Raw genomic sequence first — 62,529 nt, 5'->3', positions numbered from 1 at the left:
AGCTCCCGACGAAGAGTTATTGTGCTGACGTTGCTTTGGAGTTTGGAACTCTGTAGTGAGTCTTGCAACCGAGGACAGACGATTTTTACGCGCTACGCACTTCAGCACTCGGCGGTCCAATTCTGTGAGCTTGTGTGGCCTACCACTTTACGGCTGAGCCATTGTTGCTCCTAGATGTTTCCACTTCACAATAACAGCACTTACAGTTGACTGGGGCAGCTCTAGCAGGGCAGACATTTCATGAACTGACTTGTTGGAAAGGTGGCATCCTATGACTGTGTCACGTTGAAAGTCACTGAGCTCTCTAGTAAGGCCATTCTACTGCCAATGTTTGTCTATGGAGATTGCATGGCTGTGTGCTCAATTTTATACACCTGTCAGCAATGGGTGTGGCTGAAATTGCTGACTCCACTAATTTGAAGGGGTGTCCACTTACTTTTGTATATGTAGTGTAAGATAACCATTATTTTGTTGAAATATAATTTGATCTCTGTGAAATTAAGCTAATTGATTTCACCCAAATGTGGCATTTTAATTTATAGGATTCATATAATATTCTATAATTATAGTACCTAACATCCGATTTGGACTAAACTTTTTTTAACAATGAGTAAGACATGAGGAAGCCAAAGAAGTAGTCAAAAGCCATTCACGGTTACTTGTCAAACATATCAGTTCTCCATGTTTGACAAGTAGTATGGATCTGCAGCTCTGAAAATTGTTTCACTTAGAAATGTCACTTAGAAATGTCCTTGTTTTCGAAAGAAAAGCAATTTTTTAACATCAAATTGATCAGAAATACAGTGTAGACATCGTTAATGTTGTAAATGGCTATTGTAGCTGGAAATGGCTGATTTTTAATGGAATATCTACATAGGCTTACAGAGGCCCATTATCAGCAACCATCAGTCCTGTGTTCCAATGGCACGTTGTGTTTGCTAATCCAAGTTTATCATTTGAAAAGGCTAATTGATCATTAGAAAACCCTTTTGCAATTATGTTAGCACAGCTGAAAACTGTTGTGCTGATTAAAGAAGCAATAAAACTGGCCTTCTTGAGACTAATTGAGTATCTGGAGCATCAGCAATTGTGGGTTCGATTACAGGCTCAAAATGGCCAGAAACAAATAACTTTATTCTGAAACTCGTCAGTCTATTCTTGTTCTGAGAAATGAAGGCTATTCCATGTGAGAAATTGCCAGGAAACTGAAGATCTCGTACAATGCTTTGTACTACTCCCTTCACAGAAGAGCGCAAACTGGCTCTAACCAGAATAGAAAGAGGAGTGTGAGGCCCCGGTGCACAACTGAGCAAGAGGACAAAAACATTAGAGTGTCTAGTTTGAGAAACAGATGCCTCATAGGTCCTCAACTGGCAGCTTCAATAAATAGTACCCGCAAAACACCAGTCTCAACGTCAACAGTGAAGAGGCGACTCCGGGATGCTGACCTTCTAGGCAGAGTTGCAAAGAAAAAGCCATATCTCAGACTGGCCAATAAAAAGAAAAGATTAAGATGGGCAGTCTGAGATATGGCATTTTCTTTGCAACTCTGCAAATAATGGGTTGCTGTCATACCCGAGGGGCAAGCTAGATCTACTCAGGGTTTTCTAAAGCTAACCAGCTTCAGTTAGCTTCATATTCCAGCTCAGGCTTCATCCATGCTATGACGGTGGATATTGCTCGTCTGCCTGCCACTAACTCTAGCAGGCTTGTAACTGCGCGTGCATGTTACACATGGCTAGTCGAACGCCAAACATTGACACCGATGAAACATCAATTAATGGGCGAGTCAGTGCCACATTATAATTTGGGCCAAAATCAAAATGAAAGAAAAGTTATCTTGCAAATTCAGCAGGCTATGGTGTGAAAAAGGTTTTTAGAAGTGCTGTCTTTATTGTATTACTTATTGGTAATGGCGACTTTGGTGTGCTTTGGTGCAGTAGCGGTGCGTGGGTAATATCACTGAGGAGGCCAAGCCAGTAAAAAGGCCATATTACAATCAATGTTGTGATAATTGTGTTGTTTGCTATATAACCCATTCGTTCATACGCTACCGTGATATGCAATAAGGCAGTGAAAACAAAAAGACAACAGTCACACAAAGCAAATATTGCTTGTAATAAACACTTATATGACCTGCAACATGGTCAAGCAAGTTAATGTTTTCAACAGTTTATTAAACAACTACTGATTTAGAACCACAGAGTTATCGCAAGTCAGCACAAAGACAACAAGAGCACTGCCTATTCCAGCACCATTTAAAAATAAACATTTAAACATCAAAGCACCAAGGCGATATATGCTTAGTTTACATACTTACACACGTACACACAGACAGAAATCAGTACCATGGACAGCCACATGATATTTAGCAACATTGATTGGACTAAATTGTTTTTGGTATATTTACGTTTTTTTTTTATGTATTAAACTAAGCATATATCGCCTTGGTGATTTGATGTTTAAATGTTTGTGTGTACATGAGTAAGTAAGTTTTTAAAAAATTGGGGGGACTCACCTTACTTGTAGACTAGTTGAATGCCAATGCCATCCTCCTCTCCTTAATGTTGGCAAAACAGTCTATGGCTCTGTCATACAGTACGCGTTTTGTTTTTGTTGTCATAGGCTACCTAGCTAAAATGCTTGCTAGCCTATCTTCCTCTCATGGGCAACAATAAACCAGCAAAGTTAGCTAGCTAGTTAACGTGAGGCTGTTAGGCTACATTTAGGCTACATTGAAGTTCAATCGTCTCAGGCCAGTGGTACATTATATGGATTTATGGTTAGATCAGAATCACCCACAAGTCCAAATCTTCATCTCCATCCATGATTTAGGAAAGGGCTGATTTAGCAAGCTACAGTAGCTACTGCAGGACATCTACACAAGCAGACCAAAAACAGACACGTTTTTCTGACGATGATGACGTTTTGCTGGGCCAGGAGAGCACACAGTTGAGCTCAGCTTAATGCTGATTGGCTATATATACTTGTTTTAATGATCATGGGAGGCCAAATGCTTGCTGACATCAATGAATCAAATGCCATGGTGGCAACATGTCATACTCTTTTGATCCAGACAGCATCAGATACATGGGCTACACATACTCGCTCGGATGATTTCTCCCGTGAGATTCAACCACTTACAAATAGACCGAAAATTATGAAAACATAGACGAAAGATACATTTTTGCCTGGCTTCCCTTGGCAACCATGAATACACACCACTGCTTTGGTGTGCTTATCAATGCACAACCACAAGCATCTTTTTTCCCACTCCTATCAATAAAATAATTGTATTAAGTCATACAAAGTGTTACTGTACGTGAAGTTTAAAATACATTTTGTCATTACTAAATGTGTAATGTGATGTATTTGAACATTTAAAAAATTTAACACACAACAAAACATTTCATTAATAAAATATTTAATCAGTTGTCTTCCTCAAATTAAGGGGATGATGGTGCAATCTTTGCAAGAGAGAGGGAATCTGATTTCATTGGTCGTCAACTCATGGCTCAGTCATTTCATTCAAGATAAGTGGAGTTAGCCCTGAGTTAGCCTTCCCCAGAGCAGGTTAGTTCTGAAGGATTCGTTGTCATAGAAATGTACCTGGCTAAAAGGTGAGCCACTTTCGTATGACCGGTTATCTCGAGTGGAACTCAGAGTTGACCAAAGTTACACCGATAACTCCTAAAACCTGTTTCTTAGGATACCCCTCTGTTCCATAGACTGCTTACAGAAGTGGTCACCAACCGGTCGATCATGATCGATTGGTAGATCTCCAAGGCATTCCTAGCCGATCGCAAAAAAAAAATACAAAATCGACGATAAAGCCTTACACTCCCAAAAATGTATTTGTCTCGCGCTGTTGGTGGTAGGTGCACCCGATTCAGTTGCCCTGTGTGCCAGGTAGGCAGTGTTCCCAACTATTTCATGTGTCTAAAGGTACAAACTCTGCCTTCCCGGCGGGCTCAGAGAGCAAATCAAGTGCACTATAGGCCTTCCACTGGCCAATCAGATGGCTCAGATTACCGTGTCTGCAGTAATGTAGCAGGAGTAAAAGAAAGCTACAGCAAAGTTGAGGTTTCAAAACTTTTAAAACCATGACTAGAGAGAGACTGTCAACAAACCCAGAAAAGAGCTGCTGTTTTTATGAGTGAGTTCATGTTTAAGTTCTTACTCAGCACTGTCAACACTTTTTATTCAACACTTTTATAGGCTATTAAAATGCGCGTTCTTCCTACTTCCACTCACGCTACAAGCAACAATGCAGCTGTAATGAACGAGTAGGAAAGTGTATCGAAAGGCTTGCATTATTATTAGCGGCTTGGATCTTTTTTAATATTGAGAAATATTTCACCTTCTCTGTTCTTAGAAGTAACAACATGAATTTGTGCATGAGGCAGAAATAACGCGGTGCGACTAGAGTTTCGCCATTAGCTGGAAGACGGTGTCGCATTTTGGTCAGTGTCAGCAGAGGAAAGAGCGCGAGGGACATTGCTCCGGCTCTCTCCCTCTTCTGAGACTGGCCATCAGATGCAGGCACTATCAGCCCAGTTAAATATTTTAACTTTGGAAACTATTCAGACAACTTTACCTTTTCCACATTGCGTTACGTTACAGACTTATTCTAAAATGGATTAAAAATGGATTAAAATTGATTAAATCTACACACAATAACCCATAATGACAAAGCAAAAACAGATTTTTAGAAAATGTTGCGAATTTATTAAAATTAAAACACTGAAATGTGACATTTATATAAGTAATCAGACCCTTTACACAGTACTTTGTTGAAGCACCTTTGGCAATGATTACAGCCTTGAGTGTTCTTGGGTATGACACTACAAGCTTGTCACACCTGTATTTGGGGAGTTTCTCCCATTCTTCTCTGCAGATGCTCTCAAGCTCTGTCAGGTTGGATGGGGAGCGTTCGATCGGGTTCAAGTCCAGGCTCTGGCTGGGCCACTCAAGGACATTTGGAGACTTGTCCCGAAGCCACTCCGGCGTTCTCTTGGCTGTGTGCTTAGGGTCGTTGCCCTGTTGGAAGGTGAACCTTCACCCCAGTCTGAGGTCCTGAGCGCTCTGGAACAGGTTTTCATCAAGGATCTCTCTGTACTTTGCTCCGTTCATTTTTGCCTCGATCCTGACTATTCTCCCAGTCCCTGCCGCTGAAAAACATCCCCACAGCATGATGCTGCCACCACCATGCTTCACCGTAGGGATGGTGCCAGGTTTCCTCCAGACGTGACGCTTGGCATTCAGGCCAAAGAGTTTAATCTTGGTTTCATCAGACCAGGGAATCTTGTTTCTCATGATCTGAGAGTCTTTAGGTGCCTTTTGGCAAACTCCAAGCGGGCTGTCATGTGCCTTTTACTGAGGAGTGGCTTCCGTCTGGCCACTCTACCATAAAGGCCTGATTGGTGGAGTGCTGCAGAGATGGTTGTCCTTCTGGAAGGCTCTCCCATCTCCACAGAGGAACTCTGGAGCTCTGTCAGAATGACCATTGGGTTCTTGGTCACCTCCCTGACCAAGGCCCTTCTCCCCCGATTGCTCGGTTTGGCCAGACGGCCAGCATTAGTCTTGGTGGTTCCAAACTTCTTTCATTTAAGAATGATGGAGGCCGCTGTGTTCTTGGGGAAGTTCAATGCTGCAGACATTTTTTGGTACCCTTCCCCAGATCTGTGCCTCGACAAAATCCTGTCTCGGAGCTCTACGGACAATTCCTTCAACCTCATGGCTTGGTTTTTGTTCTGACATGTACTGTCAGCTGTGGGACCTTATATAGACAGGTGTGTGCCATTCCAAATCATGTCCAATCAATTGAATTTACCACAGGTGGACTCCAATCAAGTTGTAGAAACATCTCAAGGCTGATCAATGGAAACAGGATGCACCTGAGCTCATTGTGTGTAGATTGCTGAGGAATTTATTTTATTTAATCATTTTTAGAATAAGGCTGTTACGTAGCAAAATGTGGAAAAATTCAAGGGGTCTGAATACTTTCCGAAGTCACTGTTTGCTCACTCAGCTGTGCCTCACAAGTAATACAACTACTGATCCATTACCGGTGTGATCATATAGCCTACCTCAAATTTTGAAATATTCCTTTTTTTTAATGGTCCCAAACAACAATGCATTGGCAGGCCAATTCAACCAAAGCCAAAATGTGGTGATAAAATATTGGTCCTATAGCTTACTGCACAAACCTCATTGCTACAGTACTGTTTTAATAGGTTAATGTTGCATAGGCTTACATTTTAAGTCATGTTTTAAAAAAATCTGAGCGGTAGATCTCGGCTCGCATTTTGACTCAGAAAGTGATCTTGACTCAGAAAAGGTTGGTGACCACTGGCTTACAGGGTAAGGGGGGGGGGGGCTTCTTAAAAAAGTAATCACCTAATAGCAGGAACAGCACCATCTAGTGGTCAGAACCTGGTCATATCAGGATGTAGGATGGGACATAAACCCAACAGCTTCAATTACTAATTTCTCTGAAAAAGGGGGGAAAAACATCCCCAAATTCACTCAGAATACATGAAATAGGATGAAGAAACAATACTCCAAGCCGCAGCTTCATAATACTTGTCAAACACAGAGAACTGATACTATAGACTCATTGTTGGGGTGGGATTGGCGTGGGGTGTGGGGGATTCCATGGGTGGCTTTTGACAATTTCTTTGGATTCCTCATGTCTAACTCATTGTCTCTTGGCTCACTAACTGTAAATCGCTCTGGATAAGAGCGTCTGCTAAATGACTAAAATGTAAAATGTAAATGTAATTGTTAGAGAAAAGTTAGGTCCAAATCGTCTGTTACGTATTATATTTATTCAATATTATATGAATCCTATAAATTAAAATGGCCAATTTGGGTGCAATCAGTTACGTAAATTTCTCAGAGATTAAATTATATTTCAACAAAATAATGTAGCAGGAATGCTAATCTTATCTGTTTCTAACAACAGAAACGATTTCAGAACAATCTGAGATGGTGGGTGTTGAAATCCTCTATCTTGTGCTTTTTGAGGTGCAACGACCCCTATATGATTTGGCACATCTTCAAATGCAATCACTCTTTATGTCAAATATTTTGTTCTTTATTTCATATGTACATATAAAATGCTGTATAACGATAGTAAGCTGTGACATTATCGTCTAACGCAAACAAACCTCATATCATATTGTTGAATAAAATTCCCCACTCAGTGTTTCTTTACCCATGCATGTCTTCATAATATTCAAGATTATATATACAATTATTGAATGGTTTGTCTCTTTCTACATACACACACACACTATCTGTTGCACTGGGCAGTTTAAGCATGCCTTATGTTCTGTGGCGTGTGCCATGTAAAAGGCCCCTCTGGAATTTATCCTGATTGGGCCTCACAGGAGGAGATTCCGTCCCTCTGATGACCCAGTTCCACATGTTTCCACCAACCCCCCTTTGTAGCTAAAGGTTTTGCAAAATCACTAGCAGGTCCGTGAAAAGTTCGTACTGACGTTTTCCTGGCTTTGGCGACTGTCAAAACATCTGCGTGCAGCATTGCCTCGTGGCCAGCCCACCAGCCAACCCAACTCCAGGGCTCAGAGTCCGCTCTCCTCCTCACCTCTACTCTTCAATGTTAAACCGCCCCATTGTCGTTCAAATTCAAGTCAAAATCGTCTGCACTCAATTTCTCCTTCCCTCCTCCTCCTTCGCCCATGAACTCCTCATAAGGGTCCTTCTTCTGTGCACTGTTGACAAAGCTCTTGAAGATGGCAATAGCCAGGAAGGAGTAGAAACCCATGACGAAGAGGATGTAGAAGTAAGCATTGTCGTAGGAAGGTCTGGGGTCCACAGACGGCTGGCTGGGGGTCATGATGGGCATGGGGAGGGGTGATGATGTGTTGTGGTGGTGGACTCCGTTTCCACCATTGGATTCCAGTTCTTCTAGGAAGATCTTCCTGCATCGGGAGAGTAGGGCAAGAAGCAGAGTTCGGTTCATGGCGAAAGAGATAGAGAGGAGTTTGGAATGAGGGAGAGAGAGAAATACAGATGGAGGGAGAGGAGATGGTGAAAATAAAAGTGGTATCCAAATGGAATCCAAAAGTATTCAATGATGGAATGAGAGAGACGATGAAGAAATAGAGTCCTAGAGAGAGAAAGACTTTGGAGAAAGGTGTAGAGCCAGATTGAGAGAGGGAAAAATTGAGACAGAGAGAGAGAGGGAGAAGTGACGACACTGAGCTGCATTGGGAAAGGAATGTTGTCCCTAACCTAGCAACCCTCTGACACTGGATAAAGAGACATTGCTGAGATAAAGACCACTTACCACCCTTACCAGTAAAAGGCCATGGCAGCTACAGGGCAAAGAACCTCTTGGAAAAATATCAGAGAGAGTTCAGTCAGTCTCTCAATGAAGTTATAAACATGGTTGTAATGTCATATTGATAAAGGTAATGTCACCAGGCTAAAATAACATACATACACCACTATGTAGACAAATCTTGTCAGAACTTTCTCTAAAATCAACTATTTTTCAAACCTTTCTCTCTCCCTCCCTCTCTCCTGAAACACCTCCCCTTCCTTCACTTTCTATTGGAGGGCCAGGAGGCTGCAAGAGACTGGGGTTGTTGTCAGCTCCAGTCAAGTAGTCTACTCATTTCAAAGAGTGTTGGGGGCAGGGGTTAAGTTGTCTCCAGTGTGTGGCTGCTTGAGTGGCACTTTGCTTCAGAGGAGGCTTTTGGCTCCTACTTCCATTGTGTTCAACAAGTTAAGCACTTGTAAAAGAGTTTGCTGAAGGACTTAGAAAACAGTGAAATTGTATTTGGCCTTGATCTCTCAACGTTTACCTCAGAGCTCGGACACACAAGCAAACATCAACACACAATCGCACAAACACTATTGCAAGTAAATACACAATGTAGGAACACATGCACACATATAGAGGAAGATGTATGAACCAGTGGAAGCTCCTCAGATGAGGAAGGGGAGGACCACCCTCCTCAGTGAATTTCATAAAAATAAAATGTGTAAAGTTACTCTTTTTAGATAAAACTATACCAAATATAATCACGTCACCAAGTAATTGATTAAAACACACAGTTTTGCAATGAAGGTCTACAGTAGCCTTAACAGCACTCTGTAGGGCAGCACCATGGTGTAGCCGGAGGACAGCTAGCTTCCGTCCTCCTCTGGGTACATAAACATCAATACAAAACCTAGGAGGCTCATGGTTCTCACCCCCTTCCATAGACTTACACAGTAATTATGACAACTTCCGGAAGACGTCCTCCAACCTATCAGAGCTCTTGCAGCATGAACTGACATGTTGTCCACCCAATCAAAGGATCAGAAAATGAATCTAGTACTGAAAGCATAAGCTACAGCTAGCTAGCACTGCAGTGCATACAATGTTTTGAGTAGTTGTCTCAAAGAGAGAGAAAGACAATAGTTGAACAGTTTTGAACAAATTAATGTATTCAACAATGAAGGAGAAGCAAGAGAGAGATAGAGAGAGATTTAGTCATTTTTTTCACTTTCAGTTTCACTTACTTAGCTAGCAAATGCAGCTAGCTAGTTTAGCCTACTCAAACACCCTGCTCAAACAGAGGGATGCTATGTTAGCTAGCTGGCTATGATTATCCAACACCACTGAAACTCTTCCAAGTCAAGGTAAGCTTTTGGTTTTACTAATTTAATGCCACCGGGGCCCGCCGGTGTAACTGCTAAACTGCTAACTGACTATACACTGTAACGTTACTGCATGATTGTAGTGGGTTTACTATTGCGTTAGTTCTATTAGCTATGTTGACTATGACGTTACTTTACTAACTATTTAGGCTGTGTTTAGCGGTTATAATATAGTTTGGCTTGGAAAGTTTTTTTTTGCCTGGTCACATACAGCTGTGCATTGAAGTCCACAAACAAAAGGAAAAGGTGAGAGGGGTAGAGCGCATAGATGCGAGAAGGAATAGAACGTGGCTACTATGAAAGTGAACTGTGTTTACAAGTGATCAGGGGTGTATTCATTCCGCCGTTTCTTAAATGGAAGCAAACGGAAAGAAACTGGGATAAACATACCTGAATTTGTCCAATTGAAACTCTCGTTTGCAACTGTTGGACTAATGATTACACCCTTGATCAGCTAGATGCAGGCAAGACTGTGCAAGGCGGTATTGAATGTGTCACTGTCTGTCCATGTGTCACTGTTTGTCACCTCAAATATGTCTCTCGACCTGTGTGCACCTACATTGTAAACTTTCATTCATAGGCTAGGTTGTAGCAACCTCATGATGGGTATACGGAAAATTAGAGTATCGTGTAGTAGCCTAAACCTATCGATATTACATTGAACTGGGCGAATTAAATATGAATGACAGTCATCCAATATGCTATAATAGAAATAAGGCCATGCTCATGAGAATAAATACAATTGTCCTCCTCATCTTAAACGGCACCAACCGCCACTGGTATGAACTTATACATGGACACACACCATATAAAATGAGTGACACTGCCAGCTGCAAACACCTGATCCCCGGATCCCCCCTTCAGAGAGAGAAAGAAAGAATGAAAGAAGAAGAGAAGAAGGAGAGAGTGATAAAAATTCACCAATATCCATAACTTGTGAAGTGGCGGGTGAAGTGTCAGACAACTGGCTGAGTGTTTTTCTTTCTGCCGGAGCGCTGGGATCGGAACGTTTAGCCCTCTGATCCCCAGGTGCGTCACAAATGGTGTCCTATTCCCTACATAGTGCACTACTTTTGATCAGAGCCCTTTGGGCCCTGGTCAATAGTAGTGCACAATATAGAGAATAGGATGCTGTTTGGGACTCATCTCCAGTCTGAACCCCAGTCTGAACCCCAGAGAGACAGTGGCAGTGACTAATGTCCCAGTGTGTCTGTGGTGTTGTGTTTGGATCGTTTACAGGGAGCTCTGCTTTAATCATTACGAGTGTGAAGGGTCCCCCGGGGAGCAAAAATTTGTCAGAAAGCAGTGTTTATGAAAAAGGATATATTTATGAATGAGTCTTTAAAGTGTTGGGGAGCCGCTGGGCTGCAGGGAGCGAATACATGAGAGGATGAGAGGCACTGACTGACTGTCAGCCGTCAGTCATGGAGAATGCTTGTTCTTAGGAAGACCACAATTTGGTTTACTTTGTGAATTGACTGGAACTGAAATGGAATTGACCCTGGTGCGTGCGTGCGTGCGAGCTTGTGTGCGTGCTTACAGCAATGGGGTGGGTGGATGGCAGATTCTTTCACTTATTTTCTTGGAAAGCAAACATATCCTATTGCAGGGAAAACATTCAATCTTAAACATGGATCTTTGATTGGAAATAAGAAAGAAAGAAGGAAAAATCTTTGTCATGAATTTCGGTAAAGATGTGTCATCTTTCAGTAAGTCATCCGTTGGATGGTCACTTGGGACATTGCCGTCTTGTCTGTGTCATTGCTCTTTTGGCTCCCTTTCCCTTTGTTTAATACAATTACAGTATCTAAATTAGATGTATCTAATGTAGATGTCCTGAATGGGCAAGTCATCTATTCTCATCAAGCATATTGACCCAAATTCAGAACTGGTTCATGGCTTATCCTAACTCATAGTTAACTCGTAGCTAACATTTGTACATTAAAATGTTTACATTTGAGTAATTTAGCAGACACTCTTATCTAGAGCGACTTACATTCCTCTTAAGATAAAACATTTAATGTCAGTACATACAGTTGAAGTCGGAAGTTTACATACATTTAGGTTGGAGTCATTAAAACTCGTTTTTCAACCACTCCACAAATTTCTTGTTAACAAACTATAGTTTCGGCAAGTCGGTTAGGACATCTACTATGTGCATGACACAAGTAATTTTTCCAACAATTGTTTACAGACAGATTATTTCACTTATAATTCACTGTATCACAATTCCAGTGGGTCAGAAGTTTACATACACTAAGTTGACTGTGCCTTTAAACAGCTTGGAAAATTCCAGAAAATGATGTCATGGCTTTAGAAGCTTCTGATAGGCTAATTGACATAATTTGAGTCAATTGGAGGTGTACCTGTGGATGTATTTCAAGGCCTACCTTCAAACTGAGTGCCTCTTTGCTTGACATTATGGGAAAATCAAAAGAAATCAGCCAAGACCTCAGAAAAATAATTGTAGACCTCCACAAGTCTGGTTCATCCTTGGGAGCAATTTCCAAATGCCTGAAGGTACCACGTTCATTGTGCAAACAATAGTATGCAAGTATAAACACCATGGGACCACGCAGCCGTCATACCACTCAGGAAGGAGACGCGTTCTGTCTCCTAGAGATGAATGTACTTTGGTGTGAAAAGTGCACTGAACAACAGCAAAGGACCTTGTGGAGATGCTGGAGGAAACAGGTACAAAAGTATCTATATCCACAGTAAAACGAGTCCTATATCGACGTAACCTGAAAGGCCGCTCAGCAAGGAAGAAGCCACTGCTCCAAAACCGCCATAAAAAAGCCAGACTACGGTTTACAACTGCACATGGGGACAAAGATCGTACTTTTTGGAGAAATGTCCTCTGGTCTGATGAAACAAATTCTGTGGTGGTGCTTTGCTGCAGGAGGGACTGGTGCACTTCACAAAATAGATGGCATCATGAGGAAGGAAAATTATGTGGATATATTGAAGCAACATCTCAAGACATCAGTCAGGAAGTTAAAGCTTGGTCGCAAATGGGTCTTCCAAATGCACAATGACCCCAAGCATACTTCCAAAGTTGTGGCAAAATGGCTTAAGAACAACAAAGTCAAGGTACTGGAGTGGCCATCACAAAGCCCTGACCTCAATCCTATAGAACATTTGTGGGCAGAACTGAAAATGTGTGTGCGAGCAAGGAGGAATGGGCTAAAATTCACCCAACTTATTGTGGGAAGCTTGTGGAAGGCTACCCAAAACGTTTGACCCAAGTTAAACAATTTAAAGGCAATGCTACCAAATACTAATTGAGTGTATGTAAACTTCTGACCCACTGGGAATGTGATGAAAGAAATAAAAGCTGAAATAAATCTCTCTCTACTATTATTCTGACATTTCACAGTCTTAAAATAAAGTGGTGATCCTAACTGACCTAAGACTGGGAGTTTTTACTATTATTAAATGTCAGGAATTGTGAAAAACTGAGTTTAAATGTATTTGGCTAAGGTGTATGTAAACCTCCGACTTCAACTGTATCAAGATTGTAAAGACGGACACACATTGGTTTGAAATCAATTAAAACACTTCAGCCTGTACACGTTTTTATATATTTTTATTATAAATAGTAAATAGTGCTGCATTTGACACAAGACATATTACAACAAAAATAATTTTATGCAGTCATAAATGAAAATTATATGTATACAAAAGAAACAAGGCAGAAAAATAAAGGTGTACAGATGTAGGATCTTAATTTGAGCCAGTTTGCTACAGCATGAAAATAATGCTGCAGCAACCGGAAATGTGAATTATTGTGTGGATTATACTTAATATACATTTTTGTAAGGGTTGATACATTTTTAGTAATGAAAAACAAAAAATACACTACAAGTTTAACATTTCCTGTATTGCAGGAAAGTTATCCTGCAACAGGGTGATTAAATTAAGATCCTATATCTGTCATTTCCATCGCTGTTTAAGATTTACTGGTCAGCACCACTGAGTGCTAAGATCAGGGATACTAACAGAGGGGAGGTGGACTGAATAAATACTAAATGAACAGGAGTGGTATGTTTCATCAGGTCCAATTAACACTTGACTGGACTGTGTGACTGGTAGCCTGGTCCCAGATCTGTATGGGCAGAATCTTAACTTGAGTGTATGTAACTCAGATTTATATTCAAATCTTTCATCTGCAAAAATCCAAGTTACCTGTACATGCACAGATCTCGTGTTAGGATTATTATTGCTTTAAAGTGGTCCGAGCCACCAAGCAAGTGCACAGATAAGGCTCTACCTGTGCAGAGCACATGCCCATTGGCCTTTCAGTCTCCAAAGTGCCCTTTTCAGTGGTGGTATATATTTTTTTTTTTGTGTAAATTTTTTGTGGTTGTTGTTCTGAACCCACTGCGCGCAAGTCGGCGTTAAATTCTTATCTATGCTTCAGAACCAAAAAGTTGTGCGTCTTGATTGTTGACCAATGACCAGTCATCAGCATTGGCGGGCAAAGTCAGACGCGCATATCCAGATTAGTGACCAGATCTGGCAAAAACAGAGTAGGCCTATGTTTATCATCCATATAAAATACAGTCTACTACTGACTCATTTTTGCCAGAACAACAGGCTAGGTGGCGATTTGATTGGTCATTTTCATATTTCAGATAGGGCTTGTTTGGGTGGCTACTGCTGGCAATATGTCTAAAGATAAGCAGCTGTAACATCGCACTGCCTTCAATATTATGGGATGAAGATGTAACATATCTGGTGAATTTATTACAATTTTTGTAAGGAAGAACAGGGATACTGGGCTGATATCGAGCACTCTGCAGGCAGGCTACCCTCCAAAGTGACATCATTTCCATACGATCCTGCAACCTCCACTAAAAGTAGGCCGTATGATTTTGCTTGCTCTGGACATGACATATCCCTAGTTCATATTGCCTGCTAATATGAATGACTTTCAGCTCCAAATGCAGGTGTAAAATGCAGTTTATTTCTGTAGCCATGCGTTTTGAAAATGCATCACCATTTATGGCTGTAATGACAGGCAAGTTTTGTAGGCCGACCACTCCTTTTTGGGGGTCGCAGGTCAAAAAGTTTGGAAAAACACTGGGATGCATGATCGTGGCAACAAATGGAGTTGGGTTGAATCTAGTAATGGTAGTCAACAGTATTTCTTACAATCTTCTATTTTGACTGGAATTGTGTTGGTCATTGTTAATAAGTGCAGCATTAATTCCAGTTCAAAATAGTTTAGCAAAATACTTTACTCATCAGATTATGCTGCTTTCCCCTTTTCTTGTAATAATTTGCCGCTGTTGTGGGAATTTCATTGAGGGGGTGCCCTTTTTTTTGTTTGAGCACATGCCCCCCAAAAGGTCTGTGCACTGCTCTGCGAGCAACCCAGCTATCTTTGTTTTTCTCAATACAATATAGATTACAAAAAGAATGTAGTAGGCTAGTCAATTCATTTCATCTGAGGTATGAATGTATTGCACTTCTTTGGGTTGAAGCAGCTTCCATCTACTACTGTATGTCTCGATCTCTCTGTCTCTCTACTATCATCCTAGATGGGTGAAAGACTGAGTCCACTGTCCAAACCTTTACTTTACTTTATCCCTACAGTCATTTTTACAAATCAAAGTGATTGCAGTTTTTCTTCTCCTGAGAGAACCCATTTAATTTCCCCAAATCATGTGAAATAATACATAGTATCAGTGTACAGTATAAGACCTTTCCCTAAGACATTGTGAGTGCCATACATAAAGCATTGTGGCTGAGTGAGTGGTGTGCCTATTGCAGGTCCATAGAAAGATCACCGTTAGCTTCAGGATTGTGCCTTAAAACCTTATTTTCCTCACATCACATTGGCCCTGAAAGCGCATTCATGGAAGAAAAACTGTTTACAAGTCCTCTCCCACTCTCTGCCACTTATTACAAATTAAAGGCAGAGTCTTGAATGAGTGAATGTTGTTTTATTCACCCCCTTTTTTCGTTTATCCTCTGCCTCACCTCCTCTTCTTCTCCTTCTCTCCATTTACTTTTCTCTTCAAGCATGGAGAGCGAGGCGTGCTTGGTTTTCAGAGCATGACGTGAAGTGCGAGTGGGGCGAGAGCCAGGTAACTGGAGAGGGCTCCCCCTTTGGTTCTGATTATCCCATTGAGACACCCCCCTCACATCCCCAACCAGGGTACCCCACCCCAACACGAATCCCAAAACAACCCCCCTCAGTCCATTTCTCTGGGTTGTCCCTTCTCCTCAGGGGCTGGGTGGGGAATAGGCAGAGGAGGAGGAAAGGGGGGAAGGAGGGATTTCTCCGGAGTTGACTGTCAGGTTGGCCAGAGATCTCATCCAGTCCTGGACATGTTGGGGCTTCAGATAATGAAAGGCACCTGAGAGAGAGCGAGAGAGCGAGAGAGCGAGAGAGAGAGAGAGAGAGAGAGAGAGAGAGAGAGAGAGAGAGAGAGAGAGAGAGAGAGAGAGAGAGAGAAGGGTTAGCACTTTTCTCCACTGGGTTTCATGTCAGTCTCTACCTCCTGTGCCAGGGTAACTTTATGCCTGATGGGTGAAGGGGTTGAAGAGAGCAGTGAGAGGTGGAGTGAACGGAGGATGTAAGGAAGAGGGTGAGAGGGGGTGAGGGAGTTAAAGAGAGGCAAGGAGTGTGAGGCAGATCTGGCACTTTCCCCTTTGGCAGGGCTGTACTGTACTGGGGAGAGTTAGAGTGGGCCTGCCTGCCCTGGCTGCGTTGGTCCTGGCTGTGGCTCTGCTCCAGTGATCAATAACAACTCAGACTGCATCTGACCTCCACAGGGACACATGGTTCCAATCCCTGCCTGCCAGAGGCCATTTCGCTCCCCGTTAAAAAGACCCCCTCTCAACCCTACCTTCCAACCAACTCTCTCTTACCAACAACCCCCTGCCCCCACAAGCTGCCTGCACATTGGTCCTGAGCGTGGACCTCCCCAAATTAATGACATCAAGATGCCGCTACTGATGGGCCAGGTACGGGCCAGTCAACATGTGGTAGTGTACTTCCCCAGCCCCTCACCCCCACCCCACTAACTCTTCCCCGCCTGTCAAACATGCTTTGGGGAAGCAGCTCCTTTGATTTGGGGAGGTATCTTTGTTACCCAGGGGTCATTACATGGCTAGGTGAACGAGCGGAGGGTTTGATGGTCCAGCTCATGACACAGGGTCGTGGAAGGTCACAGGCTGATGGTTATGTGGGAGAGAGGCCCACTGACATACCTCTGTATCTGGCCACGTAGATATATGTTGTGGGTAAATGCTCACAGGTAATAGTAATGTAAACTGAAGTGCCCCCTCGACTACTAGCCGTGTCTCTGACATACGTGTAATGTCACCGCCTGATTTGATAGCGTGATTCGAGAGGCTCACTCATCATGTTGGCCTTTGCAATTAACGTGGGTTATGATTCTGAAAATCTAAACCTTGAGTATGGTCTTTAATCATAGGAGACTGTATACGGATATATGTAAAAATGAATGGAGTTAGTATACCTTTAATGCTAATATAATGTGTCTTTTATACAGGTATTTTAATAGAAATTATTTTTTGAATGACTTACAATCGATGCATTCAAACAATGAAGTGGCTGAAATAACTACACACAAGTACACATATATATACAAAATAAAACATGTTACTAACAGTCCCAGTGTCACGACTTCCTCCGAGGCTGCCTCCTCTCCTTGTTCAGGCAGGCTTCGGCGTTCGTCGTCACCGGCCTTCTAGCCACTGCCGCTCCTCATCTCATCATTCCATTTGTTTTGTCTTGTTTATTACACATACCTGGTTCATATCCCCTCATCAGTACCTGTATAAGTGTTCCCTCTGCCCCCTTGTCTTTGTGTGTGAGGATAGTGGAGCTCCTTGTATTTTGTATCGCCAGGTTATTTTTCTCTGTGTGCCTTGTTGGTTCCAGTGCGCCTGTTTTGCACCCTGGACTGTTTTGACGCTTTACTGCATAACTCTGTATTCCGGAATAAATCCTGTTATTCTGTGATTTACCCTCCTGCGCCTGACTCCTTCAAATCACCCATCACAGAATTACACACCCACCATGGAGTCAGCAGGAGAGGAGCACATGCCTGGAGTTGTGGCACAGGTCCGGGAGCATTCGACGATGCTAGCCAGCTTGGGAGAAGCGATGGATCGGGTTCTCCAGGTCGTCCAACGCCTGGAGAGGAGAGAACCCGATCTGTCGGGACCAGCTGAGTGACCGGATCCAGCCACCCACACCCCAGCACCCAGAGGGATCCATATATCCCGACCACGGGATTTCGACGGGACAGCTGCTCTCTGCCAGAGATTCCTCCTACAACTGGAGCTATATTATTCGAACATCAGCCCGGCTCCATCGGAGCGGGAGAAGGTGTCCGCCCTCGTCTCCTGTCTCTCGAGGAAAGCCCTGGAGTGGGCCAACGCAGTTTAGAGTGAAGGAGGAGCTGCATTGGACAACTACAGGGAGTTCGCTCGCCTCTTCCGGGCAGTCTTCGACCACCCGCCCGAAGGTAGAGAGGCGGGCGAGCGGCTGGTCCACCTGAGGCAAGGCGTTCTTGCCATGGGCCGAATATGCCCAGAACTCTCTCCGCCACTCCTCCACTAACCTAACGCCATTCCAATGTATTTTAGGTTATCAGCCAGTTCTGGGACCATGGCATCAGAGCCAGACCGAGGCACCTGCGGTGGATGACTGGTTTCAGCACGCGGAGGAGACGTGGAACGCTGCTCACGTCCACCTCCAATGCACCGTGTGTCGCCAGAAGGCCAACGCTGACCGCCACCGCAGTGAGGCCCCGGTCTTTGTACCGGGTGATCGGGTCTGGCTCTCGACCCGGAATCTGCCCCTCCGACTGCCCTGTCGGAAGCTGAGCCCGCGGTTTGTGGGGCCGTTCAAAGTCCTGAGTAGAATAAACAAGGTTACTTGTAGGTTATTATTCCCTCCAGATTACTGTATTAACCCCTCGTTCCATGTGCGGGAGATCCCGCCGCCCCCTCTGGACATCGAGGGGGCCCTGGCGTACTCCGTCTGTTCCATCCTGGTTTCGAGGCCTTCAGTACCTCGTGGATTGGGAGAGGTACGGTCCGGAGGAGCGGTGCTGGGTCCCGGTGAGGGATATCCTCGATCCCTCCCTGTTGCGGGATTTCCACCGTCGCCATCCGGCTCGCCCTGCTCCGCGTCCTCCTGCTGAAGCTGCGCGTCAAGGGGGGGATATTGTCACGACTTCCCAGGCTGCCTCCTCTCCTTGTTCGGGCAGGCTTCGGCGTTCGTCGTCACCGGCCTTCTAGCCACTGCCGCGCCTCATCTCATCATTCCATTTGTTTTGTCTTGTTTATTACACACACCTGGTTCATATCCCCTCATCAGTACCTGTATAAGTGTTCCCTCTGCCCCCTTGTCTTTGTGTGTGATTGTTTACCGTGAGGATAGTGAAGCTTGGTGGAGCTCCTTGTATTTTGTATCACCAGGTTATTTTTCCCTGTGTGCCTTGTTGGTTCCAGTGCGCCTGTTTTGCGCACTGGACTGTTTTGACGCTTTACTGCGTAACTATGTATTCCAGAATAAATCCTGTTATTCTGTGATTTACCCTCCTGCGCCTGACTCCTTCAAATCACCCATCACAGCCAGTGCAGCAATAAATAGTACATAATATTCCCAGTTCAAAAACCCACCTTGCTCTGTCCGTATTGTCCGTACTGGTAGGAGGGGTGGTGTTCCACGGCGTAGGCTGGTGAGCTGTAGGTGGGTGGGCAGTAGGACTGGGAGCTGGGCATGGTGGGCATGCTGGTCAGGCCTGGCAGACCCTCCAGGCCCCGCTGGGAGCCGTGGCAGCTGGCCGCCATGCCAACCCCGGGCTCCAGCCCTCCGGTCAGGGGAGAGAGGGCAAAGTCACTCTGGTGGCTGGGCTGGTGGGGCACTCCTCCAGGGTTCAACAGCCCCATCACCTGGAGAGACAGAGGAGAGAATGGAATGGAGTGTGGTGTGATAGAGTAGAGTAGAATAAAAAAGAAAATGTAAAAGAAAATAATACTTTGTCTCATACAGATGATGCATAAATGAACACATAAGTACAGCCCTTACATGGCTTAATCCATTAATACAAACGCACACGTAATATGTAACTTCTTTACACGTAACACATACTTTTGCATAGATCATGCATACATGTCACTAGGACATATGCGTGAAAGTTCAATTTGAGCACTCATATCACGAGTTAGGGTATGTACAGAGTCACACAGTACAGATTGGAGATGCTGTGTCAGTGAAGACAAGAGGAGAGTTCAAGATGGAGGAAGAACAACAGGAATTGACTGCCGGTGAATTTACTACAGTAGTAAAGTTGTGTTACTAAACCCCACTGGGCCTAAAATAAATTCTGTCAGTTCACATCAGGAAAATGTCAGTCTCTAGAATCATTAAATGCATTTTCCAGGAATATATTTGTGAGAACATATTTAATTTCTGACTTTCTTTGAAGGCAGTCCTGTATGTAACACAAGGAAAATGTATAAAAAATATACATACGGTGAGGGAAAATAGTATTTGATCCCCTGCTGATTTTGTACGTTTGCCCACTGACAGACATGATCAGTCTATAATTTTAAAGGTAGGTTTATTTGAACAGTGAGAGAAAGAATAACAACAAAAAAATCCAGAAAAACGCATGTCACAAATGTTATAAATTGATTTGCATTTTAATGAGGGAAATAAGTATTTGACCCCTCTGCAAAACATTACTTAGTACTTGGTGGCAAAACCCTTGTTGGCAATCACAGAGGTCAGACGTTTCTTGTAGTTGGCCACCAGGTTTGCACACATCTCAGGAGGGATTTTGTTCCACTCCTCTTTGCAGATTTTCTCCAAGTCATTAAGGTTTCGAGGCTGACGTTTGGCAACTCGAACCTTCAGCTCCCTTCACAGATTTTCTATGGGATTAAGGTCTGGAGACTGGCTAGGCAACTCCAGGACCTTAATGTGCTTCTTCTTGAGCCACTCCTTTGATGCCTTGGCCGTGTGTTTTGGGTCATTGTCATGCTGGAATACCCATCCACGACCCATTTTCAATGCCCTGGCTGAGGGAAGGAGGTTCTCACCCAAGATTTGAAGGTACATGGCCCCGTCCATCATCCCTTTGATGCGGTGAAGTCGTCCCCTTAGCAGAAAAACACCCCCAAAGCATAATGTTTCCACCTCCATGTTTGACGGTGGGGATGGTGTTCTTGGGTCATAGGCAGCATTCCTCCTCCTCCAAACACGGCGAGTTGAGTTGATGCCAAAGAGCTCGATTTTGGTCTCATCTGACCACAACACTTTCACCCAGTTCTCCTCTGAATCATTCAGATGTTCATTGGCAAACTTCAGAAGGCCTTGTATATGTGCTTTCTTGAGCAGGGGGACCTTGCGGGCGCTGCAGGATTTCAGTCCTTCACAGCGTAGTGTGTTACCAATTGTTTTCTTGGTGACTATGGTCCCAGCTGCCTTGAGATCATTGACAAGATCCTATCGTGTAGTTCTGGGCTGATTCCTCACCGTTCTCATGATCATTGCAACTCCATGAGGTGAGATCTTGCATGGAGCCCCAGGCCGAGGGAGATGTACAGTTATTTTGTGTTTCTTCCATTTGCGAATAATCGCACCAACTGTTGTCACCTTCTCACCAAGCTGCTTGGCGATGGTCTTGTAGCCCATTCCAGCCTTGTGTAGGTCTACAATCTTGTCCCTGACATCCTTGGAGAGCTCTTTGGTCTTGGCCATGGTGGAGAGTTTGGAATCTGATTTATTGCTTCTGTGGACAGGTGTCTTTTATACAGGTAACAAGCTGAGATTAGGAGCATTCCCTTTAAGAGTGTGCTCCTAATCTCAGCTCGTTACCTGTATAAAAGACACCTGGGAGCCAAAAATCTTTCTGATTGAGAGGGGGTCAAATACTTATTTCCCTCATTAAAATGCAAATCAATTTATAACATTTTTGACATGCGTTTTTCTGGATTTTTTGGTTGTTATTCTGACTCTCACTGTTCTAATAAACCTACCATTAAAATTATAGACTGATCATTTCTTTGTCAGTGGGCAAACGTATAAAAATCAGCAGGGGATCAAATACTTTTTTCCCTCACTGTACATTCAACTTTACATAAACAAAACCATAAAATATATAAAAATCACGCTATGCTTTTATGAGACTTTATGAGGCAACTCTGCGTTACTTTTAATCCTACCCTGTGATGTCACAGAGAAGCATTTATTCTGATCTTTTTAACTACAGATCATAGAAACACAATTTTCACGTATGTAGACATTGGTTTGGTGCTGGAGATAATGAATATGAGGTTGAAAAGTGGCGGAGTTGCCCTTTAACATTTATACCTACTCTTCATTGGCTAACCAAATCATACCTATTGATTCCTATTTCCTGCTGATGATGACTATGTAACTTGGTGTAATGTAAATCAGGTAGTTAGCAGAATAATCTCCCCTCTTCCCTTCTCTCCTCTCCTCTATTCTCCTCTCCTATCTTCTCTCTATTCCTCTCTTTCTTCTCTCCTATCATCCTCTCTCCTCTTCTCCTCTCCCCTCCTGTCCTCTCCTGGTTGTGACCATAAGAGACACATTATACTGTGTTCACCCAGACACATGGTTCCTGTTACATCGTTTCCTAACTGACGGACGGACAGGGGAGCCTGCGTCGGTTAGGGACCGCACAGTTCCGTTTATCTTCCATGCTAGCTAGCCTTTTCCCCCAAGAATTACTCTGTGCAATTTTTACTGTATCCTATAGAATTGAATTGAAAAGGTTGTTCATGGAGCCTAATTGCTATGTTCAATTTACAGTTGGCCTACCATGAAACATAAAAATGACATAAAGATATGAAATGACATTCACAATACAAAACCTATGGTAAATAACTGTTTGATAGATGTTGTCATCAGTGTGTGCTAGATAAAACAGATGGTGTGTTTAACAGTATGGTATACTTTTATGAATGACCTTTTATGTGTTTGGACAGTTTAGTAAAGGAGAAAAACAGACCCATCCCTCTCTCCCTTTCACCCCACCCCCACCCCTCTCTCTCTTTTCCCTTCCTCCCTTCCTCTCTCTCCAGCTTTCTCATTTGATGCCCAAATTCACCGTGTCCTTGTGGGGCCAACAAGGAGAGGCCACAGGGTACGTGAGAACAAGGAGTATGATTCTTTGACACATTTCCAATAAGCGTGTGTGTATGTGTGTGTGGCACTTTTTGTTTCTGATGTCAGGGGTTAAGAGGTCTCCTTGGTGATACATCGTGAACAGCTGCATGAGAGTTTGCGTGAGAAGAGATGTCGTCAAAACAAGGGGAAAATAGGTGGAGTGAAAGGGGAATTAGAAAGAGGAGAGCGAGGAGAGCGAGGATAGAGAGAAGAGAGAGATAGGCAGGAGTGTGAGAGACAAAGGGAGACAGAAGAGAATGAAAGAGACCGATAGACAGAGAAAGTGCGAGAGAGAGAGAGAGAGAGAGAGAGAGAGAGAGAGAGAGAGAGAGAGAGAGAGAGAGAGAGAGAGAGAGAGAGAGAGAGAGAGAGAGAGAGAGAGAGAGAGAGAGAGAGAGAGAGAGAGAGACAATACTGTGAGAAAAAAAGAGAGTTTAAAAAGAGGCAGAGAAAATGTCAGAATGCTGAGCTAATGGTGAATGATTGAAGGATAATGGTGTTGCTTACCCACCTGGCAGCCACACACACAGACACACACAGACACACACACACAGTCTTGTGTACAACTAACTTTGTGGGGACACACAATTCAGTCCCATTCAAAATCCTATTTTCCCTAATTTTGTTTGTTTACTATTCTTGTGGGGGCTTCTGGTCTCCACAAGTATAGTTAAACACGTCCACACACACAAGGCCGGACAGCCACACACACACTATCTGTCTAAGGGTATGTAATTTACAGGAGTGCTGTCAGAGGAATCTAACCTAACGCGTCTGAGGAACATGCTCATGTGTGACTGACTACAAATGGGAAACATATGGAGGTCAACACACCCCATTCATCTCACAGTGTGTGTGTGTGTGTGTGTGTGTGTGTGTGTGTGTGTATGTGTGTGTGTGTGTGTGTGTGTGTGTGTGTGTGCGTGTGCGTGTGCGTGCGCGCGTGCGCGTGTGTGGGTTGAGGGTGAGAAAGTATACAGAAAGGTTTTTTTCTGGAAATGTTGACAGGCGTAGACAACAAAACCATATAGGTCTGAATGACATGTTGTGTTGTACTGCTGTCATGGGGAGAGTATTTAACACATGTCCTCAGAGCTGAGATTAGAGAAAGCATTAGAGGGAAGATAACTGTGTACAATCCCTTTGATAAGGCTACCTGATCCAAAAAATCTGTTTGTGTGTGTATGTGTGTGTGTATGTGTGTGTGCGTGCGTGTGTGTGTGCGTGCGTGCGTGCGTGCATGCATTTGTGTGTTTACATGTGTGCGTGTGTGATTGCCTGTGTGTGTCTGAGACTGTTTGTGTATGCGCGCACATATTTGTCTCAGCCAGTGTATGCCAGTGTGTGTATTTCTCCAGCCCTTCTGCTCTGTGATTGAAGCCCCGGCGGTGTCTCTGTTTTTCGGTGGTTCCGGGGATTAAGTCTCATCGGTGTGCAAAGCCTGACCGCTCGCTGCGCTGGTGAGAACGGATTCCTCTGGTATGCATCGGATCAGCTAGCCAGACGCCTGAGACCCCACGCCACAGGGAGCTAGCCCTCAGTATACTGGGGCAGGCTAGAATGGTCATATAGTTCCCTTTATGTTTTACTACCAACCAAAGCACTACCACTCAGGGCATAGGCCGAACTACTCATAGCATAGGGCTAACTCAGTGGCGACGTATTCATACACTACTGTTAAAGCACCATATAACCAAAGCGTAACATTCACAGAGCTACAAAAAACACCACAGGAACTGTTTTTCACTAACTAAAGCCCCAAATAACTCAGCACTGTTTAATGATCAGATAACCCAAAATAACAATATACTGTAACAATCCACAGTATCGAGCCTTTACTGTGTAGAGATTACAGAGCTTTGTTGGTAGGTCTAATTGTAAAGTTTTAGAGGTTTTCATCCACTCACTATTAATGTCATAAAATGTATTAATTTGCATTCCCTCTCTTGTATTAATTTAAAATCCTCACATAAATGCCATCCAGTCTGAAATGCAAATGAGCATATTCCAGTATACATAAAAAAGTGCAGATGAATACATTAATTAAAACAAATTAGTCAACAAAGTGAGTCATTTGCATAAATTACACACCGCATTACTAAGGGTTAGATTCCTTCATTGCAATCAATTAGCACACTGGAACGTACCATGATTGCAATTCCATATGGACACAAACATTCCAGAAGTGTGCGTTTGACTGTGTGCATTTGACTGTGTGTGTGTGTGTGTGTGTGTGTGTGTGTGTGCCAGTGGCTTGTATTCATGGATGCCAAGGGAAGCCAGGCTTCCCCCAAAAAACTACCAAGATATATAATATATAATAATTTATATTTAGTCTATGTTTCATAATGTTCCTTCAATTCGCAGGAGGCTGAATGTATCTCACCGGAGAAAGCATGTGAGCGAGAAAAACAGCGCCCCTCTGTGAATGGTCCTGGCGTAGCAAAAACAAGTGTCAGGGGTATTTGGTATTTCATTAGGATCCCCATTAGCTGTTGCGAAAGCAGAAGCTACTCTTCCTGGGGTCCACACAAAACATGAAACATGACATAATACTGAACATTCATAGACAAGAACAGCTCAAGGACAGAACTACATCAATTTAAAAATGGCACACGTAGCCTACATATCAATACATACACACAAACTATCTAGGTCAAATAGGGGAGAGGCATTGTGCTGTGAGGTGTTGCTTTATCTGTTTTTTGAAACCAAGTTTGCTGTTCATTTGAGTAATATGAGTTGGAAAGGAGTTCCAATTGCTCTCTATAATACTGTACACTTTGTTCTGGATTTGGGGACTGTGAAAAGACCCCTGATGGCATGTCTGGTGGGGTAAGTGTGTGTGTAAGTTGACTATGCAAACCATTTGGGATTTTCAGCACATTAATGTTTCTTATAAAAAGAAGAAGTGATGCAGTCAGGGAAGCCAGTTTGGATTTGGCTTCACACCAATCACATCAAACCAAAAGCCAAACGTCATTTACAGAAAAAACGTGAATTGTTGCATCTTGTTGTGGTGTTGTCCTCTGGTAGCTACCTAAAATTGTCCCTTTCCTAAATTAGCCATGGATGGAGATAGGGATTTGGACTTGTGGTTTTACTTAATTCTCCGTACTGGCCAATGATTATAACGGCAATTCTGATCCAATTATAAATTCATACATTGTGCCGCTTGTCTTAGAGCAGGGTTCTTCAATTCCGGTCCTGGAGGGCCGAAACACCTCTGTTTTTCATCCTCTCCTTCTAATCAGGGGCTAATTCAGACCTGGGACACCAGGTGAGTGCAATTAACTACCAGGTAGAAATAAAAAACAGAATTGTTTCGGCCCTCCAGGACCGGAATTGAAGAACCCTGTCTTAGAGGATGGAAATGCATTATGTAGCTAGATGTAGTAGGCTAATGTTAACTAGCTGGCTCATCGTTGCCCATGAAAGGAAGTTAGGCTAGCGAGCAAGCATTTTAGCCAGGTAGCCTAGGACAACGTGTACTGTATGACAGTCATAGACCGTTTCAGCAACATTAAAGAGAGGAGGAGGAGGGCATTGCCGTTTCTCTAAAAGTAGTGTGAGTCAACATGTTTCTTCTACTTACAAGCACGCACGCACGCACACACATAAATCAGTGCCATGGACAGCCACATCATATTTAGCTTACGTTGATTGGACTAAATTGTTTTTGGTATCTTTTAGTTGTCACTGTATTAGACTAAGCATAGGTGATTTGATGATGTTGAAATGTTGAAATTGAAATGGTGCTGGAATAGTGGAGGCAGCTCCTGTTTTCTTTGCGAATTGCGGTAACTCTCCATGGTTCAAAATCAATCGTTTTTGAGTAGTCCGAAAATGTCGGAAACATTAACTTGCTGTAGGTCATGTAACTGTTTGTTACATGCAATATGCTTTGTGGACTTCACTGGAGGTTGCTCTCCAGTTTTATGATGAAACACAGGTGTGATTGAATTTATTCTGCCACTGTGTCTTCTTATTGTCTCGGCCTTTAGGCCTATATATCACGGTGGCAAGGCATATGAACAAAAAGGTTATAGACCAAACAACGCAATTATACACATAGGTTGTTAATATGGCAATTTTCTCCTGGCTTGGCTTCCCCAGTGATTTTACCCACACACCTCTACTGCTGTGTGCTTGCACATGCATGCGTGCGTGTCTCCCTATGCAAGCTAAGATGGCCACTCTCTCTAAGGAAAGCCCAGTCCGTCTCAGGGAGGCTTATGGTGAAAACAGCTACGAGAGAGAAGCACCTTTGGCCTCCAAGCAGAGTAAAAGTAATCTAATGGATTTGGCCTCCTAGTAGAGAAGAAAGCATCTACTGTGTGTGAAGTCTACTCCAATCACAGCTAACCATACATGGAATAGTGTTTACCAAGTGGTGGCTTGTGGCTACTTAGCACTAGGTTGTGGAGGAACCAATGTAGTTGGGTTAATGCTGTTCACATGTTATAGACAATTATCATCCATTTCCCAAATGGTTTCACAGATCACCAGGTTGTCATTGCTGATGAAAATGACAAGCAAACACACACACACCCTCAGGGTTCCCCTTGTCATAGAAATAGAGGAAGATGTGCCTGAAGCGTTTGTGTTTATCTCCACTAAGCAGGACACTGATGGGAGGCCTGCGAACCTCTCTCTGTCATGAGGCGAGGACCCAGCATGCATTGCATGGGGCCTGGCCATCCTTTGTGGCAGTTAAAAGCTTGTTTTCCACCTGTTAGGACGGCCCCCTCGCCGCGTACAGAACCCGCCATGGACACTGATGACTGTGTAAATCGGCCATAATTGTCTTTTCAGTTTTCATTTGTGTCATCTTCTGTCTGCCACTCTTCCTCTCGCTCTATCATCCTCTCTCACACTCCCTCCATCTTCTATTGTCTCCTATCTCCTATGTTACTGATAGTCTATAGACTTACCTTCTGAATATTATGTAAAACCAACCGCTAAACAGGGTTTTTCCATTCCAATGGTATAAAACCTATACTAAATGTATTATTGAAACTATGGAATCCACATGTTGCAGAGAGGAACATAGGCAAGCACTTCTGTGTGCGCTGCTAGCTAAACGTATGAACACATGACAGTAAGTCTCTTTGGATAATAGAGTCTGCTGCTAAATGTCATATATTATTATTATATTAGCTACAGTCGTGACTGTGAACAGTGGACTGACCTGTGGTGAGAGGCCATTGCTGATGCTGGGGTTGACTGTGTTGGAGTGGCCGGGCGGCACAAAGCTTTCCGAGTAGCCGGAGAAGCCATGGCGTCCAGAAGACAGGCAGTAGCCCGAACTACCATCCTGGGCCCCCGCTGAGGAGCCGAGCCCACCCTGGTGCACCGAGGTGGGGGGGAGGGGCTGAGGCCTGAGGACCGTACTGGGCTGCTCTGCCACTGCTGGGAGAGAACGATATATATATATATATATATATAGAGAGAGAGAGAGAGAGAGAGAGAGAGAGAGAGAGAGAGAGAGAGAGAGAGAGAGAGAGAGAGAGAGAGAGAGAGAGAGAGAGAGAGAGAGAGAGAGAGAGAGAGAGAGAGAGAGAGGGAGAGGGAGAGGGAGAGGGAGAGGGAGAGGGAGAGGGAGAGGGAGAGGGAGAGGGAGAGGGAGAGGGAGAGGGAGAGGGAGAGGGAGAGGGAGAGGAGAGATAGATAGATAGATAGATAGATAGATAGATAGATAGATAGATAGATAGATAGATAGATAGATAGATAGATAGATAGATAGATGGAATGGATTAATGCTAGGCTATTGATTTTGAGTCAAAAACATCAAGTCATGGACTGTTCTCTCTGCTACCGCACGGCAAGTTGTAGCGATGCACCAAGTCTGGAATCAACAGGACTGTGAACAGATTAACCCTCCCGTTGTCCTAGGGTCAAAATGACCCGCCACTGTGTTGAACCAACTTTATTTAATTTTTATATTTTTTGGATCATATGTGAGAAGGAGGCAGTGATACTTTCTTTAAAGTCTCACTGCCTCCTTCTCACAAATGATCCCAAAAATATAAAAATTAAATAAAGTTGGTTCAACACAGTGGCGGGTCATTTTGACCCTAGGACAACGGGGGGGTTAACCCCAATCCATAAGACTGCTAAATAGTTAACCAAATAGCTGCCCGGACTATCTGCATTCACCCTTTTTGCACTAACTCTTTTGACTCATCACATATGCTACTACTACTGTTTATTATCGATCCTGTTGCCACTTTATCCCTACCTATATGTACATATATACCTCAATTACCTTGTACCCCTGCACATCTACTCGGTACTGGTACCCTGTGTATATAGCCAAGTTATCGTTACGCATTGTGTATTTATTCCAGTTACCATTTATTTTTATTTTATTATTATTATCTCTGCATTGTTGGGAAGGGCCCGTAAGTAAGCATTTCACTGTTAGTCTACACCTGTTGTTTACGAAGCATGTGACAAATAACATTTCCACTACAAGACCATGGTGCTTGCCTACGGAGCAGCAAGAGCAACTGCCCCTCCCTACCTTCAGGCTATGTTCAAACCCTACACCCCAACCCGAGAACTCTGTTCTGCCACCTCTGGTCTCTTGGCACCCCCACCCCTACGTGAATGCACTAACTGTAAGTTGCTCTGGATAAGAGCGCCTGCTAAATGACTAAAATGTAAATGTAAAATTTGATTTGTAGATGAGCTTTGGTGTGCACATATAAAACAAGATCATAGAAAGAAATAGAAGGTGAAGTTGTGCTCACTTTGTGATATGGAGGTGGGAGGGTAGGGGCTGTCTGACAGCTGATAGGGCTGCAAACTCGACATGGCAGAAGGAGGGAAACCGCCAGGGATCAGGTGATTAAATGCCATCAGCTGATTGGCTCCTGCCTGTTTCCTCCACCTGGCTCTCCTGTTGCTGAACCACACCTAAAAAAATTAAATATGTATTATTGTGAAAAATAGAAAATATTGTGTGTGTGCGTGCGTGCGTGCGTGCGTGTGTGTATGTGTATGGGCATGCTTACGTGTTTATTTATTGTGTGTGAATTTAAACGTGTGTGTGTGTGTGTGTGTGTGTGTGTGTGTGTGTGTGTGTGTGTGTGTGTGTGTGTGTGCGTGTGTGTGCGTGCGAATAGGCATGCCTATGTGAAAGTGTTCATTGTGTGTGTATGTGTATTTGCGCTGTAGCCTCAAGCAGAACAGACATAGAGATACAGTATGAACATCTGGAGCCCAGTGAAACCACAGTGACATCACCTCTTTGTCTAACTCAGTCATGGGTTTACATAGAGACTAGTCTAAATTAAGCACATAAACCAATGAAATCACTTTATCTATCTTAATAAAGACTTTCTAATTCAGGCTTCTATTTTAGTTTATTTGTATGGATATTTTTTACAAAACAGGTCAAAAAAGGAAACTCTCATAACTGAAGACACAGTAGGGCCCTGTGTGTGTGTGTGTGTGTGTGTGTGTGTGTGCGTGTGTGTACAGCTGACTCATGTGACTGATGTCTGGAGGGGGTGTATGGGACTGTGGACAAAGACCTCCATAATGTGTGTGTGTGTGTGTGTGCGTGCGTGCGTCTGAGCATGTATGCATGCCTGCCTGTCCATGTGTGTGTGTACTGTATATGCTTGCCCATGTTTGTGTACTTGTGTACTTGTGTGTGAGTGTGTGTGTGTGTGTGTGTGTGTTTTTTCTTCACTAACCTGTACTCTGGCCTCTGTGAGTTTGGCCCTCTGAGCTAGCTCTTCTCTGGTGTATATATCTGGGTAGTGCGTTCGTTCAAAGGCTCTCTCCAGCTCCTCCAGCTGCTCGGCTGAGAAGGTGGTCCTACTGCGACGCTGTTTCCTCTTCAGTGGCAGGCCAGGCTCCGAGTCCACATCCGACCCCTCGTCTGAGTGGCTGGCTGCAAACACGCAACACATAATGGTTATTCTGATTTGCCGGTTGGAAAAACTAATGAGGAAAGCTGTTATTTTCAATGGAAGAAGGGAACAACAAAATGTCCTAAGATTTGGAATCTAAAGTAAACGCACTTCTATAAGCGAGATACACAGAAGCAAAAGGTGTCAAAGATTTGGGATAAATCCTGCAATGTAATGTAATGACTAAGGCCCAGAGTTTTTCCTGGGCAGCTCCTGTGGTCAGGGAATAACATATCTAGTTCTCCCCCCACTATGACTAGGAGCTTAGGGCTTTCACAGGGTAAGATCACTTTAAATATATCCTGAACACCCCTTTTTAACTCCCCACAGGCACCAGTGGATCATAAGATGATCAAAAGAGAGCCCAGTGAGACGAGTAGTCTGCTTAAACATGGATTAAAGGAGTTGTATCCCTGTAGGGCAAAGAAGGATATCCCCTAGGCCTCTAGTCTCATTCATGCTGGGCGCACTGTGGAGATAGCATTCTATAGAGGAAGGCAAGCAGGGAGACAGGCGCCTATCACCAGGCAGGTGCTGCCTAATCTGCCAACATAAGTGACAGGGGTGCCATTTTGGATGAAAAATGTATCCCAGATTGTGGCTTTAATCTGTTTGCTCAGTTAAGGGCTGCTGGACAGAGGGACAGAAGAATATAGAGAGCGACAGACAGACAGAGGGATATAGAGAGACAGACAGACAGACAGACAGACAGACAGACAGACAGACAGACAGACAGACAGACAGACAGACAGACAGACAGACAGAGGATCTTTAAGGCCTAATTCAGCAGAAGAGTGGTGAATGCATGATGCTGAGAGACTGAACGACTAAAGCAGCGTATGGGGGAGGCTAGCCGTCTATTAAATAATGATTTGGCTCCTCAAACTAGCGTGACAGCCACCCATTGTCCGCCATTACGTGTATGCAATGCCCTCGACACACACACACACACACACACACAAAATGTATACACACACACACCCACACATGCATCTGCTATGTCTAGGACCTCTGATTTCACGCGTTGCCTTTTCTCTATAACAATGTTTCCAACGCAGATGGCTACAGATAGAAAGGGTTAAACTCCACTCCCTTGAGCTCCTTGCCTGAGAGCGTCTAATCATGAAGTCAGACAGAAGGTAGGACAGAGCTTTAAATAGGACCTCTGTGAGCCACTGAGTCTGTGCTCCTAAAAGCTGAGGCAAATAAAGTTATATTCTAGTGATAGTATTTCCCATATTATTTCCACTGCATGTCTCTCAGTGAGGCATCATAGAGGAGGAAAGAGAGAGAGAGAAGTGTAGAGAGAGGTTAATGGAGGTAACCTCTCCTCCTTTCTTCTTCTCTCCTCTCCTTTCCCCTCCTCCTCCCTCTCTCCTTTCCTCTCTCCTTCCTCTCTCCTTTCCTCTGCAGATTTAGGAGGTTTAATTAAAAAAAGAGCCAGGCAGGCGAGCGGGGCTCCCGCCTCTCCTGTCTCCTCAGCGCCGGCCCCTGGAGCCGAGCAGGAAATGCTTGTGCTGGTTGCCAGTGAAAGCCCGTCCAGGCATTACACAGTGATTTGAGCTCTAGGATTTCTGCTCCGGCTCTGGAACGCCAAAACCAAGATTCCGACACCGGGAAGAGCTCTTTAATAGATTCGGACCAGGGGTACCGGACAGAGCACTGAGAGCAGAGAGACTCATGGGAGAGTTGTTGGACGTGAAGAGTAAATATCCATCATGGCAGACAGTTTTGAGCCGTGATTTGGAATACTGGTCTGGCTGGGATGTTTGTGGTACTTTGGCAGCAGTGGTGAGGAGAGGCATGGAACACAGCATGAAGCCTAACTGAAAAACTGATCAAGTATAGTAAACTTAAAAACGATAAACTACTATTTTGGATACTACCACTTAATCTCAAATTCTGCCCCAAAATGATTATGTCCCAAAAGCCACTGGACTTGTTATTCAAATAATTCACAAAACAAGACAAGGATTAATCAAGAGATAAAGATTAAACAAACCAACAAACTTTACAGTCATTACCATTTAAAGGAGAGAAGAGAGAGAGAGAAAATGAGAGAGAGAGAGAGATAGAGCTGAAAATGAGACTCTCAACGACAGAGCGAGAGCTCATAAAGCTCCCCAGCGGCACTGTATCGTGTTAGCTGCAGGGTGGGGGCGGAGCATTCCTCTTTTACTCACTTTCTTTCTCTCTCTCTCTCTCTCTCTCTCTCTCTGTCTCTTTTTCCTCGCTCCCTGTTTTTATTATTAGCAACTGCCGCGAAAACACTACATCACGGCCACTCCGTTAATGGCAAATGACAGTAACTTTTGTCATCCTCCAGACCTTTTTTTCTCTCTTTCTCTCCCTCTCTTTCTCTCTCTTTGGGAGTGATGTGGCCTGGGTTCCTTTGTATGGCGGAGGGGAGAGGCCTGGCAGGGCTCTATTGGGTCAATTTCCACGCTCCATCTGTAGGATCCATCAGGGCTGCCCAGGCCTGCATTCAGGGCCCTGTCACCTGCCCGGCAGGGGATTGGGGGGCTGGGGTAGCAGAGGGGGGTGAGGGGGATGGTGGGAGCACAAAGAGGGCGGAGAGGGGCCACTGGGGGCTGTGGAGGGACACAGCAGGGGAGCGCCCCCCAATCCCACCTTCCACCTAAACCCAGAGGGGCATGGGGATTGGAGGAGGCATGGGGGTTGAGTGGTTGAGAGAGGGGGTAACTGAGAGGGGAGCTGAATGCACCTGGAGAACAGTGTGTGTGGGCAGGGGTTCGGGGGTGCTATGGAGGGAACGAGGATGGCAGGACGGGAGGGAGTAAAATTGGGCATGCTCTCTACTCCCTGCTCTGTGCCGTTCATTCTTAAAACTGTCCCTTCCATCACTAACCTTCCCTCTTTCTCCTAACTCACACTCTCTCTACATCCCCCCTCTCGCAACAACAACATTTGAGTATAAGAAGACCAACCACGTTCCAACGGCGTGGAGGATCGAGACGAGAGGGGAACGCAGGCACAGGAACCCGGAGCAACAGGGTTCCCACACATTCCCGTCAACAAACGGGAGAAGAGGATATTAAACACACAAAGGGAGGCCTCGACCTCCTCACTTAAACACCCAAATCAAATGTTACGCTGAAGCTAAAGCGCCAGGGTGCTGAGAATTCGAAATACTCAACAGTTTGGCAGTGTCTCTGACCACAATCTAAATGGGAAGATAGATTATTATCCCTAGGGGTAAATTGGTTTTGCTGCAGAATTACCCACTAAAATAGACATTTAAACAAAGCAGGACAAGGCCAGTAGATAAAGGACACAATGCATAAGGGTGGCAGGGTGCCACAGTAAGGATAGATAGAGAGATTTTAAACAGGTAGTTTGTGTTAGACAGTGCTTGTCTCAAACTATTACAGACATTTATGTGCTGTTCACACAGAAAGCAGCTCTAACACACACGCACGCACACACACCGATTTACAGAGGGAACACACACAAAAAAGCACACACACAAACCTGAGCTAAACTAAATGCTTTATCGATCCAGGGAGCAGACAGGCAGGGCACATACACACACACAGACGTGAACCGTCAAACTGTCCCTGTCCATTAATATCACCTGCAGTAGAACTGTATTTAACAATAGAGGAAAACCTCCACACAGGCCAGACCTCAAATAGGGACTGGCTTTGTTGACTGTGTAGAGTGCAGTGGCCAAGACAAGAGTCACCCTGGCAAGCACTCAACTCTCCACCCTACTCTGAGACATTAATATGAGGAGACACATCACTCACACACATAGTGACTGACACACACACACACACACACACACACACACACACAGAGAGAGAGAGAGTCGTCAATACACACACATACAGAGAGAGTCGGCAATACACACACACACGAACACACACACACACACAGAGAATCGCCAATACACATAGACACACACACACACACGCACAGAGTCGCCAATACACACACACCCTAAAATACAACCCGTGAACTCTCTGGTTTTGCAATCTCAGCATAAAGACGTAGAAAGAGAGAGATTAATAAAAAAAGAGAGAAGCCTAAAGAGAGAGAAAGGGTTTAGAGAGAGGGCCATATGGGGTCGTTTATGACAGGAACGGTCGTAGAGGCAGGCAGCCCTTCCTCTAGGGGTTCTTACTATAGAGGGTAATTGAGCTGCTGACATGTGTTCCTCTGCACCCAAAACAAAAGGCAAAAGAAGCAAATTAACTAGTTATTTGCCCAGGGAAGTAGATCTGGCCCTTTCAGAGAGCAGGACTCACTGGCCTACTCAATGAATAAAACAGTACATAATCGCCATGGAGGCGTGACAGGGAAATGCTAGGGCTAGACCCAGCAGATGCACGCAGGGTATAATGGTTAACTGAGCGCTTATGACCCCAGCTGGAGTTAACAGTGTGGGTAGAAAGGGGGGAGAAAGAGGAGAGGATGGGGAGGAAGAGCGGAGTGGGGCCTGGCTCTCACTTGACTTGCTAAGGAGCCCCCAGGAGTCTGTGGCAGCTGCCTGGGAATGAGGAAGGGAGGTAGGAGGGATAGAGCGATGGAGGGAGGGAGGGATAGAGCGATGGAGGGAGAGAGAGAGAGAGAGAGAGAGAGAGAGAGAGAGAGAGAGAGAGAGAGAGAGAGAGAGAGAGAGATGTGGGATGCTAGACAAGGAGAGATTGGGTTGACCTATATGGGGGAGTGTGGGGGAAAGAGAGTGAGAGGGGAAGAGAGAGGAGGGGGGAGAGAGAGAGAGAAAAGTGGAAGACAATGATAGACAGGGAGTGATGGGAGAGCTGGCTGCAGAGATCACACACAAAGAGAGTCAGTGATATGACATTAAAAATATGTATCACTCTCTAATATAGCTGAAGTGACAAAAAGCCCCAAACGGCCCTGTGCAGGGCATTATGTAGACCCAGTGTGGGGCATCTTATTATTTAGTTCCAGTGGGGTGGAGTGAGGTGACAGTTTCACGGTGGCATTCATTGCCACCCCCAGAGAAGGGACAAAGCAGCGGCACAGCACCCATGCAGGGCCACATGAACAGGCCAGTCTGCCACACGCTCTCCCCAAATACTGACCCACCCCGGCCCAGCCGCCCAAGCCACCCGCTCCGCAGGTGCATAATCAGCCTAGTGGGCCTACTCTCACAGTTTCACACCAAGCAATCACCATCATCATTCCAATTCACTTTTAATGTTACACATCCATGCAGGATTTCCATGTAATATAGGATGTCTATGTAATATGTTCTATAGTCCAGAGGAACGGAACGAGAGTCCATTAGCTGTCATGTTGAACTAAACATTATTCTAACCCTCTCTTCCTGAGGAGGAGATAGTTTTAACAGGCAGTGACCCCGAGTCACCCTCTGACCCTGCCCAAACCACACTCCCATGTACTGCCGGAGAGGGGAGGGGGACAGGAGAGGGGTGGAGGGGGGCTACTTACCCCTTTTCAGCCCAACATCACCTCTCCACAAAACATCATAGGCAGTGAACGGCCAGAGTTCAACCACCGTCACATTCCTCGGTTTCTCTTCTTTTCCATAACAGTGTGTCTTTCTTTCTGTTTCTCCCTTTACTGGTTAGTCTGTCTGTCTGTCTGATTTTTCTGAGCTTCTCTCACAGAAGTGAGAGATTGTTCTAGTCTTAGACAGTTGAGATGTACGAATACTGATGCAAAAACAACTGCAGATAATTTGTTTCAGTGAGAAAACAGCTAAAAAGAGCGACGAAATTACTCTATCATGTCCCTTCCCTTCTACGCTGAACTAAACTGCTATAAAAAAAAAAAAAAGCCAGGCTAAACAAAGTTAAGTGATTGACAACGCTGTCTGGCTTTACTCAATTAACTATCTCATTGTGTCCAAACCTTTTTTGCAAGGAGTCCCTTTGCCCCTCGGCCCCCCGACTCCATTCTCTCCCAACTCCTTTATCCTCAACCATCACAGAGTTTTGCTTGGCTAATACTTCCAAGGAAATAGAGAGCTCTTTTTATACAGGGACTCCTCTCCTTGACCTTCTATTGGGCGCTCTACTCTTCTCTCTTCTTCTCTCTTTCTCTTTCAGCCACTTCAAACTGTCTCTCGGGGCAGTGGGGAGAATGTGACGGAGTCCATCAGCGACGAGGGGCAGGTCCAGGGCAGGACCCCGCTACCTCACTTCAAAGTTGCCCTGCATTCATTAATTGTCCTTTGAATTATATCATGCCGATCACAATGCGGGTGCCAGTGGAGAAAGAAGCTTTAATGAAGCATAGAGCCATTCACTTGCAGATAAGCCAGTCTTGAGAGTGATGCTGTGACGTAGGCTAAAGTAAATGTGCTGTGTATAGCTAGGTGCTGTGTATAGCTAGGTGCTGTGTATAGCTAGGTGCTGTGTATAGCTAGGTGCTGTGTATAGCTAGGGTGAGAGGAATAAATAGGGAAGGAAATAGGGAGGGGGATGCTTTTGAATGATGCGCTAACTGATACAATCTGTTTCCACTAGCATCGCTACATTCTCAAAAAATTGTTTGCAAGAAACGACAACACACTAAAGAAGTAAAAAATTAACTACAACTTTTTACAAAACTATCACTAACTTTATCCATGAAAACAAGGAAATTCATCCAAGGGGAAAAGTTGATAGAAAAACACATAAATAAATAATAAATATGTGACTATCAAGCTGTCTCTTTGTTTGACTACTTGTGGTGACACCTCAGGCAGGTCACCCGTGATATAAGTCAGTATTCGACGTCCATCCATGTCTGAGGAGGTCGGGAGATTACGTGGAAACCGGCCACTAGGGGCAACAGTGAGCGCTGTTACCTTCAAGTAGGTTTCGGATTTGCTAGGCCATTGTGGACGGGGATGGTGGATAGGAATCAGCATAAGCATCTGCCTCTAATTCCAAATGTTGCATGTTCGAATCCAGCAATAGAAAGTTGTTTTGATATTTTTGTTTTAAGCCTATCCCAAACCTTAACCCTTACCTTAAACATTCAGAGTTCATGCCTAACCTTAAGAATTATGAGTTAATGCCTAAACTTAACCTTAAACACTTTTGGAACAACTTCAAAATTGGACATTTGAGAAACATGGATGAACGTCTAATTCTGATATGAGACTGTGAGAGTTTGTAGGACACCTAACACCAAATTCCCTAGGATACATCCACTATTAATCTATCAGTGTGGATAAAAACTCTCAGCCCTGGAATTAATTCTGATCCCTCTATCCAACATCAATCTCCTAGAAACAGTTGCTATATTCCAGGTATTGTGGATTTGGATTTCTGGTTTGGCATTTTGTTACAGTACAGTTCCACTGGCCAAGTTCAGTTGAGTTTACATAAGTAGTAATAACCCAGGCAGGGAGACAGCCATGGATCGCACACAGAGTCAAGACCCAGCTATTTTTCTACTCTAGGATTTCTCTATTGCTCTGCCTGGAGGCAAAGATGGAAAGTAGCCTGTAGAAAACATTCCATTGGTCGCAATGAGGCTTTCGTTTGTTGTGACTGGAGACAGTCTCCCATCTCTCTCTCCATCTCTCTCAATCCCCTGCTTAATTCACTAAGACAGCGTAAAAACGCATGGACCACTGTCGAATACACAACGTTATAGAAATATAGAAAATCAATGTCGATCTTCCCTGATGGTTTCACCCGTTCTATCTGAGGGGGTATCGGTGTGTTCCTGACCTGCGCTGGTACTAGGCTATTACTGACTGACTGTGTGATAGACATGGGTCTAATGACATTTCTAAATGCCCTGGGAGAATAGGCATTATGAAACATTCTAATTGGTTTATACGGTTTGTGTATATACACTCAGACAAATCATAGGAGTCATTGATATGATTAAGCTTCAACCGAATGTTTGCAGAGTATGCATATTACGGTGTATGCATGCTATGTTTATAAATGTCTCACTTTCTCCCTCTACTCTCGCTTTCTCTCTCTCCCTGTATCTCTCTTCTCTATATATTATCTCTGTCTGTCTCTTTTCTCTCTCTCCCTGTATCTCTCTTCTCTATCTATTCTCTCTGTCTGTCTCTTTTCTCTCTCTCTCTCTCTCTCTACTCTCTCTTAGTCCATGCCAAAGTAGTGGGGAGCCATTTTCCCCACTTTATTTACACAAACAAAGTCCTACTCATTTTCTTTGACAAAAGCAGCTAAATCTTATGTTTTCTCAGCACTTGATTCCTCCTGTCCCCTGGCTATTTGCCTGCCCTAGGACAATGGAGACAGGAGAATAGGAGCAGATTGTTGGAATGTGCCTCAATGAAACCAATTATTACATGTTGACTGCGTTCACCATGGCAGATTTGAAAGAACTGGGCTTATTCAATGTGGCACCGCAGGACTCCATTTTAAGAGAAGTTATCCCTTTGACTGTTTGTATTTCTGAGCTTTTTCATTTTTTCTCCCCTCCCTCCCTCCTTCTCTCTCTCTCCCCCGTCTTTGTAAATGGAATCTGCAACAGTAGGCCACTCCTCTATCATGAAGTTGGTTACTTTTAATTAGCTAAATGAGCCTAAAGGAGTGTCCATAGATGTTACAGTCATATAGACTACAGAGGAACGGTGTCATTAATTAGGAGCCACTTACTGTGCCAGTATTTATGGATTAATAAATGTAACCATCTATTCAGTTCGGGAGGCACTTTACATGCCAGTATCATTTATGGAACTTGCTAATGCAAGATCTGGATGGATCAGTTCCTAGATATTTTTTTCATCCAAATTCATTTGTTGTTAAATAAACTATTTATTTACTATTTCCTCTACTAATGCCTCTCACTTCTACTTCTAGTACAAGTTACAACCATTTTTATCATTATGATAACACAACCATTTTAAGGACACGCAATTATATCAAATCAAATGTTATTTGTCACATGCGCCGAATACAACAGGTGTAGACCTTACAGTGAAATGCTTACTTACAAGCCCTTAACCAACAATGCTGTTTTAAGAAAAATAAGTGTTAAGTAAAAAATAGATAAATAAAAAATTTAAATAAAAAATATTTAAAGAGCAGCAGTAAAATAGCAGTAGCGAGGCTATATACAGGGGGTACCGGTACAGAGTCAATGTGCGGGGGCAGAGGTTAGTCTAGGTAATTGAGGTAATATGTACATGTAGGTAGAGTTATGTACATGTAAGTGACTATGCATAGATAATAAACAGAGAGTAGCAGCAGCGTAAAAGAGGGGGGGGGGGGGACAATGCAAATAGTCTGGGTAGCCATTTCATTAGCTGTTCAGGAGTCTTATGGCTTGGGGGTAGAAGCTGTTAAGAAGCCTTTTGGACCTAGACTTGGCGCTCCGGTACCGCTTGCCGTGCGGTAGCAGAGAGAACTGTCTATGACTAGGGTGGCTGGAGTCTTTGACTATTTTTAGGGCCTTCCTCTGTAAATCAATAATATATAGTTATATTTTATTTCCCCTAAACTTCACTATTGCAGTTAAACAGGAAGTGGAATCATTCAACATCAGATTAATTTCCTGATTACATTTAAATGTTTTACATTTTTGTCATTTAGCAGACGCTCTTATCCAGAGCGACTTAGTTAGTGAGTGCATAAATTTTTCATACTGGCCCCCCGTGGGATTAAAAGCGCAACATTTCCAATTTGCTTGGGGGCATCCTTTTCCCAGAATGTTCTAGGTGCCCTGTAACGCCATGCAGATCTAGTAGCTACCCAGTCCCAGCGTAGCTACTTCATCCCGGCCACAGAACTCTACAGTGGCCTTTTCCCAGACAAATACATCTAAATGGAGCAGCTTTGATCTCGGCACTTAAGGGAAGACAACAATGGAGGCAGAAGAAAAAGAGGCAGAGAGCAACAGTCCTCTCTCTCCCGCAACAATCGCCTCTACAAACACCTACTTAATCAATATTTGGCCAGAAGACACCCTCCCCATACCCAAAATAGCCTTTTCATATTGTAATTAAGAGCTTTATTAAAGGACAAAGAAAACAACAAGTCCAACTACTTCCACAGACACACAGCAGAGGGTAAAAGGAAAGTCATCATTTGAGCAAACAACGTTCCAGATATGACATGATCAACACTTGTGTTTGCACTGAGTTTATAAGTTGATCTAGTCATTATGGATAAGATAAAGATGATAATGCTGATGATAATGTAACACAGGGTGGAGGTACTGGATGAAAGCAAAACAAACGGAATAATCCTTCCATAACACTAAACTATTTCTCTTGAAATAGATAACACATAAAAACAATAACTTTTAGTTCATTCAGATGTTTGGCATATTTGGAAATAAATAGGCTGTAAATCATACTGTGGCCATAATAACAAACATCACTTGTTGAAACGTTTTATTATGGCTCGCTGTTCCTGACTTTTTACAACGTCTACATCCGGTTCATAGGCCTATCTCACAATATCCGCAAGGCTGTATAATCTATCTAAACAAGGCATCAGCACGAATAGATTACAGAGAAAATGGGGGAGAATAATATCAGATATCGAAACACAATCATAAAGGACCACCATAAATGGGCTATAGATTGTGGTGAAAAAAAATACAAGCCTACAAATTCGTTCCAAACCCGCAGGAAAGACCTTAACCAAACTGGGAGAGTCACTTTTAAAGGTTAATAAAGTCAATTGACTATCCTGATCTGTATTCGCGATGCCTCGCCTGGAAAGAGGGAGGAAAGCGGCTATATTGCATGAATGCGCGCGCCCCGGGCGAAGAGGAAAGGGGCGGGCTTTGTCCGGAGATGAAAGTGGGGAGGAATAAAAGGTTTGAGTTGAATCTACTAGAAAAGTTTTTCACTGCGATGACTGACGCAGTAAGGACTAGTAAAACCATGCGTAAAAGAGCGATGTGGGTTTAATCATTTGAGGATGCTTGGAGGGGAAATAAAAATGTAAAAAATAAAATAATAATAATACGTTTGATAGTTATTTATCTAATGTGGCCTAGATTTATTTGCTATAAGTGGAACGAAATAGATACATAAAAATAGAAAAAAGTATATATATATATATATATATATATATATGCAATGCCAAAGAAGGCCCTTCAGACATCTTCTATGAACTTCTATATAATCAACAATAATATGCTCACATTTCTAGAATTGTATAACTATGTAAAAAGTAAATAGGCCTATCAAGTCCATTTAGCCTACTATAAGCATAATGGGAAAGGCCTATGATAGCCTATAGCCTAAATTCCCGAAAACTCAACAGGTCACCAATCAACAGGTGTTCGGGGGAAATTCAGGTCATAGGGAGAAAGGAGATGCTGTCTCTTTATCTCGGACTCTGAATGGTAAAGGCCATCTCCTGACGCTGAGAAACACTCCAAAAGAACATTTTGTAGGTGAAAACGGCCATTTTTCTCTGAGCGCGCAGTCTATAAAACTGGCCGGATTTGCTATTGGTGTTATCTGAATTATTCATCGCTTATTGCTGGTCCATAATGTCTTCTCCCAGCCCTTTGTCAGCGCATTTTTTCTCCCTTTCTCTACACATTTTGAAAAGCTTTAGCGTCTTTTTGTACACCACTGAGCCGCTTGCTATAGCATGCCTTTGTGCGGGAGAAGCCGAAGCGTGAGTCTCAATGGACTCTCGCGCCTTTGTCTCCCAAGTTCATCCTCAAGTGCCCGATTGTGTGCAGAGGAACGGTCTCTTTTTATGGGGGACGGAACAGTTGGGCAAATGTTTGATCAACTTCATATGGAAACGTTTGGCTTTTGTAAAAGTTTCGTTTAGTTATAATAGCCTACAGGCATACAATTCAGAACTCAACATTCATAAAGAATAGACTATGTTGCAAAAATGTACATAAAAGTTATCTGTCAAGTGCCATGGGTTTTTGAATGTTCGTTTTTTATGTTCAAGTAAAATAATATAATATGCACAGGACTCATTCTGCTTGATAAACCAACCGTAGCCTAAGAAAACAAAAGCAAAATAAAATTCTGGTCAACAGATATACGTCAAGAAATTGTTTAGTAAATCATTTATTCCAACTTTATTCAATCCAGGATTGGGAAATTAAGTAATTAAATGGAAGCACTGGAAATTAAAGATCATTCCTATTTCGATAAATTGTAGTCCTATTCCAATTCATGCTTGGACTTTATTTAGTCTACACCAACTGAGCCTTGTCTATCATCTGAATTTAAATGGTACAGATATCTTCTAATTCAGTATAGTTAAGAGACAAAAACTAATTTTCCCCATTCTCCATTTCCCTAAATGTTCCACCAACTGACTCAAGAGGCCAACAAATAAACAAACTTTTACGAAACTTCTAAAGAATAACTCTACACATATTTTATCACAACCAAATATAGAAAACGGAGAGGAAAAAAGCATACGATGGTCCTACTTCTGAAATAAGAAATAAGTAGGCCTATCTAAATCAGAATTGCACACTTGTCCAACAGAACTCTATATCGTCGGCTAGGCCACCTCAACATCACCAGTGCTCTGCACTACTTTTGATTAAAACCATTACTTACGTCTATCCCCGAGGATGCCGTCGATGCTGTGTTTCGCCCTTCTTTCGTTCTCTTCCAATTCCCTCTTCTCGATTTCATCATCGTCCTCCTCGTCTTCTCCTCCACCGCCCCCGAATTTACAACGCATTGTGCGGCTGATTGAACTCACTTCGAAACAAAATATCAAATTATAGGCCTACATTTTTTTTCTTGCATGCATGAATACAGGATATGAGCAAACTTGTATCAAAACAGGTATTAGACATACTAACATTCTATTCATATTGCCATTATAGCACCTGTTGATTTGTTCACACATGGCATTCATATTTCCCGTTATTAGGCAATGCATGGCGAACATTTTAACTTTCAGAAAAGTTTACAGATACATTCAAATATTGTTTTCGTTATTTAGCCAACTGCAGTTATGATTTATTAGGCATAGGCTATATCCTCGCTTGACAAATTATTTGCAACATTGCCTTTTTACTATGCAAAAGTTTAGACGATTTCAGTCAAGTAGGCCTATAGTCTACCGTCCATAAGTGTTTATTTTGAATGACAGGATTGGAAAAGTTCAGATATATTGTAGTGATGTATTTTAGTGATGTTGTATGTATTACAAATTGTTTGTTTTTTTATCAATAAAATGTAACTACCTGAGGGGACATTGTTTCTGTCGCAGATGCCGTCTTTGAGTAATGTATCCCTGATTTCCCAGCTGAACATTCCTGGGTTGTCTCTCTTGTATTCCTCGATCTTCTTATCCACGTCTGGGGTGGTTGTCTGCTTCATGCCAAAAATGCAAACATATTTCTTTCAGTATATTGTTGTTGCAAAATACGGTTTCCTTTCTGAATAAATTAGACAGTGCATAATACAAAATAACAAGTAGCCTAAGGGGTAAGCCTGTGCTTGCTTCTGTTGAGTTTGATTGTTTACTTGATAGTTTATAAAACCTAGGTTTTGACTATACATCCACATTTGGTGGGTTAATAGAGTGTGTATAAGTGTGCTTAAAACACAGACCAAATGCCCTTATCAATGAAAAAAAGTAGTCTATTTCAAATTGGGAATGAATTAATAGCACATAACAATTCGATAAATTATACCAACACATTACGTGTCCTTTTAGATAGCACATTACTTTTCTGGACTGTCATCTCCCATTAACTCTCTCTTGTCGTTAGTGATGTTGATAGGGTTGGAGCATATGGGCTTGGTTAAAAGTTGAAAATAAAAATAAAATGTTCTGCTATTGATTATCAAAGCCTATTTCAGCCAGGTCTTGCAACCCGGTTCTAGGGCCCTCACCTTGGGTTTGCTGCCTCCGATGGCCCCGGGTCTGATAGAGCCGGTCTCCTGATACCGGCACAGGATTTTGGACACGCAGCCGTGGGAGACTCGGAGCTGGCGGGAGATGACACAGGGTCGAATGCCGTGGTGGGCCATCTCCACGATCTTGTGGCGGATGTGGTTGGGCAAGGGTCTGCCGTTAATAAACACTCCACCGAGTTGGTTCACCCGGCCCTGGCCTAACGGGGTAGAGACTGGAAGGAGGGAACGCATGTCATTCACTAACAACAATTACTTCAACAACAAAAATAACAACAACAGCAAAAAAGCCCAAACAATCAGGCCTATATTTATTTATTATCCTGATTTGTCTCAGTGAGAAAATAAAATAGGCTATATCTTTCAAGAGAGACCTGTTGCAAGAAAATATGTTGATATCTAAAATACAATTTAATCTAGCTAGGTATATGCAAGAGGTTGATTGGTATTGTTTTTACATTAGACCTAATTAATAGTGCACAATGTTGCCTAAATCGATAAATATCAAATTCATAACATGAGCATTGTCGTTCTTTTGATAACAGCTGCTATGTCAATTCAACGGAATCAGCGATTGTTACATGGCCTAGTAGTGTATTGGTTACTTTCCAATAGCATACCATTTTGGTGAATATATCAACTATGATTCACTGTCACAATTCTAGTTCATGTGTAGCCTAATTGTCTGTTGAAAGGCAAACAACATTATTTATAGACGAACAACAATTTTTCATCTGTTCGAAGTTGACAAAATATCAACACTTGCTATCTGATTGAATCAATGACAAACAAACAAAATCTTCCAATACGCAAGAAACATGCACTTGGTTCCATTTGGACCCATATTTATTTGCGACTGCCTACCTTCCAGAGAGTAGCCTCCCCGCGGGTAGTTTTGGTGGTGTGTCGGGCGCATCATCCTCGGTATGCCCCCGGCTAGAGCTGTCATGTCTCCTAAACCTCCGCCAACAAAGCTTTGCGCTGGACCAAAATCAACACCAAAACGCGAACTTCAGAAATATTCTGTGATCCCCCAAAAAGTAATAGACTACACTTTGGCTTTGATGGAGCAACAGGATAGCCTCCACGTCCTAGGGAGTAGCAAGTTGTTTCGTCAAAATAACAACAACATGCAACTAAAAACACAAGTTAAATCCTTGGAGAATGGTGCGTTCGTCGATATCCAATGTGGAGTGTGAACATAGTGAACGTTTGACAAAGCGATGTTTGCCTCTGTTGAAATTGGAAGCCGCTTAGTTGGAGTAGTTGTTGACACTCTTGATGTGAATTGTAAAGATAGGTGGAAGTGAAACATTTTATAAGTTGCTGCTCTCCTTTCTACCTCAGTTTTTCCTGGCCTCTGATTTGCTTAGAGAGGCGAAAGTCCCGGGGACTGAGGATACTTTTTGATTGGTCGACAGCGGAAAATGTATTCTGTAGCGGCCTCACCAGTTCAAGGCGATGTGTTTTGAGTCTTGTGGTGCCCTCGAGCTTTTGTTTCACATAATCTGATCCACGATCAGCCCTCCAGCCATAACAGTTTATCTGGTCCAAACATGTCGAAGGATGAAGATGCGTCTTTTAGTGAAGGCTACGCTACCCCTGAGTCTGTAAGTCAACAGTCACTCATTTATCCATTTATTATGTTGTGACTGTTTCATAACGGCATTGCACATGCACATTTGTCTGCCTCTAAAATCACACACAAACACACACACACACACTGTTTGCTAATGCTATGCAAAGTGATGCTACAAATACAGGAATTTATTGTAGTATTTAGACAGTAGTGCACTAATTAGAATATAAGGAGCGCCTCGCGGTCGACCCAGCAGGGTATGACGCCGGGAGTGCAGTAAAAGTTGTCTGTAGCGAAAGAAGTACAATTGTGTGAAGACATTATTTATAACTTCATGAGTGTCAACCCCCCCCCTTTCTCTCTCAATTCAATTCAATGGGCTTTATTGGCATGGAAACATATTTACATTGCCAAAGCAAGTGAAATAGATAATAAACAAAAGTGAAATAAACAATCAGAAATTAACAGTAAACATTACACTCCCCAACGTTTCAGAGGAATGGAGGTATTTCAAATGTCATATTATGTCTATGTACATTGTTATAACGATGTGCAAATAGTTGAAGTACAAAATGGAAAATAAATCAACATAAATATGGTGTTTGATCTTCACTGGTCTCTCGCTCATCACACACACGCGCGAGCATACGCACACGCACGCGCACACACACAGTTGTTCCCAGTTCAGAAGCGCAGTCTTTGTGGAGGCTCATTGAACACGTCCCGTCAGTCAAATAGCTTATTTCCTTTCATTCACCGCTCCAATCAATCAAAAGTATCGAGATCATTCCAAGCGAAGCCTTTGAGTTCTAACCAAACAACGGGTTATTTGTCTCAAAATTCAACATAGCCTAATATTACCCACAGATTGTTTGGTCACATTTCCAATCAGTAAACTGAACGAAAATACAATTTTGTATGAGGATATTTATACGAGAGATGTAGGATAGCTCGGGTTTAAACGCCCCCTCCTGTAATTCTCACAGAAACCACTTTATTTCACCAATTTTTTTTCAACACTTTCCCTGGATGCCACTAGTCTTGCTCAACTAAACATTTCACCTGTCTCATCTCAACTTTTTAAGTCACTACAACAAAACGATTTTGAGGTTCATTTATTTATTTTTTTGTCATTTAGAAAAAGTTATATACATAATATAATGAAGTTAGATCTATAATTTTGTATATATAAATATATATATACATACTACATGGCCAAAGTATGTGGACACCCCTTCAAATGAATGGATTCGGCTATTTCAGCCACACCCCTTGCTGACAGGTGTATAAATTCGAGCACACAGCCATGCAATCTCCATAGCCAAACATTGGCAGTAGAATGGCCTTACTGAAGAGCTCAGTGACTTTCAATGTGGCACCGTCATAGGATGCCACCTTTCCAACATGTCAGTTCGTCAAATTTCTGCCCTGCTAGTGCTGCCCGGTCAACTATAAGTGCTGTTATTGTGAAGTGAAAACATCTAGGAGCAACAACGGCTCAGCCGCGAAGTGTTAGGACACACAAGCTCACAGAATGGGACCGCCGAGTGCTGAAGCGCGTAGCGTGTAAAAATCGTCTGTCCTCGGATGCAACACTCACTACCGAGTTCCAAACTGCATCTGGAAGCAACGTCAGCACAGTAACTGTTAGTCGGGAGCTTCATGAAATGGGTTTCCATGGCCGAGCAGCCGCACACAAGCCAAAGATCACCATGCGCAATGCCAAGCATCGGCTGGAGTGGTGTAAAGCTCACTGCCATTGGACTCTGGAGCAGGGGAAATGCGTTCTCTGGAGTGATGAATCACGCATCACCATCTGGCAGTCCGACGGACGATTCTGGGTTTGGCGGATGCCAGGAGAACGCTACATGCCCCAATGCATAGTGCCGACTGTAAGGTTTGGTGGAGGAGGAATAATGGTCTGGGGCTGTTTTTCATGGTTCGGACTGGGCCCCTTAGTTCCAGTGAAGGAAAATTGTATCGCTACAGCGTACAATGACATTCTAGACGATTCTGTGCTTCCAACTTTGTAGCAACAGTTTGGGGAAGGCCCTTTCCTGTTTCAGCATGACAATGCTCCCGTGTACAAAGCGAGGTCCATACAGAAATGGTTTGTCGAGATCGGTATGGAAGAACTTGACTGGCCTGCACAGAACTCAACCCATCTAACACCTTTGGGATGAATTGGGACGCCGACTGCAAGCCAGGCCTAATCGCCCAACATCAGTGCCCGACCTCACTAATGCTCTTGTGGCTGATTGGAAGCAAATCCCCGCAGCAATGTTCCAACATCTAGTGGAAAGCCTTCCCAGAAGAGTGGAGGCTGTTATAGCAGCAATGGGGGGACCAATTCCATATTAATGTCCATGATTTTGGAATGAGATGTTCGATGAGCAGGTGTGTCCTCGTACTTTTGGCCATGTAGTGTATATATATTTATACCAGTAGGGGAGCAGAAAGATACATAATCCACTTGGTTACAGATAAAATTGTAATCAGTTTTTAACAAAGTAGTACAATTTAAAGTGAGTATGTTTGGGGCAAAACGCCCCAATGGTACCTATATTAGCATTTTCCAAATCATCTATAAGTAACTTCTTTGTGTTACACAATCCATTTCGAAATACTTTAGAATGATTTGGACAGGAAGGGCGAAAATAAAAACAGGGACAGTGGATCAAAACCTCATCATAGTGGGGATATTAATAGTGAGATGTGCGATGGCATTTTGTTCCGATATTTGATATATTTAATTAAAATATGATATCTTAGCTTTTAAGAGTCAATTACTAAAGAATGCCAAAATAAAATGTATAAAATTTGATTTTAACACACTAATCTTTTTGCCCCATAGAGGGGCAAAAGATTATGCTTTTATTGAACAACAACAACAACAAAACATTTCTGCCCACTTATTTCCCTTCTAAATGTGTTTGCCTAAGGATAGCCATATCTAAATCATTTTTTTTCTGTCAGAAATTAGAAATGTCTCTTAAAGGGGCATTTCCCCCTAGGCTACTTGTGAGAGTCGTGGCTTTTTTGGGCCTGGAATATAGTCTACTTAATCAAAAATTCATAATTCCACATGAGCTTTTTTGTAATGTTTTTTTTGGGGGGGCATTAAAGGGATTTAGGCATATCAGCAGCTATTAAACGATTGTGCTCTATAAAGGCCGATAACAATGTGGTCAACCCCAAGAGATTGAGCCCTGCAACATTACTGTGGTTGACATTCACCACAGTTGCATTTTGTTGACAAAAATACTTAGATGTATAAACAACAGAAAAGTGTATTCGAGAGTGGTTTTCCTTCGGAATATTGGATGGCAAAATTGCCATCTCCGTTTCTCTGTGTGCGCCGCGGCCCTTAATATAAAGTGATTATGGAGCGTCGCAGTCCCAGGTGCTCTCTAACCAGATTAAGACCGTCATTGTCGTGCGAGGAGCCGCCACAATAAACTGGAAGCTCCACAAGGGAGATCGTCATTAGTTATGATTTTAATTGATATTGCTGGGATAGCTGAACACTAATAAATGGTTCTGGTGAGTAGGCCCTATGCCTAAAGCCAATCATAGCCTAGTATTTGCATAATGGTGTCACCTCTTTATTAATGGGAATAACGTCGTTATAAATCGTTTTTAGCGATGTCCTTGAGGTGTTGAAAAAGAGCAACAGATGATTCATATGTCTTATTCATATATCTATATATTTAGAAATAAATGGGATATTAGGCCTATTATATTATTATTATTATTATTATTATTATTATTATTATTATTATTATTATTATTGAATATTATTATTATAATTGGGGCTCTTGTTATTATTTATGATGAATAGCCTTTAATAAAACATTGTTTGATTTTTTTAAAATCGCACACAATGATAACTATGGAGATAAACAGGCCTAATAATAAAAATAATCGTTAACATTCTTATTGAATAACTATTACTACTATAGGCTACTGCATTAAAATCATTAGGAAAGTTGTTGTTTGCTGCTTTTCTTCTAACCCTCTTCCATGGCTGTCGTTTTTGTCACCTGAGATCTAAAAAACCTAACAGAAGAAGAATGATTGTTAGCCAAACGACATCTTAGAGATGGAAATGGGGTATCCCACAGTTAATGAAGGCCTTCATTGACATTCACCTTTTTGGGAACTGAAAATACTCTTCCAAATGTTGTCTTTCTACAGGAACGCAAGGACAATTGAACGCAAGAGGGACATATGGTATGGACACGGGAGTTATTTCACGTACAATGGGAGAAATTCGCCTAATGGTCAACTAATTCAACATTAGGACCATGCATGACCTACGGTTCAACCACACGTTGGTGTAACACATGCTTGCAAATGGTCGATTATTGACACAGAAACATGAGAGATCATTTTACTGTTTTGTAGCCTTGTTGAACTGTGACAATTACCCATGTTTGATGGTCGGAGGCATATGCGTTATTTGTGATGATAGACCAATAATAATAATAATAATAATAATAATAATAATACATAATAATAATAAACAATAATAATAATATATTGTGACATTTTAAACATGCACTACAGTGAGATCACTGAAAAATGTATTCTTTGCAGTTTTTTAAAGAAATGTCGTGGCTACTTATACAGCAACAACCCCAGCATGCAGCCTAATAATGTTTTTGTTCACAGGATTCGAGGTGAGATACATTCCCCTTTCCTCCTACACAAATACATCCACGGGACATAAAGGACTTACTGAAACTCTATATCGCCATAAAATATGGAATGGTACAAAAACAAAGTTATGATACGAAGTTTGATTATCATGAAAGGGATACTGGATATCCGTTTCAAATCAATTAGTGAAGGAGAAAATCCAAGTCAGAAATTTGCTCGATCAGTGAACAAAATGCATCGAAAAATAAAGACCAAAATGCCTCAGTGTAGAAAAGAAAACTCGTCGCATTCAGTGCAGGCTCAGAACCAAAATAACCTTAGGATGTATCAGACAGCGAAATGAATAACAAAATGAATAACAAACAAATCTGTCACATATAGGCCGGGAGTAAATAAGATTAGGCATTTGGTCTGGTTCTGATCTCAAAATTCTGTCTTTTTCGATATAATAAGCCCACATCTCATGGTATTTTGATTAATTAATTTATTGACGAGTTGTTCTTTCAATTATGAAAGCTGACTTGAGTTTTGGGGTAATTGTAGACTAATATAAATATATCTTTCAAAAGTCTAGTGCAATCTGACCCTTTAATGGCAACAATATAATCAGTATGAATCAGGAAAATATAAATATTGGAGGTTTCGAGTTTTTCTTTTCGATGATCCCTCTTAAAGTCAATGGTGCATAATTTTGGAACCTATAATAGTGGTCCCCTGTAGCTCAGTTGGTAGAGCATGGCGCTTGCAACGCCAGGGTTGTGGGTTCATTTCCCACGGCGGGCCAGTATAAAAATGTATGCACTCACTAACTGTAAGTCGCTCTGGATAAGAGCGTCTGCTAAATGACTAAAATCGTATAATTCCCACATTATGATGACAGAATACCCTGCGTTTACAGTGGGAACTTGTTGCTGTGATTACTTTACACACTGTTTTCAGGTCATTAAAATAACTAAGGAATGGTTGAAAGCCATTTCCCATTTACTTTGAGTGTAAACAACGATGTATTAGTCCACAGAGAAATGTTTGCCACTGTGACAGGGGCCGTAATTCCCACATGGAAGTAACAACATGATCTTATATACATCAAGTACTGTCATAGCCACTTTTTGTGTAGGCTATACTGTCCTCAAGATATGAGATATGTTAAAACAATAGCCTATCAGCATAGCCCAATCAGAACGTTAGCTCGCGATGCAGCCATATATGGATATTTGCAAAAAGGTTGCAAACAAAGAATAGCTTCTCAAGGACTAAATATTATTATGGTTACACTGTATTTGAAGCCTTTGGTCATTGGTCAATTGGTTGCCCATATAGCCTACAGGTCAGGTAGGATGTGTTGGCCTAAGCTCATTCAACAATAGCTATGTTACCTCTAATGTGTTTGATGTTATCAATTACATGCGATCTGAGGCCATATACCCAGAGCTCAAACTAGGGGCATTTTGCATCACAGTGAGCCTATAAAGTGGGACTTGGTGAGCGGGAGAAATAGAAGAAGAGGGAGATGAGTAGAGGGGCATTTGTTAACCCGGAGCCCTCAGGCCTTGCAACAGTTTCCTTTAATACTATGGATGACCATGGATGATGACTGGGGACAGTGGTGAGTTTATAGTTTATTATCCCTATGGTGAACTCATATGGCTATACCTACACCCCCCATGCATATCGCTCCATCCATACCCCCAGGCTACTGTGTGAGCCCCTTGGCCCTCCTCCTGTATACACTAAACTAAACCATAAGCCCTCAATTTACCTTTCACCCAGCAGGAGCCTGGGTCATCCTCTCTCTGATGTTGGCATCTTGATGTGAAATGTAATTGTAAGCTGGTTAACTTCAGATTAATGACACTACTGTAATACTGAATCACATGCTATCATGGTCCAAACACACCAACACTGTCATGAAGAGGGCACTACAACGCATCTATCTCCTCAGGAGGCTGAAAAGATTTGACATGGGCCCTCAGATTCTCAAAACGTTTTACAGCTGCACCATCGAGAGCATCTTGACTAGCTGCATCACCGCTTGGTATGGCAACTGCTTGACATCCAACCGCAAGGCGCTACAGAGGGTAGTGCGTACGGCCCATACATCACTGGGGCCGAGCTCCCTACCATCCAGGACCTCAATACCAGGCGGTGTTAGAGGAACGACCCAAAAATTGTCAAAGACTCCAGCCACCCAAGCCACCGACTGTTCTCTCTGCTACCATACAGAAAGCAGTACCAATTCACCAAGTCTGGAATCAACATGTCCCTGAACAGCTTCTACCCCCAAGCCATAAGACTACTAAACAAGACTGCTAGTCAAATGGCTACACGGACTACCTGCATTGACCCTTTCTTGCACTAACTCTCTTGCACTGACTTTATGCACACACACTGGACTCTACCCACACACTCACACATACTTACACTGACACCCCAACACACACACACACACACTGACGCCACACACACACATTCACACTCACCACATACGCTGCTGCTATTGTCTATTATCTATCCTGTTGCCTAGTCACTTTACCCCTACTTATATGTACAGTACATTGCTACCTCAATTACCTCGTACCCCTGAACATCGACTCGGTACTAGTACTCCCTGTACATAGCCATGTTATTTTCTACTCCCTATATATAGCCATGTTATTTTCTACTCCCTATATATAGCCATGTAATTTTCTTCTCCCTATATATAGCCATGTTATTTTCTACTCCCTATATATAGCCATGTTATTTTCTACTCCCTGTACATAGCCATGTTATTTTCTACTCCCTATATATAGCCATGTTATTTTCTACTCCCTATATATAGCCATGTAATTTTCTACTTCCTGTGCATAGCCATGTTATTTTCTACTCCCTATATATAGCCATGTTATTTTCTACTCCCTATATATAGCCATGTTATTTTCTACTCCCTGTACATAGCCATGTTATTTTCTACTCCCTGTACATAGCCATGTTATTTTCTACTCCCTATATATAGCCATGTTATTTTCTACTCCCTATACAGTATCAGTCAAAAGTTTGGACACAGTATCAGTCAAAAGTGGTGTAAATGTATGAGCCACAGGAGGGCGCTAGTGGTAATCCTTATTCTGATGTGAGCCTGAGATTCAGGCCCTCTGGGCCCAGTTTTTCAAAACGTATCTATCCGTAATTCAGCTATCAGATATGATTAGGATAGGATTAAATGCTTAGAAATAGAATGAATAGAACGGTAGTCCCCATTCAAGTCAATCATTCGTCCGTTCTATTAATTATATTTCTATACATTTAATCCTATCCGATAGGCGACATCCAGATAGATAACTTTGGAAAAACTGAGCCCAGGTGAGGCAATGTAGACATACCAATCAATATGAACTACAAATACATGTACACTTATCCAATAATGCCAGATCAGAAAGGAGGGAAAGGGCTGGCAGGTCTTGACTCAAGGATAACTTATATTAAAAAGATAACACTTGAGCACTGCCTGAATCAATGTCATATAAAACCATCTGAAGGGTCCGGCTAACTAAGAAACTGCTCTAAATCCTTTCTGTCAACAAATAGTACTAACCTAGTCATAACACCCAGGACAGCAAGGACATAGGACACTTGTTCATTAGCTTTATTCTTTGGTTAATGTGAATATAGGCAACACATTTGACACAGAAGAACACACAATGTGACTATGAGTCATGACCTAGCCTACATTCAGGGTGATATGACAGGCCCACCAGGGGCAGAGGAGGAACACAATGTGATGCAACACTAAATAGGGCAGACATTTTACACAATTAAATTGGTCCAATAATATGGGATCATTAGCATGTGATACACCCCCCTTCTATGTGAATCAGGCTACCCAAAGGAGTGTATCATGGCTTACGTACTGTGTATAACAAACCTGAGTATATAGGCTATAGTATAGCCTACACTTAATAACTGACACGTCCATAAATTAATACAATGAAGTGAACGCATTTGAAAGGTAATCTCATAAAACATTTACATGTCTCCTGCTGGCATTGGAGAAGGCAGCACGCCCGGGTTCCGGGTCAGGCCTGTATCTCAACCAGCACACCAACCACGTCATAACAACAGAGAGCATGGCCATGATGCTGGCTACAGACAGACAGATAGGGCCGACTGGAGACGGAGGGTTGTTGAAGTTATGCACGAATATGAGTCCCAGAAACAGCAGCACAAGCATGGAGACGAAGGCGAAAATGGCGCACACACAGCCTGTGGTTAGCACGATGCGCCTACAGTTCTGACAGCCCTCGTATCCAGCAGTTTCGTAAGAGTTCGCAGCGGCATGACCGCCAACCACAGCTACAGACGGGATAGCTTGGTCCTGCTCAGCTGCTGGTGCCTCGTTCGCCTCCTCGCGGCGGTACGCGGCAATGAGCGCTGGGTGCAGAGGAGGAGGATACGGTGGCAGGCTGTCCTGCGGAAGACTGTCATCCTGGATGTAGAATGGATAAGCATCGGTGACTTTAGTGTTGTTGGGGAGGTTGTGTATCCGGTACTCAGGCACCGGGGTCCGGTGGCGACAGAGAGGGCAGCCGATGCGCCATCCTCCGTCCTCACGAAGGTGGAGAGTATTCAGACACTCCTCGCAGAAAGTGTGCAAACATTCCAGGATTTTGGGCGTGCGACGGTCCAGGTCGAAGTAGTTGTAGCATATTTTACACTCGTATTCCTCATAGAGGGAAACAGCATCATAGTCCTGCGCCCCGATTCCTTTAGCTCCTGCTACACTCAGCGCCTCTGCCATGTCATCCTCGCTTGTTTACATGCTCAAATTAACTTCTGATGTGATGTAATCAGATGATTTCCACCGCCTCTCACCGGGGCTCAAACAGACACATTGAGTTCCATCGCCGCCATTCTGCGTGGTTTTGTTAGCATCAAATCCCAGAATAGAGATGGAATACGGTAATAAGACGCAATGGGAACTTGATGAGGTAATGCTGGGGTTTTCCTAGCTGAGTCAGTGAAGAGGAGGCAGTAGTTTTAGCCCTCTCTCTGACAGAGGCTAGGACAGAGCAGCATTCACGGTTCCTTTCCCCGCTGATGCAGCTCGGCATGAACAAGAATCTTGATTAGAGTCGTTCCCCCTGTAGAGCTGTTTGGTTCACAAGTCTGGGGCGCAACTGGGGCACCGGCACAACCCGGAAACAGTGCCAGATTAGGCTACATGATCAGATTATACAGGTTTAAACCCGTTTAGATCAAGACCTGTTGCATGCTTAAAGGAATTAACCCTTACTGCAAAACACCTCATCTATCCTTCTGCCAAGTGCCTATTTGCGTAGCCTATAGCCTATCTGAACAAACAAAAACAATAGGCCTATTCGTCGTTTTGAGTGAAATAGTTAAGTCTCAATATCTTTATTGTGATCGGTCTGCGCACTGCTGTTTTAGACATTTCAGCACCACACTGGGTGGACAGCGCCAGCGATGACGCCTCCTGCTCATCCCATCCAGATAAAATGCTTACTGAAATGAGGTTTATGGGATTTTTGCACCCCTGTCATAGTGTATTGACCAAAGTTGGCAGAAATCATAAAATAACTTATTTTTATTCAGTGCAGAACGTCTGAACCAGTATCATAGCTAAATACAGACACATAGTGTGTGGATGTGGAGTGTGTAGAATGTGATTTCAGAATATGCAGAGTGTGAGCTTCTTGGTGTCTGTGTGTATAGCCTGAAGATGCCTTATACTGCATCATATACACTCCCGTTCAAAAGTTTGGGGTCACTTAGAAATGTCCTTGTTTTCGAAAGAAAACAATTTTTTTTGTCCATTAAAATAACATCAAATTGATCAGAAAGACAGTATAGACATTGTTAATGTTGTAAATGGCTATTGTAGCTGGAAACGGCTTATTTTTAATGGAATATCTACATAGGCGTACAGAGGCCCATTATCAGCAACCATCAGTCCTGTGTTCCAATGGCACGTTGTGTTTGCTAATCCAAGTTTATCATTTTAAAAGGCTAATTTATCATTAGAAAACCCTTTTGCAATTATGTTAGCAAAGCTGAAAACTGTTGTGCTGATTAAAGAAGCAATAAAACTGGCCTTCTTGAGACTAGTTGAGTATCTGGAGCATTAGCAATTGTGGGTTCGATTACAGGCTCAAAATGGCCAGAAACAAATAACTTTCTTCTGAAACTCGTCAGTCTATTCTTGTTCTGAGAAATGAAGGCTATTCCAAGAAACTGAAGATCTCGTACAACGCTGTGTACTACTCCCTTCACAGAACAGCGCAAACTGGCTCTAACCAGAATAGAAAGAGGAGTGGGAGGCCCTGGTGCACAACTGAGCAAGAGGACAAATACATTCGCTTGAGAAACAGACGCCTCACATGTCCTCAACTGGCAGCTTCATTAAATAGTACCCGCAAAACACCAGTCTCAACGTCAACAGTGAAGAGGCGACTCCTGGATGCTGACCTTCTAGGCAGAGTTGCAAAGAAAAAGCCATATCTCAGACTGGCCAATAAAAAGAAAAGATGAAGATGGGCAAAAGAACACAGACACTGGACAGAGGAAGATTGGAAAAAAGTGTTATGGACAGACGAATCGAAGTTTGAGGTGTTTGGATCACAAAGAAGAACATTTGTGAGACACAGACCAAATGAAAAGATGCTGGAGGAGTGCTTGATGCCATCTGTCAAGCATGGTGGAGGCAATGTGATGGTCTGGGGGTGCTTTGGTGGTGGTAAAGTGGGAGATTTGTGCAGGGTAAAAGGGATCTTGAAGAAGGAAGGCTATCACTCCATTTTGCAACGCCATGCCATACCCTGTGAACGGTGCTTGATTGTAGCCAATTTCCTCCTACAACAGGACAATGACCCAAAGCACAGCTCCAAACTATGCAATAACTATTTAGGGAAGAAGCAATCAGCTGGTATTCTGTCTATAATGGAGTGGCCAGCACAGTCACCGGATCTCAACCCTATTGAGCTGTTGTGGGAGCAGCTTGACCGTATGGTACGTAAGAAGGGCCCATCAAGCCAATCCAAGTTGTGGGAGGTGCTTCAGGAAGCATGGGGTGAAATCTATTCAGATTATCTCAACAAATTGACAACTAGAATGCCAAAGGTCTGCAAGGCTGTAATTGCTGAAAATTGAGGATCCTTTGACGAAAGCAAAGTTTGAAGGACACAATTATTATTTATATTAAAAATCATTATTTCTAACCTTGTCAATGACTACATTTCCTATGCATTTTGCTATATTTCCTATTCAAACTCATTTCATGTATGTTTTCATGGAAAACAAGGACATTTCTAAGTGACCCCAAACTTTTGAACGGTAGTGTATACTTCAACTATTTAATCCCAGCCCCAGGCTTTAAGTAACACTCAGACTCGGTTTGTTGTTATGCACACACACACACACACACACACACACACACACACACACACACACACACACACACACACACACACACACACACACACACACACACATACACATACACATACACATACACACACACACACACACACACACACACACACACACACACACACACACACACACACACACACACACACACACACACACACACACACACACACACACACACCACACACACCCATCCTAATCAATAAGACTGGAACCTCCAAATGTATGGATCATCAAGTGAATTTCATGTGTTGATATGTGATATAGATTAGGCTGTATCTGACAAATTGGAGGTAAATTAACACTATACTTTTAATAAACATTTTCAGACAGAATTTTATGTTTTTATTGATGTTCTCATTAGTGTATTTTGCCAATATCACAGTGCTGAATGCCCATCTCCTTGACATGACAACAGAAGTACAAAACGATCCTTAACCCTTGATCTGTCTGAGTTAACCCTTAGGTACAGATTATTATTATGTTGTCAATCAGTCAGCCTCCCTGTCAGCTAGGAGTGTTGGATCAAAGCACAGGTTACGTGTTCAGTGTCTGACAGAGCCTCTGAAGGAATTGGTGTGTGTGTGTTGCATATTCCCGTGGGAAGTTGTACATGAAGCTGATGTGTGTGTGTGTGTGTGCGCGTGAATGCATGTGGTGTGCGTGAATGCATGCGTACATACACATTCATATACTGTATGTATATGTGTGTCTGAGTATAACCTGCAGCCTTGGGCTGGGATTATACAGTACAAGCATAACAGTTTACAACTCAACTAGCATCACTACCCGCAATGTAGCCAGGCTACAAACAGCAGAACCTGGTCCCTCCCTGTCCCAACCCCATTTAATTTGGGATGAACTCTACCTCAGTTCACCATGGGGTTGCCTGGGCCTGTGGAGCCCATAGTGGAGACAGGATGATGACGCCAAGGGTATGTGAGCAAATACAGTCAGTCTTAAAACTGAGAAGTAGGAGTTGAGAATAAGGAGTGGGCTAGGACCTCCTCACTGCTCAGAACTAGGCTTCATCTGATGGATGTGTCAGATATACAATGCTCTTCTACAGGGTTTTACTGGTGGATATTTATTGCTATAATCATCTGGCAACAATGTTGTTTCATTGTAAAGTGTGTTTTCTTCATGAATTTGCATAGTTCCATTCTCTTCCCAAATTACTCGACCAAACTCTACAGCCCATATCACTGTGGCCTCTCACGGCTCTGCTACGGTTACGACTAGTGAATATTAATGAGACTGTGGAATGGGATCTCTTTCTCGCGCTTTGTGTGTGTGTGTGTGTGTGTGTGTGTGTGTGTGTGTGTGTGTGTGTGTGTGTGTGTGTGTATGTGTTACTTGATAGCAACATTTATTTAATTTGGAAGTAAATTATGGTCATTTAAAAAATAGCATTAGTTGAAGTCAAAATGTATTTGTCCAGCTTGTGAAAAACTATTGGGTGAAACAATCATATAACAAATGCAGTATAAAGCAATACATCTCCCTCTATTCTCCTATCATAGATCTCCATTGTCTCCAGGGGATAACTGTTCCCCAAATTATCAATGTAACTAGTCATCTTGCCTCTATGACTGATTCTGATATAGGACATGCCTGAAAGAATTCTGGCAACAAAGTGGGTATTTGTTTCCCGTTTGGTATTGTTTTAAGAGGAGACTCTGGGCTGGGGAGTTAAAGTCTGTCTCTTTCATGTTCCTCAAAGGGGCTCCTTCACTTGGTCATCCAGCTGGTGAAAAATGCCACTTAAATGCCACCGTGACAAAAGCGTGCGAAGAAAGAGAGGGTGCCAGGCTACTGGGCTGCCATAGACAACATGGTGTCTGGGACAGGGGGGCTTCGTTTGGGAGAGACTGCTGGGCTTAAAGTTAAAGATTACTTTGAAATCTGTACTCCCCCTCCTCTCTGTCCTCCTCTCTCTCTCTCTCCCTCCCTCCCTCCTTCCATCACTCTCTCCACCAGCCACCACTCCCGCTCTCTGAAAAAAAAACCTGCCGCCAGAGAGCAGGGGATGAGCCAGGAGAAGATCCTCTTTAAAATGACAGAGAAGGATCCTTTTGTTCCCCTAATCCTCCTCGCCCCTCTTATCCCCCTCCTTACACCCTTACACTCCCCTTGGCACATTTTAAGCCCAACTGGACGTCAAAGGGGCTGCATGCTCAGGCAGGGACTCAAGCAGGGACTCATTCTTCATTCTACTTCATCACTCAGAAGAATGGGAGAATCTGAGCCTTCTTTTTTTACACATCTCTCCCCTTGTTTTTTAAGGTTAACAGACACAAATTGTTGTATTTGGGACTTTAGTTGTTTATCTTCATGATTCTGAACTGCTCTCAACTGGAGCTGGCAGTTTACCAGAATTTAGCCAGCATTTAAGTTAATAGGAGCTTGATCTTTGCACTCTTGCTATGGAAACCATACGATAATCTCTTTAACACTGCCATAGCAACCACTATGAGAAACATCACCCCAATATCTTGTAATGTCATCTAATTCCATTCATTCATACAATTCCCCATTGACACTTCACCATTCATCATATATTATGGAGGGTATTAGAGAAATGACAAAACACATGACCCATCATCATCATCATGAAGTGATCACATGACATGGGTCAATATTGGTGTTGCTCAGGGTGACTCCCAAGGGAGAGTCCGTCAGCTAGTCTAAGCCTGTCGGGGAGAAGAGGTCGTCACCTGTGGTTAGGTCTCAGGATACTATACATTTCCCTCTCTTCCTCTGTCTGCCTTTAGGGTCACCACTAAGTGCCACCTAGGCATAAGGGCAAGCAGCTCAAGTGTGTGTCGGTGTCATTATCAGATTGGACACACATATTTACAGAGGAGATGAAAGTGCTTCCTCGGTTTATAACATCTGCCCTCTGATGGTTGGTGACTCATCTTGATGAACTAGATGAGAAAGGAATAGCCTGGGGACAGCTATTAATGCCTCCTTGTACACACAGATGCTGTGTGTGTGTGTGTGTGTGTGTGTGTGTGTGTACTAACATGTGTGTGTCCATTGTCTACATGAGTATGTTGGGGAACCTAACAGCATTGGACACATGGTCAATATACTCCAAGTGAAAGGATGATCCTCCTTGCTTTAACAAGCATGCCAATACCCTGGAGATGTTTTTCTGTGCTTAGTGGATATAATCAGTCCAGGGTCAGGGGGCCAGGGGCTCTAGATGGGCTTACCTGGCCATTTCACTTTCATGTTTTTTCAAAGGTGAGAACTCGCTCTCTCTCTCCACATGCAAAAATCCTAATTAATTTCATACTTCCTCTTTCACTAGCTCTCTTTTGTATTACAAACCTATTTTCAGTGTTGAAGTACTCGAGACCAGTCTCGAGACCACATATTGAGTGTCTCGGTCTTGTCTCGGTGAGTGACTCGTAATTTCTTCCCGAGACCAGCGGAGTAAATAACTCATAATTATCCGCTTCCATTCAGTCAGCGCATAAAACTGCTTCGCCAGGCCAAATATGTACACTTCTTTCTTGAAACATTAATACAGTATCTTAACAGCCTTTATATCTATTATAAACATGTTTGGGCAGTGTCAAACCTATAGGCCTTCATTGTGTGACAGGTTCGTGATTCTGAAAGGATAGCAACCGTAACACCAGCGCACTCATGCAGGATAGTGCACTTTTTGTAAAACACAAAGGGCCAGTGGTGTAGTGGAAGCTATACGCAGGTATAAGCCATATATCCCGTTTTTTTTCAGTGGGCATTGCGTATACACACTTCTTAATCCCCACTGATGCGTATCAAAGTTGTAGTGGACGTACACGACTTATCAATTATGTAGTACAACAGAGAAATGATGCACAAAGTAGCCTACACAATCGGAAAGCACGTGAAATGTATTGCAGGAATGTATGCAGGCAGCAAGAGTATGCAGCTCTCAACTGGTTTTGGCATGGAGCAGCTCACAGAAGAATGACATCGGTAGATGGTAGGGTAGGAAAGACGTTTCAATTTATGATATTTGACAGTATGTAACATGGATGGGCCTGGGTGGACAGAGGCCCACTCACTGGGGAGCCAGCCAGGCCCTGACAGGCCCACCCAATCAGATTGATGTGGTATAAGCATTGTTGTGGACCATCACATTTTTTTTTTTTTTTTTTTTAAAGTGTGATTTTTGAGAATGAAAATCTGAAAAATCTATAGGAAAACTCATTAAAAAAACAAAGGAAAACATAGGATTTTTCACACAGGGTGCCTTTCC

At 43.0% G+C, this 62,529-nt stretch overlaps 2 protein-coding genes across 4 annotated transcripts; both read right to left on the bottom strand.

Moving 5' to 3' along the window:
- Positions 1 to 13,541: 13,541 nt before the first annotated feature.
- LOC121580863 (paired box protein Pax-3-like) lies at positions 13,542 to 45,892 on the bottom strand. Of its 3 annotated transcripts, none has more exons than XM_041895974.2 (9): positions 45,467 to 45,892; positions 44,582 to 44,817; positions 43,927 to 44,056; positions 43,289 to 43,435; positions 30,577 to 30,776; positions 29,626 to 29,791; positions 28,062 to 28,282; positions 19,351 to 19,623; positions 13,542 to 16,046 (listed from the first exon to the last, which is right to left on the bottom strand). In XM_041895974.2, the coding sequence occupies exons 1-9, from the start codon at positions 45,549 to 45,551 to the stop codon at positions 16,029 to 16,031; spliced, it is 1,476 nt and encodes a 491-aa protein (XP_041751908.1). In that variant the 5' UTR covers positions 45,552 to 45,892; the 3' UTR covers positions 13,542 to 16,028. The 3 variants fall into 3 exon arrangements, with proteins under 3 accessions (XP_041751908.1, XP_041751909.1, XP_041751910.1); XM_041895975.2 differs by having other exon boundaries at positions 28,062 to 28,279; XM_041895976.2 differs by having other exon boundaries at positions 43,927 to 44,053.
- Positions 45,893 to 54,479: 8,587 nt separating this feature from the next.
- On the bottom strand, positions 54,480 to 56,003 carry LOC121581495. Its single transcript, XM_041896994.1, has one exon. The coding sequence runs from the start codon at positions 55,618 to 55,620 to the stop codon at positions 54,838 to 54,840; it is 783 nt and encodes a 260-aa protein (XP_041752928.1). The 5' UTR covers positions 55,621 to 56,003; the 3' UTR covers positions 54,480 to 54,837.
- Positions 56,004 to 62,529: the final 6,526 nt, after the last annotated feature.

This window comes from Coregonus clupeaformis, chromosome 14, assembly GCF_020615455.1.
Source record: "Coregonus clupeaformis isolate EN_2021a chromosome 14, ASM2061545v1, whole genome shotgun sequence".
NCBI lineage: Eukaryota > Metazoa > Chordata > Actinopteri > Salmoniformes > Salmonidae > Coregonus > Coregonus clupeaformis.
This window is presented reverse-complemented; position numbering and strand designations above follow the sequence as displayed.

Bases quoted from the DNA above. Each gene is read 5' to 3' on its own strand.
- LOC121581495 (XM_041896994.1), bottom strand. From the start codon at position 55,620: ATGGCAGAGGCGCTGAGTGTAGCAGGAGCTAAAGGAATCGGGGCGCAG.
- LOC121580863 (XM_041895974.2), bottom strand. From the start codon at position 45,551: ATGACAGCTCTAGCCGGGGGCATACCGAGGATGATGCGCCCGACACAC. The intron at 29,792-30,576 runs GTTAGTGAAGAA...TAATTTTTTTAG, and splicing joins TCACAGAGGCCAGAGTACAG to GTGTGGTTCAGCAACAGGAG. The intron at 28,283-29,625 runs GTGAGCACAACT...GTTCTCTCCCAG, and splicing joins TCCCACCTCCATATCACAAA to CAGTGGCAGAGCAGCCCAGT.